The sequence below is a fragment of the Henckelia pumila genome, chromosome 3 (assembly GCF_033568475.1).
Source record: "Henckelia pumila isolate YLH828 chromosome 3, ASM3356847v2, whole genome shotgun sequence".
NCBI lineage: Eukaryota > Viridiplantae > Streptophyta > Magnoliopsida > Lamiales > Gesneriaceae > Henckelia > Henckelia pumila.
This window is the reverse complement of record NC_133122.1, coordinates 181,770,855-181,841,961: the sequence shown is the minus strand read 5'-3', so window position 1 is coordinate 181,841,961 and position 71,107 is coordinate 181,770,855. Positions and strand designations below refer to the sequence as shown.

At 35.0% G+C, this 71,107-nt stretch overlaps 6 protein-coding genes and 1 non-coding gene across 15 annotated transcripts; 2 read left to right on the top strand and 5 right to left on the bottom strand.

The window, feature by feature from the left end:
- Positions 1 to 24,159: 24,159 nt before the first annotated feature.
- LOC140890108 (uncharacterized) lies at positions 24,160 to 26,332 on the bottom strand. The gene is made up of 5 exons (XM_073297868.1): positions 26,189 to 26,332; positions 25,833 to 26,070; positions 25,282 to 25,730; positions 24,992 to 25,125; positions 24,160 to 24,439 (listed from the first exon to the last, which is right to left on the bottom strand). Exons 1-5 carry the CDS (start codon positions 26,330 to 26,332, stop codon positions 24,160 to 24,162), a joined length of 1,245 nt encoding a protein of 414 aa, XP_073153969.1.
- A 2,032-nt stretch (positions 26,333 to 28,364) lies between these two features.
- LOC140890107 (uncharacterized) lies at positions 28,365 to 30,836 on the bottom strand. Its single transcript, XM_073297867.1, has 6 exons — positions 30,556 to 30,836; positions 30,156 to 30,297; positions 29,787 to 30,077; positions 29,466 to 29,691; positions 29,175 to 29,330; positions 28,365 to 28,633 (listed from the first exon to the last, which is right to left on the bottom strand). The coding sequence occupies exons 1-6, from the start codon at positions 30,834 to 30,836 to the stop codon at positions 28,365 to 28,367; spliced, it is 1,365 nt and encodes a 454-aa protein (XP_073153968.1).
- Positions 30,837 to 41,275: 10,439 nt separating this feature from the next.
- Positions 41,276 to 44,350, top strand: LOC140886623 (tubby-like F-box protein 5). Of its 7 annotated transcripts, none has more exons than XM_073293304.1 (6): positions 41,276 to 41,547; positions 41,821 to 41,918; positions 42,073 to 42,451; positions 42,535 to 42,622; positions 43,200 to 43,329; positions 43,419 to 44,350. In XM_073293304.1, exons 3-6 carry the CDS (start codon positions 42,101 to 42,103, stop codon positions 44,068 to 44,070), a joined length of 1,221 nt encoding a protein of 406 aa, XP_073149405.1. In that variant the 5' UTR covers positions 41,276 to 41,547; positions 41,821 to 41,918; positions 42,073 to 42,100; the 3' UTR covers positions 44,071 to 44,350. The 7 variants fall into 7 exon arrangements, with proteins under 7 accessions (XP_073149405.1, XP_073149403.1, XP_073149406.1 ...); XM_073293302.1 differs by having other exon boundaries at positions 42,023 to 42,451; XM_073293305.1 differs by having other exon boundaries at positions 41,276 to 41,566.
- A 527-nt stretch (positions 44,351 to 44,877) lies between these two features.
- Positions 44,878 to 48,374, bottom strand: LOC140890935 (anaphase-promoting complex subunit 10). Of its 2 annotated transcripts, XM_073299110.1 has the most exons (7): positions 47,978 to 48,374; positions 47,851 to 47,874; positions 46,829 to 47,017; positions 46,433 to 46,586; positions 46,158 to 46,228; positions 45,337 to 45,441; positions 44,878 to 45,251 (listed from the first exon to the last, which is right to left on the bottom strand). In XM_073299110.1, exons 3-7 carry the CDS (start codon positions 47,002 to 47,004, stop codon positions 45,182 to 45,184), a joined length of 576 nt encoding a protein of 191 aa, XP_073155211.1. In that variant the 5' UTR covers positions 47,005 to 47,017; positions 47,851 to 47,874; positions 47,978 to 48,374; the 3' UTR covers positions 44,878 to 45,181. The 2 variants fall into 2 exon arrangements, with proteins under 2 accessions (XP_073155211.1, XP_073155212.1); XM_073299111.1 differs by lacking the exon at positions 47,851 to 47,874.
- A 1,315-nt stretch (positions 48,375 to 49,689) lies between these two features.
- On the bottom strand, positions 49,690 to 51,615 carry LOC140892446 (basic helix-loop-helix protein 79-like). Of its 2 annotated transcripts, none has more exons than XM_073301322.1 (6): positions 51,258 to 51,615; positions 50,966 to 51,178; positions 50,687 to 50,821; positions 50,520 to 50,591; positions 50,147 to 50,362; positions 49,690 to 50,051 (listed from the first exon to the last, which is right to left on the bottom strand). In XM_073301322.1, the coding sequence occupies exons 1-6, from the start codon at positions 51,555 to 51,557 to the stop codon at positions 49,983 to 49,985; spliced, it is 1,005 nt and encodes a 334-aa protein (XP_073157423.1). In that variant the 5' UTR covers positions 51,558 to 51,615; the 3' UTR covers positions 49,690 to 49,982. The 2 variants fall into 2 exon arrangements, with proteins under 2 accessions (XP_073157423.1, XP_073157424.1); XM_073301323.1 differs by having other exon boundaries at positions 49,690 to 50,039.
- Positions 51,616 to 51,814: 199 nt separating this feature from the next.
- TRNAN-GUU (transfer RNA asparagine (anticodon GUU)) lies at positions 51,815 to 51,888 on the bottom strand. The gene has a single exon. It is a non-coding gene; the product is annotated as a tRNA-Asn (tRNA).
- A 2,822-nt stretch (positions 51,889 to 54,710) lies between these two features.
- On the top strand, positions 54,711 to 57,983 carry LOC140890106 (protein FAR1-RELATED SEQUENCE 5-like). Its single transcript, XM_073297866.1, has 6 exons — positions 54,711 to 54,778; positions 54,967 to 55,029; positions 55,569 to 55,625; positions 55,719 to 56,680; positions 56,811 to 57,284; positions 57,675 to 57,983. Exons 1-6 carry the CDS (start codon positions 54,745 to 54,747, stop codon positions 57,981 to 57,983), a joined length of 1,899 nt encoding a protein of 632 aa, XP_073153967.1. The 5' UTR covers positions 54,711 to 54,744.
- Positions 57,984 to 71,107: the final 13,124 nt, after the last annotated feature.

Sequence of the window (71,107 nt, the reverse complement as noted above, 5' to 3'; positions counted from 1 at the left end):
TCATTTGTGCAGTATTTCATAGTTGAAAGATCTTGGAGTTTCAGTAGGCAAAATTAAGTCCTGCTGAATTTGGTTTGTACCAAGTTGTGTACCAATAAAATCTTCTATTGATACTTTCTGGAAACAGAAGATGGATAGACGTAAAATGTTTTATTCTTTGAACTTTCAGAAACAAGTCTGCTTGCATAATCTCCTCCACTGCCTTAAGCTTCAATAAATTCATGAGTAGACCTTTTTCGCACTATTCTAGTAGTTTACTGCTTTGTCATTCAGAACGAGATTAGCTTATTACTGCCTGGTAGCGCTAAGTCGCGTCACGCCCAAATTACCCAACTCAATCAGATAACCACGAAAATGTAGTAGTGTGAGTAGGGATCGTTCCCACGAGAAAAAAGGGTAAATTTAATGTGTTCTAAATAAACTAAAAGAGGTTTTTTAGTTTTGGAACTTAACTACTGAAATTAAACAATTAAAATTAAATATTATCACTATCATGCAAGAATGAAAATTTAACTGAAGAAATCAATAAGAGACAAGCCTTGGTATCGGTCGACTACACCCTTGATATTCATTCATTCAATCATCGATTTCCTAAAAATAATTAATCCTATTAAATATTCGTCATTGAAAATCAAATTCCTGTTTCACCTTAATCTTAGTTAATTAGACACCAGCGTTCTAAATTAACCCTTACCAATAAATTAACCCGGATTCCAGCGATCTAGATTTAAATTTAAGGTAGCATTCAAACAAGTAAAATTGACAAATCTAGACAACACAAACACCAGCGGTTGTATTTAGCCTAGTCAATAGTTGTTCCTACGAATTAATAAATTCAACAGCAGAAGATATCAGACGTAGTTGCTTCGCAAATTAGTTGATTCAAACAATTACGGATTTAAATTCTAATTTAGCTATAGTTTGTATAGCAAAATCCTAAGATGACCAGTCCTAAAATCTCGCATACAAACATAAAATAAAACAGATCAACTATCGATACTCAATAAGAATTAAACAATAAAAATCGAATCTCATGAATAAATTATATCAAGGTTTCGTCTCCCTCAACCAATAATAAAAGTTAGTTACAGCGATTCATCAAAAACACAAGAAAAATTCAAAAGAAAAGAAGAAAACTTGAGAGAGAGATGGAAAATAAAACCTAGCCACCTTTGAGAGTGTAAAAGTCTGATGATTGATGTGTAAAAATCGGAATCGAGACCTAATAAAAGTCTAGAGTCTAAAATAAAAGAGTTTCCAAAAATAAAAATTCTTCCCGAACAGACCCGCTCGCTCAATCGGTAAAGATTGACCGATCCAGCGAGCTAAAATTATCCAGCTACTGTTTTCATACTTTTTTGGCCGCTCGATCGGTAAAATGTTGCAGATCGAGCGAGCTACTTTTTTTTCCAGCAAGCAGCGATTTTGAAAAATTCATATCCAAAGATCTAGCCGTAGGATTGAGCTGAAATTTGGACAGCGGCTTCAAAACATTTTAAAATTTATTCTGAACAGTGGAGATCGGATTTGGAGTTCTCTAAAATTAAAATTGAATTTTGGATCATTGCTGCTCCGCAATTCTTCTCGGCTCTTTCTTCCATCTTTAGCTCCTTTTCTTCACTTTTCCTATATCAAATCACATACAATGATTAGGAACTATAATATGAATTTAGCCAATAAAAATACAACTAATCAGCGCAAATTAACTCAATTAAATATAGGAAAATACCATCACATCAAATTCCCCCTACTTAATCCTTGCTCTCCCTCGAGCAACACAAAACATAAACACAAATGAATAATGAAATCACAGCCTCAAAGAAGTTTTCACATACAAAACAAAATTATGAATACTCTCGATTTTCCATAACACACCATCAGTCAAGCGTGAACGTATGTGTGTTTCATGTTATTCCAGGTACATGCAACTTCAAAAGAGTCAGTTTTAAGACTGTTCGCCGACCTATGACAATTCAGTGTGAGTATCCCCATAAAGAGCCTTTTCCTCCCAACAATCTTCAAACAAAAACACAACTCTCTTGAGATAAAATTATGCACCTCCGGATTTTGCACCCGGTATTACTTTAGCCCCAATAATTATCCGCTAACTTAGCTATAACTAAGACAGGATTAGAATTTTAATCCCCTCATCTATAGCCCGGATGGAGCATCAACTCCATTTAATCCGCATACTTAGCCTTGAATTTAATCTTTTAGGATTAGGATTTCAATCCTTTCTAGGCCCGGATGGAGTTGTATATAAATTTTTTTTCTAGGTGCGCCCAAGATCGTTTATGTCAAGTCAAAAAGATCATCAGGGTTCAACAAAGCACTATCAAGCTCAACAAACACCAATTGTCGTGCAATGGTCTAACAGACACAAACATCATCTAATATATCGCTATAGTTCACTAGTTTAACATGTGTGCTTAAAATATTCACTACTCAACCTACGATTTCTCATATCTAATAAAGAGCAAATTTTCATGTAAAATAATTTTACAAAACTTCATCATCATAGGCTAGTGAATTTCATCAGTGATATTCATTGTTAACTATGAGCACTAAATTTTTTCAAAAATATGGCTAAATGCTCTAACTGACTGGCTAAGTCCTCTCCCCCATACTTAGAATCTTACATTGTCCCCAATGTAAGTCAAAATGCAAAATAAAAATAAAAATAAAAACTAAAAATTAAATAAATACTCCCCGTGGGTTGCCTCCCAAGCAGCGCTTGATTTCCAGTCTTCAGCTTGACCCTCAGAAGCACTCCTCAAAGAGCGGCTGACGCCCAAAATAAGTGTCATATGATACCACAAATGGGTCTTTGTTCCATGTTCCCTCAAGCTTGGCTAGATGTATACAGTTCAAGCTCGTCACCTCAACAACACTCCAAAGTAGCTGGTAAACATGGGAAGAGAACACCTCCCTTGGCTCTCGGACGCCAACATCTTTTGAAACTGGTACTGATGGAAAATAAGGATATTGGGGATGTGTGTATGATAATACTATCGATGAGCTCATATCGATAGACTCTTAAACTCCTTCATCCTCAAACTCGAGTGGTAACATATTTCCATCATACGAAATTTCTTCCAGAACATCTTCCGACTGAGGTCCAATAAGAAGAGAAGACTCAAGCAACTCTAAATCTTTAGCATGAATTGATTCGCACTCCCAATCCTGGTTCTTTGAGTCATCATCATTAAACCAAATTGGGTTGGTCACTGCTTGAGTATCTTGCTTCACTTCTTGTTTTTGGTGTTCCCGGGGAATTGATCTCTTGATATTCTCCATGTGCTCCACAAGGTGACATCTAGAATTTTTTAGATCTTCTACAGTTTCCTCAGTTGATGCCACAAGCTTGCTCATAATATCCTCCAGCGGATGTAAGATCAATTGCGAACAACTTCCCTCCTCCTTTTGAAGCTCAAATGTTTGGTCTGTAAAATTCGGGTGTCGAGATTGCGAATACCGATAATAGTCAAACTCTGCCATATCATCCAACTTGTGTCTCATGGTATCCTCATCTTGGCAAAATATTGAAATACCGGTTGTGAAAGCTCCATCAATTACCCATTTTCTTGTCACTGCATCCAAACCATTAAGAAAATATGTAAGGAGAGAATAGTTAGAAAAATCATGATACCGAAAGATGGTTTCCAAATCTTTGAATCTCTTCCATGCTGCGTAGAATGGCTCTCCGTGTTGCTGGATAAAACTTGCTAATACTTGTCGATTTGACATCTCGAAGTATCACACCGCAAGAATCCCCCTTCGCCTATGCAAAATTCTTTCTATCTCTGGGTCGTATGGAAATTCTTCTTCTTCCGAAGATTCACCTACACGCACAAACAAACCAGAGTAGCACTAGGAGGAATAATAAAATAAAAAAAACAAAAAAAAAAACAAAAACACAAATAAATTAAACGCCTTTCCCCGGCAACGGCGCCAAAATTTGGTAGCGCTAAGTCGCGTCATGCCCAAATTACCCAACTCAATCAGATAACCACGAAAATATAGTAGTGTGAGTAGGGATCGTTCCCACGAGGAAAGGTAAATTTAATGTGTTCTAAACAAACTAAAAGGGGTTTTTGAGTTTTGGAACTTAACTACTGAAATTAAACAATTAAAATATAATATTATCACTATCATGCAAGAATGAAATTTAACTAGAGAAGTCAATAAGAGACAAGCCTTGGTATCGGTCGACTACACTCTTGATATTCATTCATTCAATCATCGATTCCCTAAAAATAATTAATCCTATTAAATATTCGTCATTGAAAATCAAATTCCTGTTTTACCTTAATCTTAGTTAATTAGACACCAACGTTCTAAATAACCCTTACCAATAAATTAACTCGGATTCCAGCGATCTAGATTTAAATTTAAGGTAGCATTCAAACAAGTAAAACTGACGAATCTAGACAACACAAACACCAGCGGTTGTATTTAGCCTAGTCAATAGTTGTTCCTACGAATTAATAAATTCAACAACAGAAGATATCAGACGTAGTTTGTCGTGAAATTTCCTCGCAAGCGTACGAGTGTCAAGTTTTAGTATAGTGAAAGAGAGAGTGTCGATCCCACAGGGAATAAAATGAAAATATTCAATACTTGTAATTAAAATAGTCTTAATTTTATCTAGAAAATCAAATGTCGAGAATTGTGCAGAATAAATAAAATAAATAACGAGAAATTATCAAGCTCACACACACACAAATTTCGAGGAATTATCAATCATAGAAAAATAGTCCAGAGGTTTTGATTTCACTTGGTCTCGACAATATTCAATCCTAATTAATCTATTTTATGAATTTCCTTCGATTAATAACCAAAAACACTTAGATTATTCTATTCCCCTCTCCCGAGCAACAAATAGAGTGTATCAACTACAATTCGATTTCAATATCCCTATTAGAAATCTAGATGTAGTGATATGTGTAAAATGATGTTTCTTAAAGGTTTATTAAAGCTATATACTCTCCCGAGCTATATAAACAATTAACAGTGTAGTTCCTATTGATCCTACTCAAAATCCCCTCTTCCGAGCAATGATTCTAAGTAAATATAACAACTCAATTTATGACCAATAAATTAAGAAGACATTCAATTCTAAAAACACAATTAATCTATAGAAACTCAATTGATTAAAATCAAAGATTCATGAATATGTCTCAACCAAGCTACGTCAACCTCTAGACTAGAAAAGTTTAGTTCATGCTCGAATTCAATAAAAACCAAATAATATTTAATATCTCAAACATAATTCAACAATCAAAAGAAAATAAAAAGAAGAAACAAAGCCGTAGTCTTTCTTTCGTGTCCGGTCGAAAAGTCTTCGTCTTCGTTCCAAGCAATCTTCAGTTCTTCAACTCCAAAAACTCACAGAAGTGCTCTCTCGAATATTGTGTGTATTGGTGGCTGATAGATCCTTCCTATGACTCCGAAAAATCCCTTAAATATGACCTAACAATCGTCCAAAATAATACCAAAGATATCCCCAAAGTTTCCATAAACAATCGGACTCTAATATTCCAAACAGACGACGGCGCGGGCGCGCCGGAAACAGGGCGATTGCGCTCGCAATTCGCAAAACATACTTTAAAACATTCTTCAACGGCGCGGGCGCGCCTAGGGTCAGCGCGGGCGCGCTCTTAGCTCGAATTTTCTTCTAGAGCTCTTCAGTAACAGCGCGGGCGCGCCTAAGGATAGGGCGGGCGCGCCTTCAGCTCGAACTCAGCCTTTTTTCCTCTTTTCCAACTCTTGAATTTCCTTGTAAACTTCCATCTTGAAAGCTTATTTCCACTTGAACACGTCGAAGTCCAAAACTTCCTACAAACACAAAAACAACAACAATTTCACGCAATATCTACCAATAAATTCCAAAAGTCAAGTAAAACCATATACAAATTAAGTGCACAAAATGCACTTATCAAATTTCCCCAAACTTGAACTTTTGTTCGTCTCGAGCAAAACTAACTTAAACTCCACTCAATTGCAAGAACAACAACCATCAAGAATGACTATGGATTAATGACCTCAGTATGGAATTCCAAAACAATTTAAATCCAATCATCTCTGCCCTACTAACACTTGAAAAATAAGTTATACAGAAAAGTAATTCAACCTCATAAACTCATAAACTCCGCAACTCACATTTCAAAATACTCTTCTCTTAACTCAATTCAAACATTCACAAATCATGAGGACTTTCATGGTAGAACAGGATCAAATTCAAGGATATATCATCACAACCACACTCAATTGGTTTAATTCAAAGAACGTAGTGTGTGCGTGTTTCGATCAAGAATTCATAATCATTTAAGTTTTAATCAACAGTCCATAGGCTAAATTCTCGCAACCCCTCTCCACTAATATATTGGGCAACTGTGACTCGGTCAATAAGACTTAATAAGCTTATAATGCAAGGCCTGGCTCATGGCTACAAATGAAGGAAAATAATTCAAATAAGAAGTAATTCACATTTATGCTCAAACTCTAATGTCAACCCCTTTTCATTCACATCTTCACACTTATTTCCCTTCATTGATTTTTCAAATTTTTTTTTTTTTTTTTAGAACTTTTCACAACTTTTTCAACTCTTTTTCTTTTCTACTACCTTCCTCATTTCCATTCATCCACCACACCATTCCATATTCACAAATAAAAAACTAGGAGCATATAACAATTTAGCATTCAAATTACTCCCTTAAAGGTTGGAAATAGTGTATAAGCTATTTAGGTAGTCAATGTAGGACCTTGAAATAATGACGAATGGGGGTTTCATCATACGTTTACACGCATGCCATTCGGTTTTCAATAAAGCTCAAACAAGGTACTAGGGATAACAAATATAATAGGTAGCTTGAAAGGCTCAAACGAATTCAGAAAAATTGCCTAAATCATTCCTAATCACAGTTTTGCCCGTTTTTCGCCTCGATGGGTGTCCTAACTAGTTCTAGACAAGTCTCAATCCACAATTAAATCATACAAATCTCAATCAGTGCAGAAAAGAATAATCATCAGCAGTAAGCGATGATTTTCACAAGTAGTTTCAGAATTCTCGTACCTCTAAGTACAAATATGCGTGTAAGCTCAAATGGGCAACTAAGGATAAACTGATTCAATAAAATTCAAGGCCCAAAAAAATCCAAACAATGCCTCAATCATTTTTATGTTTGTCTGTCTCAAGATTCAGATTCAAGCAAAATCATAGAATATATAGGAGTTCAATTGTTCACTTGGTTCCATTTATTTCAAAATTTTGTCAGCTAGGTAGGTAGTCATGGACTTCAGTTACAAAACAAAAATTAACATCATTGGCCATCAATCCATTTCATTATGATTTCTCAACATCATTCACCAAAAAAAAACCACAACTACATAAATTTCTCAAATTTTTCTCAAATTCAGCCACACACCAACACAACACAACTCCTAAGAACCAAACAAGTAAAACAAAACAAAACAAAACCAAAAGCATCTAAATCAAGGAATTAAAACAAGAAAGCATAAAGGACATGTACCACAAACGACGACCGTCAGTGGTCGTCGCCATCATCAGCGACATCATCATGGGACGGACCAGAAGGGCCAAAAGTGGGTGGCCACTGTGGATACAGAGGAAATGGATGAGTCGAACTAGCAGCCTGTGGAAACTGATGTCTCAAAGCATCTTTAAAATCCATCATGTAGTCCATAAAGACACCAGTAGTCTGCTGAAATGTCCGAAACTCTTGACGGTGCGCTCTCAATTCATCCTCCAGAATAGCAATGCGATCGGGCGCAACAGGGGGTGCTTGAGGTCGGGGTGTAGGGCCGCTTCGTGCAGCTGCTCGCTCATTAAAATCTCGCCTCTCAGCGCGAGTTCGGTGCTCAGAAGCCGGTATCATGCGAAAAGGAGTATGACAAGCAATAGGAGCAGTAGATTTCAACAATTCTTCATTTTGGCCCCACTCAACTCCAGCCGCTTCACAAAGATCAGTGATAAGTACGGGCAAAGCAAACCCGCCAGTCGTCTTACCTGTCGCCACACCCTGAATAGTTGCTTGAAAAATCTGTCCCAAGTCGATTTCTTTGCCCTCCAAAATACAATAAACAAGAATTGCTCGTTCTCGTGTCACCTCATGCTCGTGGTCAGTCGGTTTAAGACGAGCACACACAAAGTTGTACCATAGCTTAGCATCAGGAATTAGCTCGGTCTTCTTCAACTTAGAAGGCTGATGATCACGGCCCATGCGCCATTCCGTGCCCAGAACACAAATACGGCTCAGAATCGCCGCATAATCCACTTCATTCGCTCGGTACTCCGCATACTCATCGTGAAATACTGGTGGAAGATTGTACAGGGTGTTAATAGTGTGAGCATCAAAAGGCACCAGCTGGCCTCGCACAAGCACTTTCAACTGCATGTGCTTTACTTTCAAGTTCGCATAAAATTCACGAACGACTGGGACGACTGCATCCTGAGGTGGCTTAACAAAATTTAACCATTGACGCCCATTCACAGCCCTACCAATTGTATGCAAAAACTCATCGTTCCCAAATCCTAATGTCGTGTCAAACCCACGCTCCGGTAATATCGTTTTGCCTAGACAATTTTGATAATGCTGTTCGGCACTCTCATTCCAGAAATGCTGCGGCTCAGGCTCCGGATTAGCATGAGAAGAGGATGCAACAGATTTTTGTTTCTTCTTTGGTGCCATGAATCAAACACGTAGTGTGCACCACAAGTCACGCACAAATAACCAATTTACCTCAATCACAACTTCCCCAAACTTAAATCTAATCCACAATCCACACACAACAACAACCGCTTCCGCAACAATCCAATAGAATTCACACTTCAAAGATCGATTAATCAATTAATAGTTCAAGACCCACGAATCGCACGAGTAGAATTTGCGAAATACTCACCACCCAAAACAATTGTAGAAGTACCAAAAGAATGACTTACTCCATATGAGTCCGAGAAGAGTAGATAATCAAAAGCTTCCCCAATGTACAATCCTCCAAAAATTAAAAGAGGCGTGCCTTGGATAAAAGTGGTTCGACCGTCCCGCGTCAAATAGATGATGAAAGAAATTAGATTGTGGGGGTTTTGGAGATGATGAGATACACGAGTCAATTATAACAATAAAAAGGGGAAGAATTCGTGAGGAAGAAAGTGGACAAGAAATTAGGGAAAAAATTTGGGGGAAAGGAAAGAAAAGAGTAGGTTAAATGGAAGAAATCGGTGACGGGCGGGCGCGCGAGTGGTAAGGGCGGGCGTGCCTTCGATGCGTTTTGTGAGTTGTGGAATAGCAGGGGCGGGGTGGGAGCGTGACTGGTAAGGGCGGGCGCGCCTACATCTTGAACATTTTTTCAAAAATATGGTACAGGGACGGCGCGGGTGTGCTGAAGAAGGGGCGGGCGCGCCTTGAGCTCGAAAAAAATCACACAATCTCTGCAGGAGCGGCGCGGGCGCGCCTAAGATCAGAGCGGGCACCCCTCAATCTCGAGAAAATTTGATTGGATTGAATACGTTACTGCGCGGGCGCGCCTGTAGGTGGGGCGGGCGCGCCTTTGACTCGAGATTGGCATCCAAAATACTGAAAAATCAAAGAAAAAAAAACAAATTACTTCCAAAACAACAAAATTAACAGTAAAAACTAAAAAAAATAAAATAAAAACGAGAAAGCAAAGACAAAAACTAAAAAATTTGGGTTGCCTCCCAAAAAGCGCTTGGTTTAAAGTCATCAGCCTGACGTGCACCTTTAGTTAGGATCATTAAGCAATGCGCTGGATGCGCGTGGTACTTCATTGCCAAATTAGTGCTTGACTCTCTGCCCATTGACCTAGAAAACTCTTCCATCTGTACATCGCAATTCAATGGCACCATGTGGATAAACATTCTCAATGAGAAACGGCCCTGACCATCGCGATTTCAACTTCCCTGGAAATAATTTCAACCGAGAGTTAAATAGCAAAACTCTCTGACCCTTTTCGAATTCCCTATGCACAATGACTTTATCATGCCACTTCTTTGTTTTCTCTATGTAGATCTTGGCATTCTCATATGCTTCACTTCGAAATTCATCCAATTCATTCAACTGTAGTTTCCGCAACTCTCCGGATGCTTCAAGATCCATGTTTAACTTCTTGATAGCCCAAAACGCCTTGTGCTCCAATTCCAACGGTAAATGACATGCCTTACCAAAAACCAGCCTGTAGGGAGACATCCCAATGGGTGTTTTGAATGCAGTGCGGTAGGCCCAAATGGCGTCATCTAGCTTGATTGCCCAATCTTTCCGATTTGTCTTAACCATTTTCTCCAAGATTTGCTTGATTTCCCGGTTAGAGATCTCCGCCTGGCCATTGGTTTGAGGATGGTATGCACACGCCACCTTATGCCTGACACCATACTTCGTGAGCAAGGTATTAAAAATCTTATTGCAGAAATGCGTACCTTCATCACTGATTATTGCTCGTGGAGTTCCAAACCGCGTGAAGATATTCTTTTGCAAAAATTTAACTACAACACGAGCGTCATTAGTCGAGGTGGCAATGGCTTCCACCCATTTCGAAACGTAATCAACTGCTAACAAAATATAAGTGTACCCAAAAGAAGGGGGAAAGGGACCCATAAAATCAATACCCCACACATCAAATAATTCTACTTCTAAAATATTTGTGAGGGGTAATTCATGCCTTCTTGAAATATTTCCCGTTCTTTGACACTTATCACATGATTTCACCAAGGTATAACTATCTTTAAACAACGTAGGCCAATAAAAACCAGATTGTAATACCTTAGCAGTAGTTCGGGTGGGTCCAAAATGTCCTCCATAGGGGGAGGAATGGCATTGTTCCAAAATTTCATTTGCCTCTTGCCCCGCCACACATCTCCGAATCACTTGATCGGCACAACGTTTGAAAACATAGGGATCATCCCACAAGTAGAACTTAATGTCATGGAAAAACTTCTTTTTTTGATGTCTATTCAACTCTGGAGGCATAGCACCACAAGACAAGAAATTCGCAATATCAGCAAACCATGGAATAAAGGAACTTATCTCAAAGATTTGTTCATCCGGAAACAATTCCTTTATGCTCTCCTCCTCCTTCACGTCTTCTAGCTCCAATCTTGACAAGTGATCAGCAACTTGATTTTCGCTACCCTTCTTGTCCTTGATCTCAAAATCAAACTCTTGTAAAAGTAGAATCCACCTTATCAAGCGTGGCTTGGCATCCTTTTTGGCAAACAAGTAGCGAATTGCTGCATGGTCAGTATAAACAACTACTTTAGTACCAATTAAATATGGACGAAATTTATCAAAAGCAAAAACTACGGCAAGCATCTCTTTTTCTGTGGGCCAGTAATATATAGCTCTGAAAATCTTATCTCTCCTTTGGCCTAATACCGCGCCCACTGCATAGTCACTAGCATCGCACATAAGCTCAAAAGGCTCCTTCCAATCTGGCACAATCATGATGGGTGCTGTGGTCAATGCCGTCTTGATCTTTTCAAAGGCCTGCAAACAATCATCATCAAAAATGAATGTAGAATCTTTTTCAAGTAAATTACACAGGGGTTTTGTGATTTTAGAAAAATCCTTGATGAAACGCCGATAAAACCCTGCATGGCCTAAAAAACTTCTGATGCCCTTGATATTCTTTGGAGGTGGAAGCTTCTCTATTGCAACCACTTTGGCTCGATCCACCTCTAATCCATTGGATGACACTTTATGTCCAAGGACAATGCCCTCTTGAACCATGAAGTGACATTTTTCCCAGTTAAGAACTAAATTCTTTTCTTGGCACCTCTGCAAAACAAGAGACAGATTATGCAAGCAATGATCAAAAGAGGAACCAAATACTGAAAAGTCATCCATAAACACTTCCATCACATCCTCCACCATATCTGCAAAGATCGCCATCATACACCGCTGAAAAGTTGCAGGTGCATTACACAGTCCAAACGGCATCCTCCTGAAAGCAAACGTGACATAGGGACATGTAAAAGTAGTCTTCTCCTGATCTTCCGGTGCTATAGCAATTTGATTATAGCCTGAATAACCATCTAAGAAACAGTAATAGCAATAACCAGCAAGTCTATCAAGCATTTGATCAATAAAAGGAAGTGGAAAATGATCTTTACGAGTAGCTTTATTCAATTTCCTATAATCTATACAAACTCGCCAGCCAGTTACTGTACGTGTGGAGATTAACTCATTATTCTCGTTCTTAACCACAGTAATCCCACCCTTCTTAGGCACCACTTGAACAGGAGATACCCAACTACTGTCAGAAATAGCATAAATCACTCCCGCATTCAACAGCTTTAAAACTTCTTTCTTAACTACCTCTTTCATGGCGGGATTCAACCTTCTCTGATGATCAACATAAGGAGTATACGACTCTTCCATCAAAATTTTATGCATGCAAATTGTTGGACTAATACCCTTAATGTCAGAAATTGACCATCCTAGAGCGTTTTTAAAATTTCTCAGAACTCTCAACAACTTATCTTTTTCTACAGCAGACAAATGAGCAGATATAATAACAGGACAAGTAGAATTTTCACCAAGAAATTCATAACATAAGTGTGCAGGCAATGCTTTCAGATCATGAGTTTCAGGGGATACCTCTGGTGCACTATTTTCCAAAGTTTCAGATTCCTTAGAACTCACCATTTTTTCTTTCGGAGCGCTGTCTAGGAATACTTTTTGTTCATGTAACTCCCAATCCTCTTCCTTCTCAACCATCTCGTCCGCCACCAAACATCGTTCGAGCGGATCCGTACTTTCTGCACATGAAAAAGAGTTATGAGAATCAATAATTTCAATGCTCTTACATGTACTTACCTCATTTGGGCCCCTCATGGTGTGATAAATATTAAAAATCACCGCTTCACCACCAACTCGAAGTGTGAGTTCTCCCTTGTGTACATTGATCAATGCACGTGCAGTAGCTAGAAAAGGTCTCCCAAAAATCAAGGGAGTTTCTTCATCTTCATCCATGTCCAAAATCACGAAATCTGCTGGAAATATGAACTTATCGACCTTTACCAAAACATCCTCCACAATACCCCGTGGGTATGTGATACTCCAATCAGCCAGCTGTAATGTGATGGTGGTCGCCCTGACTTCTCCAAGCTCCAAAGTCCTGTAAACAGAAAAAGGCATTAAATTTATACTGGCTCCTAAATCACATAAAGCTCTATTTACCTTAGAACCACCAATAAAACAAGGGATAGTAAAACTCCCTGGATCCTTCAGCTTTTGTGGCAACTTTTTCTGCAGGATTGCGCTACATTCTTCTGTCAAATTCACCACTTCGTTGTCCTGCAATCTCCTCTTCTTAGACATTACATCTTTGATGAATTTTGCATAATTAGGCATTTGTTCCAAGGCATCTGCAAATGGAATATTGATGTGTATCTTCTTGAAGATATCTAGAAACTTGGAAAACTGCTCATCAAGTGTCTTCTTCTTAAACCTCTGTGAATAAGGAAGTTGTGGCTTGTATATCGGTTTAGATTCAGCTTCCTTCTTGGGCTCTTCAACCACAATTTCTTCAGTCACTGGTTCTTCACTTTCTTTGGCTTTGCTCTGCTCTTTCTCTTCTAACTTCTTCCCACTTCTCAACTCAACTGCTTTGCACTGCTCTTTTGGATTCACTTCAGTATTGCTGGGAAACTGTCCTCTGTTTTGATCCTTCAAAGCATTTGCAAGCTGTCCAATCTGTGTCTCCATGGATTTCATCATAGCTCCCAAACTATACATGTGTGTCTCCATGCTTTCCATTCGAGTTTCAGTCCTCGACATCCGCTTGTTAGATTCAGTAACAAATGTAGACACCACATCCTCCAACGATGCTTTACCTTCCCCTTGATTTGTATTGAATCCCGGAGGGGGTTTCAACACATTTTGTTGTTGGCATAGGAAAAATTTTCATGGTTACGTAAACTAGGATGATAAGCATTAGGTGGAGGGTTACCTCGATAGTTTCCGTAGCCTCTGGGATTGATATATTGAGCTTCCTCAGGTGGATGAGATTCATCTATGGCAACCGACACACCTGCAGGTTCTGCGATATTCACTTTGTTCAGAGAAGCAACTTGTGTACTCAACGCAGATAACTGTGCAGTAATGGATGTAAGAGGATCCACACTGTACACTCCTTTCTTGACTCCCAGACGTTCAGATGGTCATTGATAACTATTGATAGTCATCTGTTCCAGCATATCATAAGCCTGAATGGGATCCTTGGCAAATATGGTACCTCCAGCAGCAGAGTCCACAGACATTCATGTAGGCGTATTCAGTCCATTGTAGAAAAACTCTATTTCTTCCCAATCTGCAAAATTATGATTAGGACAACGCCTTAACAAATCTTTATACCTTTCCCATGCCTCGTATAGCTGTTCTGAATCATGCTGTTGAAAGGTACTGATCTCAATCTTCAGCTGGGTTGCCTTGGATGGTGGAAAGAATTTCTCTAAGAATTTCACAGCCATGCCCTCCCAAGTTGTTATGCGTCCTAGTGGCAATGACTGCAGCCAACTCCGTGCCTTGTCCCTGAGAGAAAAAGGAAACAAACGTAAGCGTATTGTATCCTCAGAAACACCATTTATTTTAACAGTATTAGTAATCTCTAGAAAAGTGCGCAAGTGTAAATGAGGATCAGCTGTGGCAGTTCCATTGAATTGGTTCTGCTGAACCATGTTGATTAAGGCCGGCTTCAACTCAAAGTTGTTGGCATTTATTGTCCCTCTAGCGATTCCAGAATAGTGAGCCTGGATCGTTGGCCTGAAATGATCTCTAATTGGCACCAAAGGCAATTCATTGACATCTTCTTCAGCCATGTTTAATTGTTCTTCTCTCCTAGCTTTTCTCAAAGCTCTTGCAGTTCGTTCAATCTCTGGATCAAAGAGCAAAGAATTCGCACTTTGAGATCTTCGCATAAACTGCAATTAAGAACAATAGCAATTTATTAGTACTTAAATTAAAATAAAGAAAACTCTAAATTAAAACTTCGACTAATTGGTAACAAGATTAAAAAATAATCAAAATTATTCCCCGGCAACGGCGCCAAAAACTTGTAGTGAAATTTCCTCGCAAGCGTACGAGTGTCAAGTTTTAGTATAGTGAAAGAAAGAGTGTCGATCCCACAGGGAATAAAATGAAAATATTCAATACTTGTAATTAAAATAGTCTTAATTTTATCTAGAAAATCAAATGTCGAGAATTGTGCAGAATAAATAAAATAAATAACGAAAAATTATCAAGCTCACACACACACAAATTTCGAGGAATTATCAATCAGAGAAAAATAGTCCAGGGGTTTTGATTTCACTTGGTCTCGACAATATTCAATCGTAATTAATCTATTTTATGAATTTTCTTCGATTAATAACCAAAAACACTTAGATTATTCTATTCCCCTCTCCCGAGCAACAAATAAAGTGTATCAACTACAATTCGATTTCAATATCCCTATTAGAAATCTAGATGTAGTGATATGTGTAAAATGATGTTCCTTAAAGGTTCTATTAAAGCTATATACTCTCCCGAGCTATATAAACAATTAACAGTGTAGTTCCTATTGATCCTACTCAAAATCCCCTCTTCCGAGCAATGATTCTAAGTAAATATAACAACTCAATTTATGGCCAATAAATTAAGAAGACATTCAATTCTAGAAACACAATTAATCTATAGAAACTCAATTGATTAAAATCAAAGATTCATGAATATGTCTCAACCAAGCTACGTCAACCTCTAGACTAGAAAAGTTTAGTTCATGCTCGAATTCAATAAAAACCAAATAATATTTAATATCTCAAACATAATTCAACAATAAAAAGAAAATAAAAAGAAGAAACAAAGCCGTAGTCTTTCTTCCGTGTCCGGTCGAAAAGTCTTCGTTTTCGTTCCAAGCAATCTTCAGTTCTTCAACTCCAAAAACTCACAGAAGTTCTCTCTCGAATATTGTGTGTATTGGTGGCTGATAGATCCTTCCTATGACTCCGAAAAATCCCTTAAATATGACCTAACAATCGTCCAAAATAATACCAAAGATATCCCCAAAGTTTCCATAAACAATCGGACTCTAATATTCCAAACAGACGACGGCGCGGGCGCGCCGGAAACAGGGCGATCGCGCTCGCAATTCGCAAAACATACTTTAAAACATTCTTCAACGGCGCGGGCGCGCATAGGGTCAGCGCGGGCGCGCTCTTAGCTCGACTTTTCTTCTAGAGCTCTTCAGTAACAGCGCGGGCACGCCTTCAGCTCAAACTCAGCCTTTTTTCCTCTTTTCCAACTCTTGAATTTCCTTGTAAACTTCCATCTTGAAAGCTTATTTCCACTTGAACACATCGAAGTCCAAAACTTCCTACAAACACAAAAACAACAACAATTTCACACAATATCTACCAATAAATTCCAAAAGTCAAGTAAAACCATATACAAATTAAGTGCACAAAATGCACTTATCATAGTTGCTTCGCAAATTAGTTGATTCAAACAATTACGGATTTGAATTCTAATTTAGCTATAGTTTGTATAGCAAAATCCTAAGATGACCAATCCTAAAATCTTGCATACAAACATAAAATAAAACAAATCAACTATCGATACTCAATAAGAATTAAACACTGAAAATCGAATCTCAAGAATAAATTATATCAAGGTTTCGTCTCCCTCAACCAAGAATAAAAGTTACTTACAACGATTCATCAAAAACTCAAGAAAAATTCAAAAGAAAAGAAGAAAACTTGAGAGAGAGATGGAAAATAAAACCTAGCCGCCTTCGAGAGTGTAAAAGTCTGATGATTGATGTGTAAAAATCGGAATCGAGACCTAATAAAAGTCTAGAGTCTAAAATAAAAGAGTTCCCAAAAATAAAAATTCTTCCCGAATAGACCCGTTCGCTCGATCGGTAAAGATTGACCGATCGAGCGAGCTAAAATTATCCAGCTACTATTTTCATACTTTTTTGGCCGCTCGATCGGTAAAATGTTGCAGATCGAGCGAGCTACTTTTTTTCCAGCGAGCAGCGATTGTGAAAAATTCATATCCGAAGATCTAGCCGTCGGATTGAGCTGAAATTTGGACAGCTGTCTCAAAACATCTTGAAATTTATTCTGAACGATAAAGATCGGATTTTGTGCTCTCTAAAATTAAAATTTTTTTTTGGATCATTGCTGCTCCGCAATTCTTCTCTTATCTCGGCTCTTTCTTCCATCTTTAGCTCCTTTTCTTCACTTTTCCTATATCAAATCACATACAATGATTAGGAACTATAACATAAATTTATCCAATCAAAATACACCTAATCATCACAAATTAACTCAATCAAATATAGAAAAATACCATCACATCACTGCCAATAAAAGTACAAGGAAGACATCAAAAGAAAATTGAAGAGTGCTCATTCAACCCCTGATCTCCCCCTCCAAAAACTCTCACCGATCCTAATAACAATAAGTTCTAAAATCTAAAAAAAATGCAGATCTTTTGTTTTGATTTGTTACAAAAAAAAAAATTCTAAATATTCTTTCAAATATTGTAAACTTATAAATAGTTTATTTTCCTATGATATTTTTTCCAACAATTATAAATTTGACACATGAAATACTTGTATTCTAAAAAAACAAATGAGAAAATATTTAAATTTCAAAATGAAATTTTTTAGTTTTTAAAAATTGAAATAGTAAGATAAAAAAAATTCAGATCTTTTATTTTGACTTTTTTTGCAAAACAAATATCTAAATATTATTTTAAATTATAAATTTTTTCTATTTTTCTATGTGATTTAATTATACAATAATTATAAATTTTACATATTAAATAATTTTATTCTATAAAAAAAACAAAGAGAAAATATTTAAATTTTAAAATAAATTTTTTTAATTTTTAAAAATTGAAATAGCAAGATAAAAAAATAAAATGTAAAAAATGCTAATGTAATATAGATCTCACAGCAGTTTGATAAGATGAGGTTACACCAAATTTCATGCAGTTAGTATAAAATGTTTTTATATTAAATATAATAAAAAATTAATATTTAAAGTATATAAAATTAAATAAACAAACCAAAATATTATGATAATGAAAACAATTATAATATATCTATTGTATATGCATGTGATACGAAACATTTACATGTTTGACTTTTTTACCTTCAACTGCAATTAACAAAATATGAAAACTATTGTTAAATCTTATTTTATCAAATTTATATATTTCTCATAATAATGCAATTATTTCAAAACAGTTGTCAAACTAAAAGAAAAAATTAAATTTTGTTTGATCACAAAATCGTTTATTTTAAATTTTGTTTAAATTCAATCGTATTTTTATTTTATTTTTTAGTAGATTAAATAGTTTATCAATCATAATATAATTTGTTTTTGAATTTCTGATGTATATATGTATGTATGCATATAGACACAAACAACCATCGTATTAAAAACAAAAAAATAAATTTTGTTTTATCACGATAAAAGACTTTTAAATTTCTTTTAAATTTAATGTATTTTTATTTGTATTTTAAAATTTTTAGATTAAATAATCCATCATTCATAATATCATTATTTTTTTTTATTTTTCTATGTATACATATATATACATATAAGCAAAACGATCACCCTATTAAAAGAAAAAATTAATTTTTTATCACGAAAAATACTATTTTAAATTTTGTTTAAACTCAACCGTATTTTTATCTATATTTCAAATTTTTTAGATTAAATATTGTATCACTCAAAATATCATTTTCTTTAAACTTTGCTGCGTATATGTGTAGATGCTAAGAAAAAAATCCAGCCAATTAAAATAAGAAATTAAATTTTGTTTGATCACGAAAAATGTTATTAATTTTTTTTAAAAAAATTCAATCGTATTTTTATCTATAGTTTATATTTTTTGGATACAATAGTATATCACAAATAATGTCATCTTTTTTTTAATCTTCAATATTATGTTTGTCTATAAGTTTAAATCCAATCATATCTTTATTTGTGTTGTATTAAACGTGCATGAGTAAGAGTAGTACTAGGATGAGTGACCTCTTGGAAACCTCTAGTACGTCAAGATTTTGACGTTGCGCTGCTTGATCTTATTGGCTAGTGGGCCATAAAATAGGGACACTTGATCTTAATGGATTAGACTGTCTCTGCTGGAGATAGAGTCAACGGTAGAGAAATGATAAGAATAATCTCGAAAGGGATATGAGATAGCACCAGCAATAAGACACGCCCCTCCCTAGACTCATGGGTTTAACAACCCGACCCATCTGCGTTGCCACAAGTATAAGGAAAATTTGCGTCTTGACTAAGAGTTATAGTCTTTGGCCTAGTGATAAGCAGTTGATCTTAACAACTGTATTAGAGCCAATGTCATGAGTTCGATTCTCATTGAATGCAAGAAGTATAATTATCGGGAGAGATTGTTGGGGTGCTGGTAACGCTCAGTCGTATCGCGCCCAAATTACCTAACTCAACTAAGATAAATAAAATATGCAGTAGCGAGAGTCGGGATCGTTCCCACGGAGAAGGTGAAATTTATTTGCGCTCTAAACAGAATAGTGAAAACAAATAAATGGGGGTTTTGGTTTTTGAAATTAACTATTAAAAAGTAAAAAAAAACAATTAAAATTAAATGCTATTAACTAGCATGCAAGAATTATATAAAACCAATTAATTAATGAATCTTGGTATCGGTCTACTACACCATTGAAATTATTCATTTGATCATTGACTCTCTAAAAATAATTAATTCTCATTGAAAATATTCATCATTGGAAACTTAATTCCTATTTCACCTTAATTTTAGTTAATTAGACAAAAGCATTCTAAATTAACCCTTACCAATGAATTAACTCAATACAAGTGATTAAGGTTTAAATTCAAGGCAACATGAAAACTAGTAAAACTGATGAACCTAGACAACACATACTCAAGCGGTTGTATTTAATCTAGTCAATCGTTGTTCCTACAAATTAATAAATTCACAAGAGAAAAATTATTAATTGCAGTTTCTTTACAAATTAAAGAAATCAAACAATTACGGATTTAATATCTAATTTAGCTATAGATTGTATGATAAAATCACAGGGTGATCAAGCCAATAATCTCACATACAAGCATAAATTAATCCTAAACAACTTTTGATACTCAATTGGAATTAAACAATGAAAAATTGAGTCGCACAAATTAAATAAATTCAAGGACTTGTCTTCCTTAACCAAGAACTAAAACTTAGCTACAAAGATTCATGAGATTCCAAAGAAAAATTTCAAAGAAAAGAAAAAGTCTACGAAAATTAGAAGAAAACCTAGCCGCCAAAGAGTTCTTGGAGTCCAAACCGTTCAAGTCTGATTACAAAGTAAGTAAAATTCGGAATACAAGTGTTAAATATAGACTAGAGTCCTCAAAAGACAAATTTCCTTTTTCTGATAAACTTTTCGAAATCCCGTCGCGCTCGATCGATGAAAGTCTACCGATCGAGCGAGCATAAATCTGATCCGCATCTTTTCTTTCTTTTCTTCTCCCGCTCGATCGGCAAAAAAATGGCAGATCGAGCGAAAAAACTTCTGTCTCGAAATTCATGCTCCTCTCGCTCCATCGGTGAATTGATGCAGATCGAGCGAGATGACTTTTGATCCAATTCCTCTTTCAAGTGCCTTTTCCTACACAATAAACCCGAAAACATGTAATGTAGACACGATGCATGAAATATGAACAAAATACTGAATTAAAACATATAAATGCATGCAAAATAACAGTAAAATGACATTAAAATATGCAACACAAACACAAATATCAAATTTCCCCACACTTAATCCTTGCTCGCCCTCGAGCAAGTCATGCAAAAGACAACATGTAACCATAACAAAAACATAAGCAAGGAAGAATCATGAATATCATGGCCTTAAAGAAGTTTCTCACACAAAACAAGCTTACGAATACTCTCGGTTTCCATGATACACCTCCAGTCAAATGTGAATGTGTGTGTGTGCCATTTTATCCCAACTACATGCAACTTCAAAAGACATAGTTTGAGACTGTTCGCCGACCTATGACAACTCAGTGTAAGTTTCATCATCCAGAACCCTCTCAACAATCCTTGAATACAACACAACTTTCTTGAGATATAATTACACACCATCGGATTTTGCACCCGATATTTTTAAAGTCCCAATAATTAACCGCATGCTTAGCTACAACTAAGATATGATTCGAATTTCAATCCCCTCGTCTATAGCCCGGATGAAACTACAATCCCATTAAATCCGCAAACTTAGCTATGGGACAGTGAATAGAATTTCAATCACATCCCAAGCCCGGATGGAATTGTTATTTAAAAAAAATTTCAAAATTTTAACCCATTCAATCCGCATACTTCGTCAAGAGTAAGAAGATTAGGATTTCAATATCTTACTCATAACCCAGATGGAGTTAATTTCATTCTTTATTTTCATTTTCAAAATTTACAAAAATTATTTTAATAGGTGCGCCCAAGATTGTATATGTCATATTAAAAAGATCATCAAGATTCAAGAACTATCAAGTTTCATAGATACCTATTGTCGTGCAATGGTCCAACAAACATCAACATCATCTAATATATCGCTACAATCCGCTGGTTAAACATGTGTGCTTAAAGTATTCACCAATCAACTTATGTTTTCTCATATGCAATCAAGAATAAAAATTTTCACAAAAAATTCATTTTATTCACTTCATCATCATAGGCTAGAAATCATCCTCTACTTATGCATACGAAACAACCAATAAACACAAATAGGATAATTCACAAACTATATGCAAATACGCAACAAAACAAAATGCCAAACAATGAATGCACCACCCCCCCCCCCCACACACACACATATCTAAAGCATTGCCCTCAATGCTTCAGAAACAAAAACATAAACACAACAACACAAATAACAAAATGAAAATGAGATGCAAATGTAAAATAGAACTTCCCTGGTTCAAGTGTCGGCGTTGTCGTCCTCTTTGACCTCAGGTGGAATGACTGGGTTGGCATATTGGAACTGGAAATGAGGCAGGAATGGAACATCAGGCGGAAACATGGCAGGATCAAGGACAAGCCTCGTAGACATGCCTCAAATGATGGAATCCATGGCTTGAATATTCGCAGTCGTGGCGGCCATAAATTCATTCTGATGGTGGGCGAAGGCGGTCAACTCCCTAACAGAATCAGTAATGGAGCGGCGAGCAGGCTGAGAGGGCTGAGTGGGAGCACTGCTAGTAGAAGCTTGACCACCCGTCACAAAATGCTTAACCCGATACGCTTTTTTAGCATCAACAGCGGCTTTATCCATGGGATGCATTGGTTGCAACCATTCCTCATCGACTCGAGTTTGAACACCGGTGCGTACACACAATGCAGAAATGATCATTGGAAAGTAAAGGCCCAACGCGAAGGAGTATATCGATCGTCGGATCTCACTATGTATCACGCGACCCACATTGATCGGCCAACCCAAATCAAGAGCGTAGAGAAGCAAGGCACGACCAAGGGTAACATCACTGGTATGCAATATGGGCATCAGTCGTAGCCGGGTTCAATTTCAAATAGCTCTCCGGAAAAATCTGGGAAGAGACAAGATCATGCCATGAAGCTCCAACATAGACCAGTTGGGCTAAAATCTCGTCCAAATCCGGGTCGGTCTTGAGACTTTGATAAAGACTGTCATCAACGTTCGGAGTCTCAAGAAGGGCATTTAACTCATTTGCCACAAAGGAAACCAATTTGCCTCTAACAAAGGCCTTCCCATCATCCCTCTCTGCAGCATTGGCATAAAACTCACGCACAATTGGTACAATATCGGCTCGAGGTTGATACAAAATTTTTCCCAACCACATTGTTTAATAGCAATAGAAACCCCGCTATCAGAAAAATTGAGTTCAATTCCTCGCTCGGGGATCGGTGAACAATGGATTTTGGCGAGATCTTACCTTTCCCGTGCCGCTGGATTGACGAACTTTCCGGCAAGTACCATTGAAGATGCGGGCGTTGTGGCTCCTTGAGAAGATGACTCGCCCGAGACACAAACTTGTTTTGCCGGCATATTGATCGGATGCAGCTTGGCGGCTAGGTTATCAGAGAAACGGGATGGTGTCCGGAATCTGGTGATTATCGGAGAAGCAGGGCATTTGCGTTGTTGCTGGGTCGCACCAAAATAGGAGTGGAGAGAGAGACGGCGGAAGCGATGGGAAATCGACGGAGAAGATGGTGAATATTCGTGACCAAGTGACGTTGAGATTACCTGCAATTATGAAGAAAATTTGGTGAAGACGATGAATTTAGCGATTAGAGATTAGGGATTCACGAAAAATAAATAAAGAAGAAGTGAGAGGGAAAAGAAGAGGGGCACAGGTATATCGGGCCAGATAAATTCTCGCTCGATCGGTAAGAATTGAACGATAGAGCGAGACAAAGTTTTAAAAAGTCAAAAAAATTCGCTCGAGCGGAGAAAAACTCCCGTTCGAGCGACAAAAAATTTCTTTTTGTAATTTTTCAAAAAAAATTCCAAAATAAAAACATGCAAAATGAACAATAAAACTCTAAAATAAAATTAAAAAAATTAAGAAAAAGAACATTGGGTTGCCTCCCAATCAGCGCTAAATTGACAATCTATAGCTCAACTGTAAGCTGCGATTTATTCAATTTCTGGTGGAGCATCGAGATTTAGATCATGCGCGTCCTCTCCATTGTTTGATTGGAATCTTTCAAAATAGTTTTTCAATCTCTGTCCATTTACCTTGAATATCTTTGAGGTCTCCAAGCTCTGAATTTCAACTGCACCATGGGAAAGCACATTAGTAACAACAAAAGGGCCAATCTATTTGGAACGCAACTTACCTGGGAATAACCAAAGTCGTGAGTGATAGAGAAGGACTTTCTGACTGACTTTGAATTACCTTCTGGAGATCATCTTGTCATGGAAGGTCTTTGTCTTTTCCTTGTAAATCTTGGAACTGGCATACGCTTCATTGCGGATCTCTTCCAACTCCTTCAACTGCAGCTTCCTGTGTTCCCCACTATCATCCATCTGAATATTAAAGTTCTTGATTGCCCAATAAGCTCCGTGCTCCAATTCTACTGGCAGATGACATGGTTTCCCAAAAATTTATCGATATGGTGACATGTGAATCGGTGTCTTGTACGCAGTTTGGTAAGCCCACAGAGCATCATCCAGTCTCAAGCTCCAGTCTTTCCGCGTCGGATTCACTGTTTTCTCTAGGATAGATTTGATCTCTCTATTAGAAACTTCAGCTTGGCCATTGGATTGTGGATGGTATGCAGTGGAGATCTTGTGAGTAACATGGTACGTTTTCAACAAACCAGCCATAGTCCGGTTGCAAAAATGTGTTCCTCTATCACTTATAATGGTTCGTGGAATCCCGAACCTAGAGAAAATGTTATGCTTGATAAACTCTGCAACCACTTTTGAATCGTCAGTACGGGTGGCCTTAGCTTCCACCCACTTCAAGACATAGTCCACAACAAGTAATATATAAATACATCCAAAGGAACTAGGAAAAGGCCCCAAGAAGTCGATGCCCCACACATAAAAAATTTCGCAAACTAAAATGGGTTGTTGAGGCATCTCCTTACGCTGGGATATATTACATGTCTTTTGACATTGAGCGCACAACTTACAGAAAAAATATGCATCTCGAAAGAGAGATGGACAAAAGAAACCACAGTCTAGTACCTTCCTCGCTTTACTTTTTGCTCCAAAGAGCCCACCACAAGCATACGAATGACAAAATGTGAGGATATGAATTACCTCGCTTTCAGGTACACATCTTCGTATGACTTGATAAGCGCAGTGTTTCCACAAGTATGCGTCATCCCACACAAAGTATTTAGCATCTCTTTTGACTTTATCTCTTTGCGCTTTTGAAAATTCAGAGGGAAACCCATTAGTAACTAAATAATTTACGATATGTGCGTACCAGGGTAATACTGTGCTCGCCAAAAATATTTGCTCGTCAGGAAATTCTTCTTGCAAGCTCAAATCCTCATAAATATGAACAAGACGGCTCAAGTGATCTGCCACTCTATTCTCTTTTCTCCTCTTATCCTTAATCTAGACATCAAATTCGCTCAGGAGCAATATCCATCTTATTAACCTTGGCTTTGCCTCCTTCTTTGCCATTAGAAACCGAAGAGTTGCATGATCAGAATAAACAATAAATTTAGCACCAAGTAAATAAGATCTGAATTTTTCTAAAGCAAAAACTACAGCTAAAAGCTCCTTCTTAATGGTGGAATAATTTCGTTGGGCATCGTTCAGAATGCGCGAGGCATAGTAGATGGCATGCGATGCTTTTCCAACTCTTTGTCCCAATACTGCTCCTACCGCGTAGTCGCTAGCATCACACATGATTTCAAACGGTTTGCTCCAGTTTGGTGGTTGGATGATAGGTGCCGAAGTCAATGAGTCTTTGAGTTTGTCAAAAGAAGTTTTGCACGATTCATCAAACTCAAAAGAGACATATTTCTGCAACAGCTTGCACAAGGGGGATGCGATCTTGGCGAAGTCCTGAATATATCTCATATAAAAACCTGCATGGCCAAGAAAAGAGCTCACTTCCCGTACACAATTGGGATAGGTTAAAGACTTAATGATATCAATTTTTTCTTTATCTACCTCAATTCCTTTAGACGAGACGACATGACCCAAAACAATACCTTGCCCAACCATAAAATGACATTTTTCAGAATTTAAGACTAGGTTGGTTTCGACACACCGCATTAGGACAAGAGCAAGGTTAGATTTTTAAAATGAATCACCATAGAAGGTAAAATCATCCATGAAGACCTCTAATATGTGCTCAATAAAAATTAGAGAAAATACTAACCATACACCGTTGGAATTTGGCTGGTGCGTTACAGAGTCTGAAGGGCATTCGTCGATAAGCGAAGGTACCAAACGGGCAAGTGAATGTCGTCTTCTCCTGATCCTCCGGTGCAATTGCAATATGAAAATAGCCAGAATATCCATCAGGAAAACAATAGTAAGAATGACACGCTAATCGTTCAATCATTTGATCAATAAAAGGCAAAGGAAAATGGTCCTTTCGGGTTCCAGCATTCAACTTTCTATAGTCTATACAAACCTTCCACCCATTTTAAATGCGGGTGGGAACCAATTCATCATCCTTGTTCTTCACCACGGTAATTCCGATTTCCTTGGGGACCACTTGGATAGTGCTAACCCACTGGCTGTCAGAGATTGTATAAATAACTCCAACTTCAAGGAGTTTGAGAATTTCGGCCTTCACCACCTCCATCATAGATGGGTTCAATTTCTGTGGAGACCTAGGGTGCTCATCTCGAATCTTATTGGAGCATCAATTATACTGGTAACCGAGAATTGAAGTAATCAAGAAACAAGAATTTTTTTTTATTAGGGTCTCGCTCGAGCGGCCAAATTGTGCCGTTTGAGCGCGACCTGCTCGGGCTGGCACAACATGGGCCTCGCTCGAGCGCACAAAAGTGCAGCTCGAGCGAGCCCTCTGCTGCTCCACAGAATGCACTTTTCCTTATGCTGTCTTTTGCTTTGATCTTGCTAGATTTCAACATATATTTCAATATGTAAAATGCTAAGTATGCAAGAACAATAAATACATGAAAGATAGCAACTTTATTCAACCAACAAGCTTACAAAGTGCTACATGTATTCAAACTTAATTCTAAGTTTGCAACAACTATTTTGATACAAGTTTTGACATTAAACATACATTCTCAACTTCATATATAACAAAAGTTTGACAACAACTTCTACGACTTAAACCCGAAGTCTCCATATCTAAACTTCTCCCAAATCTCATGATCTCCTATGACTCGGCCCTGAATCACCTGTTGCAATGCACACACAAAAACAAAGCAACAGCCGGACAAACCGGTAAGTATAAAACTTAGTATGAAACAACGGAAACATATAATGAAACAGACATGACAAGATTCATGCATTTCAAATATAAATCACAACTATGAAATGCAAGGCAAATGGTAAGGCTGCCAGGAAACAAGGCTCAATCAAAGACAACGGTTTAACTCATCATCAGGCTCAAACTCATCACTGATGTTATAACCGAAGTCTAAGTATCAATGCTATAAACTCATCAGTGATACTTGATATCGAAGCTAATAACTCATGAACGATATCATGGCAAGGCTAGAAGAAAGATTAGGCTCAACATGCACCATAAGATGACACAATACACAATCATATTACAAAGCCTAATAAACACAAGAAATGCATAACCAAACATATAAACATACAAGGCAAAGTAATGTGTGATTTTTGACGGGATCGAGAATTCACTCATCTCGACATTATCTCCAATTCGATCGTCATTGAATCATACCTAAATACGGATAATAACTAGCTCAATCCATAAGCTTGATCAAACTTGTAGCAGTTCGAAGTCGGAGGTCTCGAGTTCGTAAATCTTCAACCAACTCTGAAAATCAAGTATCAATGTACTATAGACATCAACAAAACTCAACTACAGCACATCTCAATCAATAGTTCAAAAGTCTAGTAATTTCTGAAACCGGCGGCTTAACGGCTAAAAACCAGCAACCAAAACAATAATCAATGCGATATACCAATCCTATCTCATTCATACACAACATAAACCAGCATATATACGTTCAAAATCCTCAATTCCAGAAATAGAGGTATTCGAATTTGCTTCATAAATTCACAAGAAATCCACATGATAATCTTTTACCGATCCGTCTTTGAATACATATTCGATACCAGCTCATGAACATATATAATCAATAAGAATAAAATTCCATCATATCATCAAAATTCAAATTTGATAGAACTCAAGAAAATATATACCAAAACATAGCTCTCACAGCGGTGATCACATATATAAATTTGATTCTGAAATCTGACGGCCGGATCGCACAAAATCGGAGTTCCGAAATTCTAAAAATGGCGTGTACAAAGGTTCATATTTTCTCCTCTTCTTTCTGATGGTCTTCACGTAAAAAAATGAGGGAAAACAAGTGGGTAAAAAGATATATTCAAGCCAAATTGCAATTTAGTCCCTGTACTTTTAGATATTTGCAATTCAGTCCCCGAAAAATCAATTTAATTCAATTTCAATCTTAAATAATTTAATAATATTAGAATTTAATTCTAAACTCCAAAATTATCAAATTAAATATTCTCGGATTAAAATTAAATAATTTAGGGCCTTAAAATTTCCATTGCGGCTGACGCGAGGGGCTTGCTCCTTCTTCCATCAGAATCCTATGCATGCGTGTAGAAGGGCTAATTCCCTTGATGTCTGCAATGGTTCATCATATAGCAGTCTTGTGCTCCTTTAAAACCTTGACGAGTTGCTCCTCTTGTTCGACTTCCAAACTTCTAGAGATGATAACTGACAATATTTCTCCTTCTCTTAGGAAAACATGTTTGAGGTGTTTGGGCAATGTTTTTAGCTCAATGATTGGTGCCTGCAAAACAGATAGAAGACGCCGAGTATTAGGTATTGGTAAAGAGATATATGAAAGATTATCTGATTGAGGTAGCTCAGGGGCACGGTTCAGAATTGTCACAATCTCTTCCACTTATTCATTGAAACCAATTCCATCATCGTCCTGTTGAATGGGTGCTATAATAGCCACCTCTAGCTTGCCTTTTCCTGCAAGCTCAAAACACTTTTGTGCCAAGTAATCCAAAATATCAACAGAATATACACAATAATCACTATTAGAAAATTTCATGGCATCATAGATATTAAATTTTACGACCTCACCGTAAAATTCCATAGTAAGTGTGCCACTGTGAACATCAATTTTTGTCATCGACGTTTTCAAAAATGGTCTTTCTAACAGAATTGGACTTTGTGATCACCATTTTCCATGTCGAGTACATAAAAATCAGCGGGAAAGACCAAATTATTTACTTGCACCAACACATCCTCTACTACTCCCTAGGGTATGCATTAGATCTATCAGCTAACTATATGACAATTCCAATTTTGTTCAAAGGTCCAAGCTTTAAGGATGCATAAATAGAATATGGCATGACATTGATCGATGCTCCTAGATCTAACATGGCCTTTTCAAGTCTAACATTCCCTATGGTACATGGGATAGAGAACATACCTGGATCCTTGAATTTTGCAGGCAATTTCCTTTGGATCACAGCAGATACATTTTCTCCCAACTCTATCTTCTGACATCCCTTCAACGTCTGTTTCCTTTTCGCAGTGCACAATTTCTTCAAAAACTTCGCATAGCGAGGTACCTGCTTAATAAAATCTAGCAATGGAATGTTTACCTCACATCTACAAAAAGTATCATAGAGTTCCTTAATCCCTTCATCTTTCCTAGATTCCTTAAGTGCTAAGGGAAAAGGGGCTACGGGTTTATATTCAGAGAGGAGAGGAAGCTTACCTTTTTGCGCTTCTCCCTGAGTTGCTTCTTTATCATCCATTTTCAGCTCTTCACTCTGTTTCTTCTTGGATGAAACATCTATTACCTTCTCCTTGACTTTAAACTCCATCCCATTCCTTAGAATAATTGCACTTGCATTCTCCCTTGGGTTCGGAACTATTTGAGATGGTAAAGCGTTGGAATGTTGGGCTTCCAACTTGTTGATTGTAGTGGCGAGCTGTTCCAACTGGGTATTCAAGTTTTGGATACTTTCTCAGGTTTCCTGCTGGAATTTCAGAGTATTAGTTGCAAGATCCTTAACTATATTTTCAAGAAACTCACCTGGCGTTGAAATTTGAGGGCGCTGCTGTTGTGGAGGATACGGTGGCATGTAGGCTTGATTATGCGGTTGTGCCTGAGGTCAGGTTGATTCGTCGGAGGGTTTTCGTAACTAAGATTTGGATGATCCTTTGAACCTGGATTGTATGTGTTGGAATACGGATCATACTTTCGTTGTGGTGGTCCAGGAAATCCGTCAGTAGCATTCACTTGTTCGACCGATTCCTCTTGAAGAGTGGGACACATGTCAGTTGCATGTCCCATTGCAGCGCAAATTCCACATGCCTTTGCAGTCTGTCCATTTTCTACAGCCATTTGACGCACAAGAGACGTCAGTTCAATCAATTTTTGCTCAAGAGAAGAAACATTTACCTCATTATTCTTTTTGGGTGCAGGATCACTTCTGTTGGTGCCAAATTGCTGAGAATTGGCAGCCATATTCTCGATTAAATTTCTTGCCTCTCGTGGAGTTTTGTCCACAAAAACTCCTCCACTGGCTGCATCTACCATGATCCTGTCATTAGGTAACAAACCTTCATAGCAATATTGAATTAAAAGGTTCTCACTATTCTGATGTTGCGGACAGCTAGCACACAACTTTTTGAACTGCTCCTAGTACTCATGAAGTGACTCCCCCATATATTGCTTGATGTCGTATATCTCCTTCCTGATATTCGCTGCTCTAGAAGCTGGAAAATATTTCTCCAGAAAGATTCTCTTCATTTCAGTCCATGTTGTGATGAATCCAGGAGGTAAATAGTACAATCAATACTTTGCAGCACTCTTCAAAGAAAAAGGAAAAGCTCTCAGTTGGATCTGCTCCTTTGTTACTCCATGGGGTTTTATGCTCGTGCATACCACATGGAATTCCATCAAGTGCTTGTGAGGATTCTCACCAGCAAGACCATGAAAAGAAGGCAATAAGTGAATTAGTTTGGATTTTAACTCAAATATAGCATTAGCTTCTAGAGTAGGAAAAGTAATGCATAAAGGCTGCTGATTTAGATCAGGGGTGCCCAGTTGTCTCAGGCTCAGAATTGCGTTGACAGCCATCTCTTCTTCGAGATTTCCAGTTTGATGTTCGTCCTATTCTAGTCTCCTTCGAGCTTCTCTTTGCCGTCGGTGAACATTTCTATCAATCTCAGGATCGTAGGAAAATTCTTCATCTGAAGATTCTCCTGCAGACATGAACGACCAGAGAAGTACTAGAATAAAAGAAACGAAACAAAATAAGCTAAAGCAATTAACTAGAACACAATAAATTAAACATCACTCCTCGGCAACGACACCAAAATTTGGTAATGCTTAGTCGTATCGCTCCCAAATTACCCAACTCAACTCAGATAAATAAAATATGCAGTAGCGAGAGTCGGGAATCGTTTCCACGAGAAAGGTAAAATTTATTTGAGTTCTAAACAGAATACTGAAAACAAATAAATGGGGGTTTTGATTTTTGAAATTAACTATTAAAAAGTAAAAAAACAATTAAAATGAAATGTTATTAACTAGCATGCAAGAATTATAGAAAACCAATTAATTAATGAATATCGATATCGGTCAACCACACCTTTGAAATTATTAATTTGATCATCGACTCTCTAAAAATAATTAATTCTCATTGAATATTCGTCATTGGAAACTTAATTCCTATTTCACCTTAATTTTAGTTAACTAAGACACATGCGTTTTAAATTAACCCTTACCAATGAATTAACCCAATACAAGCGATTAAGGTTTAAATTCAAGGTAGCATGCAAACTAGTAAAACTGATGAACCTATACAACACATACAAAAGCGGTTGTATTTAATCTAGTCAATCGTTGTTCCTACAAATTAATAAATTCACAAGCGGAAAATTATTAATTGCAGTTGCTTCAAAAATTAGATAAATCAAACAATTACGGATTTGATATCTAATTTAGCTATAGATTGTATGATATCTCATTGTAATCAATCCAATAATCTCACATACAAGCATAAATTAATCCTAAACAAATTTTGATACTCAATTGGAATTAAACAATGAAAAATTGAGTCTCACAAATTAAATAAATTCAAGGGCTTGTCTTCCTTAACCAAGAGCTAAAACTTAGCCACAAAGATTCATGAGATTTCAAAGAAAAATTCCAAAGAAAAGAAAAAGTCTACGAAAATTAGAAGAAAACCTAGCTGCCAAAGAGTTCTTGGAGTCCAAACCCTTCAAGTCTGATTACAAAGTAAGTAAAATTCGGAATAAAAGTGTTAAATATAGACTAGAGTCCTCAAAAGACAAATTTCCTTTTTCTGATAAACTTTTCGAAATCCCGTCACGCTCGATAGGTGAAAGTCTATCGATCAAGCGAACATAAATCTGATCCGCATCTTTTCTTTCTTTTCTTCTCCCACTCGATCAACAAAAAATGGCAGATCGAGCGAAAAAACTTCTATCTCGAAATTCATGCTCCTCTCGCTCGTTCAGTGAAATGATGCAGATCGAGCAAGATGACTTTTGATCCAATTCCTCTTTAAAGTGTCTTTTCCTACACAATAAATGCGGGAACATGTAATGTAGACACGGTGCATGAAATATGAACAAAATACTGAATTAAAACATATAAATTCATGCAAAACAACAGTAAAATGACATTAAAATATGCAACACAAACACGACTATCAGGTGCAATAATTCTCTTTTGATGGTAGAGCGATTGAACCCACCAGCTATAGATTTTGGTAAAACGACATGCGCTCGGTCCTACAGTTTGGCTATTTTGGTCTAATTACTTATGTGATATCGAAAAAGACTAACATGACATCGAAAAATCCTAATGTGAAATCGAAAATTGCTGACGTATTCTGGTGCCACATTATTTTACCAAAATAACCAAAAATTAAAAGTTACTATATATACTAAAATAAAGTTTGAAAATTTAATTTAATAAACCTAAAATAATAGGTCTTTTGTGAGATGGTCTCACTAGTAGTGGGATCGGATAGGGACTGTTGTGATATTTTTTGCTCGAAAGTGTATGACATCAAGTAATAATCTAGGAATTATGTCCAATTCGATCCAGCGAAGAATGAATAAGATGATTTATATTAAATATTTGATACTAAATAAATCTCAATCATATTCAAAGCTATGATAATGAGTCGATTTTAATTAACTAAAAATTTTGATAACTTAAAATTTAACTAACGATGAGTTTGCAAGACGATTAATTGATGAGACATAAATCTTAGAGGTCTGACTTCACTTTAATATTAAGATTGATTCCTATTTATTTCTTAATTTTAAACTTTTCTAGTTTATTAACAAAAAATTCTCATTATTTTTTATTTCATTTCCCATGTGATAAGTAGAAGTTTGTATCTAATATTTAAACTAAATATTGATATCAAATTTGAGTATTAAATTTCATAAATAACACAACGATTATCTTACTTCTTACTCTATTATTATTATTATTATTATTATTATTATTATTATTATTATTATTATTATAAAGAACATTTAATTAACAAACTTTCAATTAATTGGTGAAGCTTCAGATAAAATTACAGTTATATCCTAACTTAATTCCCAACAAAACCAAAATTTTTAGACAAATTAGTCATTTATATGTTCACCTTTTTTTTAGCTATTAGATTTTATCTTATTTACCAAAATGACAATCGTTGTCTTTGTTTGTAATTTAAAATTTTTAGATTTGATAATTATCTCTCCTAAAAATTTTGAATATCTAATTTATCAAATGTGTTTTAAAAATAACATGAAAATTAATTGTTAATTAATATAAAAAAATTATGTATATATACGCATCGTGTGCAAGAGAGGCAGATTTTAATAATTTTAATGAAGTTATATGTATTCCAAACAATATAAGCACCAAATGATATAAAAAAACAAGGATAATTATTAAATATATCCTTCTGGTTTAATCATCGTCCCAATTATATCCCTTTTGTTTTTCAATTCCTAAATATATTCCTTATTAATTAAAAAATGTCTCGAATATGTCCTTGAAACTAAATAATACCTATTCTGCCCTTTATTTTCTATTTTAATATTAACACTTAATCCCATCATGCTTCCGTAATTAAATTAAAGCAAATTACCTCTTTTACCAAACTGTTGCCGGGTTATGTCCATCGGGTTTTACAGGTAGCTCCTCACCAACAAACCACATGATCGCAACCGATGGTTCTTGACACAGACTCCTTCAGCAGCAGCTACCACAACCTTATTTCGTTTCCTACCTTAAGGCGTATAGTCAAAGCTTAATTTTTAAATGAAAACAACATGATAGGGAAGAGCGTTAAAAATTTTATTCAGACAACATATTATTACATAAATCAACCTCCTTTGAAGAAGATGAGATAACTAGTTTAGCTACTCATCATAGCCTTGTTCTTGGAATACATAAAATTACAAAAACTTAATACAAACTTAGAAAGAGAAATATTACAATAATTTTATTTTGTTAGAAAACTGAAGAGAATGATCGATGTCTTCAGCTTTTTCAAATGCTTGTATTTATAGCTGAAATTCCACTCGTTTCACCAAAAAATTTCAGGGAATGTTACACTGTCTTAAATTATTTATGCCATTATTGATGACATCTTTTACTAGTGGATGAGTCACATGTCTGCCACTTTCTTTTGGCTTTATTCTTAATTTTTTGGGGGAATCTTTTTCTTTTGAAGTGGGCCCATGTGAAAACGCGTCTTCAGTGGTCTTTGTCCACCTTTGCTTGTCTCGAAAAAATCCTTCCGATCCGTTCGAGATCTAAAGGTTTTTCCAAATTATGGCTCTTTCTGGTTTGGACATTTTGGGCAGATATTCTCTGACCATCTTCCGATATGAGTCATGTTGCAAAATTTCCGACGAGTTTCTTTACTCTATGGTAGCTTGTTGTTCCACAAAAGGTTCCTCTTCTTTTCGAAGAGTTCTTCCGCAAAAGCCGTAGTTTTTCTTGTCATTGTATTTAACAAGAATGATCCATTCACAAAATTTTGATAAAATTTGAACGAAAACTTGACCTTGTCCATCTCAGTGAGACAGACCCAAATACCCATGCCCTTCTAGTTGAAATTTTATTTTCTCCGAAAGTGGATATCAATGGTATTTTTCAGATATAGGATCCTTGATAAATCTTTGATTATTTATATCAGGTCTCCTTAGCTTGATGAAATGAAATGACTCGTGTGATTCTTTTTCTGTTGGTTCTGGAGCTGCACTAAAGAAGTATAACTCGAGCACATCTCCTCTAGACAAATGGTCATTGTTTGCCCATGTTTCTTGGACTGCTACATGAATCCATTTTGGTAGTTGTGATATCTCTTGGAAGCCTGGTGAAATTGTATAGACTGAGGTTAAATCCCCAATTTCATACCATAGCTTTACATCCTTAGGATTGACATTACTTTTTAGCCAAACCCTGCCCTTGTATGTGTTGGGCCTAATATTGATCTCTTTCTCTTTTACCCCAGAAGCGGAGGGTTGACTTGATGAGTTATCCTCATCAATTGTTGCTTCATCTAGATAATCAAAAGCTGATGATAGATTAGCACTTGCTTCTTGAGTTTTAGAACCTTTAACATCTTTCTTTACAACATGTGGCTGTATTTTTTGTTCTTCTAAAACCAATGGTTTTAGCATATCTTGTTTATGAGAAACCAATGGTTTCTCTATAGCCTTCACAATCGGCCCTTGAATAGCAGCTCATAGTTGAGTTTGAGCTTGAAAATATCTTGTAATTCGATTAGATACTTTGATCTGATCAGCTAGTTGTAACATGTCGGCCATTTCAACATTAATGGCTAACTGGTTGAACTCGGTTTGAAGCAACCCCAGGTGTTCCCTGAGATGCCTCTGTATTTTCATGATGGAATCCACGTTACTGCCTTCCATCTCTTGTTAAAAAATCTGCAAGAATATTTTCATGAGATTTAATGATAACAATATCAAAAATATAATTTTGACATTGTCATCTTAATAATCTAGCTTTCTCTGGTTTAGATTTAATTTTATTTCTTAAGAAAGCCTTTACCTGGGTATTATCAACTTTTAAAGTAAATTTCTTAGCAAATAAGAATAAATGTCATTTTTCAAAAGCCTTTTTAACTGCGTAAAATTTTTTTTCGTTGATATGTCATCTGATACAATCAAATTCTATAAAAAGGTAACTACAGTATCTTCATGGTACTTTCCCATCTGGAGTGAGCTTAGTCAGGATTTTAGCCCACCAATCATCGCTAGAATCTGTAAATAACACCAAATCATCTTCATCTACGGGTATAGCCATCTTCGGGAGTTTCTTGCATATCTCTTTTAGTTGATTTACCCCTTTAGTATGTTCATTGGTCCATATAAACCTTGCATCCTTTTTTAATAAAGCACTGAACACCTTTCTGTACATTGCTAGGTTCTTTATTAACATTCCTGCAAAATTAACCACTCCGAAAAAACTTTGGAGTTGTTTTACATCTTTGAGTTTATCTGAAAAATTTTGTACCTTTTCCACAACATGGGGTTGTAGAATTATTTCAGATTCATCGATCTCAATGCCAAGAAATTCAATTTTTCTTGTTGCTATGACTGCTTTCTTTTTGGACAAAACCAGTCCTTCTTGTTTACAAATTTTAGAGAAAATTTCTAAATGTTTAACATGTTCATCTATATTTTTTAATGCTATAAGAATATCATCAATATAAACAAACATGAAGTTGAAATAATCTTTAAATAGATTATCCATTTTTCTTTGAAATATTTGGGGTACATTAGTCAATCCCATAGGCATAACCTCCCAGATAGAATGTCCTTGTTGTGTAGAGAAGACTGTGAATTTTTTACTGTCTTCTTCCATCCGAATCTGGTAAAATCCAGACTTACAGTCAAATTTTGAGAACACTTTATCATTTCTTACACAACTTATTAGGTGTTCTTTGTTGGGTATGAAGTACCCATCAAACTCCAGGATTTTATTAATTTCTTGGTAATTAGTAATCAACCTGAGTTTTTCTCTTTTTATCTCACCATGATTTCTGATCAGAAAACCTGGACTACTATATGGTGACACTCCTTCTTTGATTAGACCAAGGTCTAAGTGTTCCTTGATAATCACTCTCATATCCCTTTGATCTGTTACGTTTATTGGGATAGGCTTATATCTAACAAACTCATATTCTTTGCCTTCCTTTAAAGTAAGGCTGTCTTTGAGTTGATTTCTATCCCACCATGTCAATGGATGCTCATTATAACTTTCTTTGAGCTTTTTTTTTACATCTTCAAGGGATATCTTATTCTCCAACTCTATATCTCTATGGGTTAGAGTTACCTTGAGAAGATCCATATCCTCTATTTGGAGTTCTTGTTCTCTCTTTATTTTCAACATAGTTTCTCCAAATCTCCTGGAATCTTTCATCTTTGGGTGAAAAAGTTGTCCTCTATCACCACGCTGGCTGCGGAACATTATCGGCATTTGTCGATAAAGGACACCTTGAGTCGTTGAAAGATAATCTTATGATCACAAATAGTAGTGAACATAAGTCGTCTTGACTCGTTATCTTTTGTGTACTTTTTAAACATTTGTAAAAAGTTATTTCTCAACAAGATATCGGCTCCTGTATCATGGAAATATATTGGTGGTGTCTTTACCTTGTACCAAGGAGTTTGACATGCACCTCCCATAAGGATCTCTGCTTGTTTATTCCTTTGCAAAGAATTAGAATTCTTTTTGAGAAATCTCGTCCTGCAATTTTTGGCAATTCTTCTTCACAATCTATAGGGAAGATCCTCTTTTTGCTGTACAAATTCCTGCTCCTGAATCAATATAGGCTGCAAAGTATTCAGCCTTATATTGTTCATACAACATCCCTATTGGAATGTATATGGAGAAAGGACTTGTTGTCATTTTTTAAAGGGATTAATAATTGGCCCTGCCATTTTTAATAAGTTGTGTTGTAACTCAGTAATCCGATTAAGACTATTCTGCCTTAATTTTTCTAAGGCTTCAGTAGGTAGAGTATGGTTGCTTTTCTCTACTTCTTCAATGAGTTCTAGTAAGTCATGCTCATGATTTACTAACTTCAAGAGTTGTTTCTTTCTCTGTTTGTGAACAGAGTTTTCAAATTTGGTTAGGTGATTATCCCTTACTCAATTCTCTTGATTTTCCATATTGTAAAATTTTTATTGAATTCTCCAAGTTTTTTCTTTTGCCATAAACTCTATTCCTCTTTCAAAGCGTTTCCATGGTTTATGGTCCTCAAGGGCCAAGAATGAGCTGATCTATTTATTTTCCTAGAATTTCGTAGATTTGAACTTCCAATTCTCCAATATTTATCACTCATTTTTAAGTACTTTTTTCCTGTTGTTCTAAATAGTAAATCGAATTACAAGGGAATTGGTTCCGATGACTTGTAATTTTGAATACTATTTTTACTTCTTTCCATCCTTCTGGAGATCTAAGCTTTCCTATTATAGAAAAATCTTTTTCTTCTGGTGGAATTTCCTGAATAGGAGATTTTTTCCATCTTCGACTTGTCATTCGGTTACCCTGGAAAGATAACCTTATGGGTTCTATTTTATGTTCCCTGTAAAGAACTGGTTTGTCTTGAATTTAAATGTTTGTTTCCTGAATTAAAGGAAACTCGATTCTTTCTAGGTAGATTTCTTGAGCAACCTTTCCAAAAATCTTTGGAATTTCTATAAAATCATTTCTAATAAATAATTCATAATGATGAATATTATAAAGAGCATATGAAATTTGATATGTAATAGAATATGGCCTATTACCTTCCTTCATTAATCTTTTTTCCTTGAAGTTTTGATGCAACGGCAAGGCTCGACTAAAGTCTCTGTCAGCTAAATTGTAGGCTATTCTTGGATAAATAACCCCTACTATTTTTCCTGCATATAGATTTCCTGAGATAGTACCCAGAACAACATCTTGAATATTTCAATTCTTCTCTTATTTCTTCAAAAGGAATCAATTGCATCTCAATCTAATTACTAGTTAATTCCACAGGGATCGTCATTTTCCTTCAGGATACCTTATAAATCAGATTGTGTCTTCTTTGTCTTAGCCCCAGATTTCCTAAGACTCTTTCCACTTGTCGAGCCGAAAATTCTTGATACTTTTGTAGAGTATGATTTTCTCTCATAATCCTTTGGATCATATTATGAGATATAGTAGTTTGACTAAAAAAACCCAGTCAAACTTTTATGTGTTTCGTGTTGAAACACCTCTTCTTTAGTCTGATTCTGATTCATCATCAGATTCATCTTGACTACATAGTGTTTCTTCCTCATATATACTTTCGTCTGAGGGTATATTCTCAAACTGATACACTTGGAAAAGGTCTTGAAAGAAGATCGCATCATCCATATCTGGTGTTGCTTCAAAGAGTTTGACTTCTTTCTTCTCATTTTTTGGACAATTTGTCGAAATATGTCCCCTTGCTCTGTATGTCCAACAGTTGCAGTATTTAAAACTTTCACTTGCTCTCGTATGAGTTCTTTCAAAAGTTCTCTGGATGGTATTCTTCCCCTGCTTTGCGATGAACAAGTTGTTGGGGATGTTCTTGTAGGTCCACTTCTTTTCCCTGATCTGTACGAGCTAGTCTTTTGTTTGGACCAAACTGTTCTTGGTTTCCAAGAACTTCTCGTTCGTTTAGGAATTATTTCTGAATTTCTTTCTTTTAAATCCATATGACATGTTTCCATTGATTGTTGGGAGATCATTTTCTCTACAACATAAAGGAGTACGTTTATCTATACCCCTTATCCTTTTGTAGTTCTTCTGTAATGCTGTCATGTGGTACCATTCTGCCAATTTTTATTTCAGAAAAGAGGAACGTCTTGCCAATGTATCCGAATTTCCTGAACGTATTCTTTTATCAGCATTTCTCTCCAGGGGCTTGACATTTTTGCAAAAAATAGCTGAATAGCTACATTTTCCTCTATTCCTGAACTCCATTTGTATTTAGTGAATAACATAATGTATTCATTAACTAAACAGATATCATGCAATTCGAGACTATACAGAGCTTGAGTATATCTTCTCTTTTTATTTGTATCTTGATTATTGAAATAGTCTACCCCTATAAATTGTGCTTTAAATAGGGTAGTCATTCTTCCTCCAATCTCGCTTAGGGATTATCCTGCCAAGACTGATTCTTTAGCCTCTGGCATGGTCATTTCCCAAGCTATCTTAACAGATCCCATTAGACTCATTTCTAGAAGTTTAATGAAACCTTCTTTATTAAGATCTAATGTTCCCGCTGCGATTCTCATAGCTGATGTCCAATCATCTATGAGATCTCCTCTGTTTTTGAAGTCCAGTACATCAAGGTTTAATATAACCCCATAAGGATGTATCGGATCTAAAACAGTTTTTCCATAAGAAGTTTTATGGAGTGAGATTTTACTCCTTCTTGTCCTTGTTCCTGCTAGATGAGAATTTTCTCCAACCTGAAATTTACTATGTGGTTCTTCTGTTTTAACCACATATCTTGGCGGGTTCCCCGTAGGTTGCTCACCTTCAGGGAAATTCATCTTTAGATCTACTTCCTTTAGATTTGCAAATGAATCGGCAAGGTCTTGTAGATCCTCAATATTTAATCTTTTTAAAGTAGTCATCAGATATTATTTTTCTCTGATACTGCTTTTATGAGATTAATTATCATTTCTTCATCAGTTAAAGGTTTTTGTACCATTTTGGTTTTACCTTTCTGATGTAACAAAGGTTCGGTACCAAATGAAGTGGTAACCGTCCACTTTTACTAGAACTAGATGTTTGTTCTAGATTCTGGATTTTTATTTGAAGATCCTTTAGATTTACAAGAATTTCTTCTTGTTTTTTAAGGATTTTTTCAATTTGTCGAGGTATATCATACAGCTGATTGCTGTAATATTGTACCGTCTTTTGGATTTCTCTAAGATCTTCGAAGAGCTTAGAAATCTGGTGTAATCTCTAAAAATTTGGAGTTAAACATATTTCTTGATCCTTTTAGAGTTCGCACAGGGCCTTGTATTTGATGGGGAATCTATTTCCTGATTCAAACTTTCGTCTGAATACATGATTTGTTGAAAAATCTTTTCCTCAACAAAGAAAAATATGATTAAATGAATAATATAAAGTCTGAATAAACATTAACTAGGCTTTGATACCATTTTGTTGAGCCATTGAGAAATATTAAGTATTTTTTTAGTAAAAAGGGTAGTATAGAAATTTTTTAGTTTAGATGACATATTAGGAAAACATTTTGTTAAAAGAGGGATGTAAGTGATAACGAATAAAGTGTTAGTATATTTTTGGGAAAATAAAAAAATTATAGGGACGTATTAAATAATTATTCCCTAAAAAAACATATCTTATTTATTCTTTGAATCCATAAAGAACATTTTTTAAAAAGAAATTTTAAAATATCTTCTACAATTTTTTCATTTAATATATTTATTCATATATTTGTGAAATGACTGTTAATACATTTTCTAAAAAAAAAAATGACTGTTAATACAAAAACCAAACCATTGGATCTTATTCCTTCAAAAGCTTTATCAAGTAAGAGCTATAATTCTGCACTTTTATCGTGATCGAACTGCAGTGGCGGAGGGCCGGAGACGGTGGAGATACAGCTATGTGGAGGGAGATATGCAGAGGGTTTTGGGGAAGACTTGTGTGGGGCCCATGTAAATCAGATGTGCTTGTGATCTGACTCTGCCATCTCCCGTCCGATCTCTGGATTTTCGAAATTTTCTTTCTTTGAATTTCCCATGAGGTTGGTGTGGATAGCGCAGGTTGTGTTTTTTAATGGTTTTTAGGAAAGATTCGGAAAGTCTATTTCTCACTTAGTAGTACAAGTGTGCCGGGTAGTAATGGGTTGGATATGATGCGATCTGTGATGTGGCGATTGTTTTGTGTTCTGATTTGGGTGATGACGAATCTGTCATGTGTAAATTTTGGATCTTGTTGCTTATTTTCATTGTATATGAAAAATGCTTATTACTGATTTATTTATTCTCTCACTGGTTTAATTTGACGCATCATTCAGTGAAATCCGAATTCTTTGGTTGGGTATCACACGTTTCCATTTTATCGCGCTCAAATACTGCTAATTTATGTGGAAAAGGATTGATCTTTAAACTTGAGGTATATATCTTTTGGATTTTAAGAAAACTGGTATGAATGAAAAGTAAGAAAACGACGGGGGTTTATTTTCCTCCTCTTGAACCGTTAGTCTTCACATTTTTCAGGTTGAATGTTGCCTTGCGACTAAACTTTTCTCTTGTATATTTAACTGAAGACTGTAGTTGGTAGTGCAACCCGTCTTGATGCCATTTAAGAGCATCGTCCGCGAGCTAAAGGATATGAAAGATGGGATTGGCAGCTTATCACGGAAAGGGATTCAGGGGAGGCTTTGGCGAAGCCGAACTATGTCATATGTAGCCCCAGATGCAGTAGTTCCTTTCGAGCCAATCCAACAAGGGCGGTGGGCAAATTTACCGCCGGAATTGCTTTTGGATATTATCCGAAGGGTCGAAGAGAGCGAAACTTCATGGCCTGCAAGGACTGTAGTTGTCTTTTGTGCTTCAGTTTGTAAATCTTGGAGAGAGATCACGAAGGAGATTGTCAAAACTCCTGAGGAATGTGGGAAGCTCACCTTCCCCATTTCGTTGAAGCAGGTATTCATTCAGAGTTTAGTAATCTCCATTTTGATTGTTGTATGTGATTCTGTTGAAGTAACTCTTTGTTTTGTCCATGCTAGCCGGGCCCGCGAGATAGTCCAATCCAATGCTTTATCAAGAGGGATAGGACAACTTCAACATACTGCCTGTATTTTGGTCTGACCCCATGTAAGTTCATTTTGTTTCCTTGTTTGCTGTGGCATTGGGGGTTGTAATTTTCGGCTGTGATTTCTTTATGTCAATCTAAAATAATTCTTCTTCTCTCGCACTATTGTTTTGTGGTTATAACACATACAATGTATGCAATGCTTGTTACGACATTGTTGGCTACTACATTGGGTTTTCATATGGTTTGATTTCAAAGTTGTGTCGCCTCAATTTAGATTTATTTAGATTATATCCAATGTGTATTGGCTGTTGCTTCTGTTGATTCATCTGGATATTTTATATTATTTAAGATAGAGCTATTTTTGTGTTCTTGTGTGAAGTTATTAGGCTATTTTGGGGATGAAATAGCCATACTAAAACACTCAAAACTCCCGAGTCTATATAAGGGTGATCCCAAGTGTATCAAAGCGATTGACCTTATACGGCGGAAAATAGGATATTGATCTTTCTATGGCGCTCACAAATACTGGAAAATGTCTTTGCCTTAGAAACAATAATTTAGAAGCTCAGTGTTACTTCAGCAGGCCAACTAGATATGTTAGATATATACCACTAACTGTTGAATTTCTAATGGCAGCCGAGAACGAGAGTGATAAATTACTGTTGGCAGCCAAAAAGATCAGAAGGGCAACAAGCACAGACTTCATAATTTCTTTGGTTGCGGATGATTTTTCTCGAGCTAGCAATACATATCTTGGAAAACTTAGGCAAGTTTTGTTACACCACTCTAGTTGATGTCTATGCCATCATTTTACTTTTTTGTTTTTTTAATGACATATCTATATTCTATAATCAGGTCCAATTTTTTGGGAACCAAGTTCACTATATATGATAGCCAGCCCCCAAAAGATTCTGCAATTCAACACACCTCTCGGCTGAGTCGAAGATTTAGCACTAGCCAAGTATCTCCAAGATTACCTGCATTTAACTATAGCATAGCCACCGTGTCGTATGAGCTCAATGTTCTTCGAAAAAGAGGTCCTAGGAGATTGCATTGTGTAATCCATTCGATTCCTGTTTCATCTATTCAAGAAGGTGGCACCGCCCCAACTCCAACTTCATTTCCTCTGTGCATCGACGAAAATACCTCATCCCCACTGATCCCGAAAGGAAGCGAGCCCAGCACTTATTTCAGCTCTCCAACTCTTTTGAGTTTGCCAGAGGCACTTGTTCTTAAAAACAAGTCCCCGAGATGGCACGAGCAATTGCAATGCTGGTGCCTGAATTTCAGAGGGCGTGTCACTGTAGCATCTGTTAAAAATTTCCAGCTCGTGGCAGCTGTGGATCCTTCACTTAACATCCCTGCTGCAGAACAAGAAAAGGTGATTTTACAGTTCGGAAAGATTGGAAAAGATATCTTTACCATGGATTATTGCTACCCATTATCTGCATTTCAAGCATTTGCTATCTGCTTGAGCAGCTACGATGCGAAACCAGCCTGTGAGTGAGTTTCACATGGATTACATAGATCATGATCGTCTTTTCCTTATTTACTTCTTAGAGTGTTTTATGTCTCTAGTCTCTGTATGGAAGTTAGATTCTTTGGTTTTGTAGGTTATTACCTGTCAACGTGTGAGTAAAGTGGCTGTCTGTGTTCATTAAGAGAGATGTTTCATCTTGAAAATGTACGTTATGTGAAAAATGTTTCATTGTTCTGCTACCTATTTTCTTAGACGCTCGATTGTTGTGAGAACGAGTTGACTCAATTACAAACACGTTAATTAAAGCTTGAATGATCTCGATTGCCAGCCATACTGCTCAAACTCGACCTTAATGTTTTGAGGTTCATATTAATTATTTGGTTCGCAAACTTATTTTATGAAGTTGTGAATGGTGGTGTATTTTATGTACTGCCTAAAAAAAGAACATAGACCTATATATACAAATCCAAAGAACCGATGCACATGCAAGTTCAGTGGATATAGTACACGATTATTCCATCAAGTTTGAGTCCTCCTATTTCGACTCCCATGCCTAGTTACCTTTGCTGTTAAAAGAAGAAACTGTTAGGAGTTCTCACTTCTATCTGGTCCCAACATGCGTTATATATCAAGAAAAGATATCTTATATAAGTAGGTTCACTAGAGATTTCTGGTAAAAACACTAAAGCTGCTCAATCCATAATGGGAACATAAACTTTTTCCCCCCATGTATTATTTTTCTTGTGCACATCAGGGAGAAGCGGTATGAGATCTCACTTACAGTTCCGGAACGAACTCCGCAAATGGACATCATGTGAACTGTAGAAGCACATATAAACTTTTGATTCTTATCGTTTCAAACATGAAGCAGCACTGACAAAAGACTTCTTAAAAGGCTAACGCATCTTCCTTTGATGATAGTAATTGCAGTATGTTTTAGGCCATGTTGATCAAGGTGAAACCTGGAACTCCATTCCCGGAGTTCAATGCTAATCATATAATAAGAGAGCTAGTCGCTCCGGTATAAATTTTACAAACAATAGTGACATTTCCAATATCGAAAATTGTCAAGACCACAACAACCGGCACACGATGGTACAACATGGAATTGAAAAGCAATGGCCATATCTGATACATGTCAGCGAAGGATAGAGTAAGTAATGAACTCTGTTGATGTGAACTGAAATGGTTGGTGTGGGATGGGATTCCTGTCATCGTGAAACAATCATTTCAAACATTTGAACAGAGCAAATAATTCTTAACGAGGGTAAACACCGTAATAGTTTGACTCACGGACGAGGCCCGTAAACTTTGATTTGGCGCACATGAGTGTCCCTTCCGTTCAGATGATTAGACAAAACTGCTATTTGCAACATGAAAGTATTCACAAAGGTTTCCCTGCAACGTATATTTCCAAGAATTTATTACTTTGCAATGAAGAATTAATTTGATTTAGCCTTTTCTGATGGGCTAGTGCAATGAAACAGAAACATTATAATATCAATGCATTGTCTATTTGTTGTCGTCTTCAAAATTTAGAAGATCGATGCCCCATGATTGTACTGAGCATAGGTACCTGAATCGCTTCTCTCCCTAGTCCTTTAAATACTGATCCTTAGATTGCACATTTAACATTTCTTTTTAAAGATTGCCGTGTGTATTGCATACTTCTCGTTTTAATACTGTATCACATGGTTAACAAAGGAAATCACTTCAATGATTTCCGGTCCAGCAAAGAGGTAAATAAAATTCATGTAACACAGTCATTTTTCCTTTTTGGAATGAAGAAACAAAATTTGTACATTAAGCATCTGCTTGCAAATATGTAACTCCTGGAATCAATTTTGTAACCACAAACTAAGAAACAAATTTGTAAATTCAGCGTTTGTTCCATAGTTGTAGTTTATTCCAAGATTCAATTTTCATACTTTAATGGCTTCTCAGCATATTTCAATAGACACATCAATCACCACCCTTCCAGATGCATAAAAGACGGTACATCACACAAACAAATAGTTGCAAAGCCAAACTAATGCTATAAACATTATTACTTCATCCAGCTTCAGATGGGGAAATACACAAAATCACGCAATCGGAAAGCATCGATTTCTCACCTTGGATCACTCCCAGACAATGATATATACACCCACCCAGTTGGCTTCACAAGTTCCACTGCTTTTATTTCCTGAACAATAATTGCAAGAATGGAATACATCAAACTTTTCCATGATCACTTAATCACATCAAAATCGCAGAACACTTTATCGAGTTTCTGAGTAGACTCACGAACACTGATGCCATTTTCTACACATGCTAATACGGTTGTAAAAAGTTAACTGCACAGAAAGTGTACACAGTCTTCCTAAACTTTCATTCACAATCGCATTACCTTCAGGTTGTGGAAACCATCACCGGCTCGAATTGAGATCTTACTAGGAGTGTAGCTCTCATCAAGCTTGAAATCAATATACAGAACAACCAATTGAAGTTTAACTTTCTTCTGGAATTGGATATTTACTAGATGAGGTTGGGCACCATCCGACCTAATTTCCACAAGAAAATTTTAAATAAAAAAATCATAATCTGGACACCATTTGTGACGAGGACCAATAGGGGTACCATTCCTAAAAAGAAAGAACATTTATGTTTGATTTTTCTAGCTATACAAATTAAAAACTCCATAACATACGTTTAACATCAATCGTAAAAATAAACTCAACAAATTCAATTTTGAGCGAAGAATATGCAGAACAGTCATAAAAGAGGGAAAGGGAAAGAGAGGTACTGCCAGTAAGTTTCAAGATTGTCGTCTCGGAGTGAGAAGACACCATTTCCCGGCTTGCAGGAGCTGACACTCCAGGCGGCTTTCTTCGCCATCTCTCGGAGGTCTTCGTCGACCACAAGTTCCAGGTTTCCTCCGGTCAGCTTGCCCTCCTCTTCACCCTCCGACGACTCCGCCATTCTTCTTTTATGTCTGTATATCGACAGAATCTCAGCTTATGCAACAGTAACTGATAAAAATCCTTCATTAAAGCACCAATAATCTCAATTTAACGACATGGAAAGCAGAATTCCTGTTGGAACATCAACCAACGTTTGTCTGTGTAAGAAAGAGTGGGAAAATCGCAGAGAATTTGTGAGGGCCCTGTGTCCTGATTAATATTTATTTATCAAACAATCAAGAGTAATTAATGCAAAGAGCAAAAACGAGTAAATTGTTTTTTTTCATTTTCGGGCCTACATGAATTTTGGCATGACCTCCCCGTAATACACTCAAGTTATAACCCAAAACATCATACAACACTCCTACTACTTTATTTTTTTAGTACTAATCCACATGTAGAGCACATATTCACATAATTCACATAAAAGCAATCGATACAAATATCAAACACCAACACAAGTCATATTACACATCTATAGAGACGACATAATGAAAACGATCTATCCGCACCTCAACCAAGCTATTACCAGAAAGAAACGCACTTAAGAAAAGCCTAGAAATCCCAATTCACATAGTATCATCCGAAGATCACATTTAAATTGTTTTATTATAATTTAACAGTTCCGTAACCATTTAAAATATCAAACTTCATCAAAATATTTTCTTAATTCCAGAAAATTCGACAATGCAATCAAAATATTCATTTGAGCGTAACATAACGCATAAATTCTCATTTCCATATGAATTAATTCCACGATTCACAATAAATTTCCCAACGCAACAATAACCATAATTATCAAAACATCATTAAATTCCTCAAATAATCTCATTATTAATTCGACGATAGGTTCACCAAAATATACCTCAAAGCCAATCAACTTTGGTACCTACAACATTAACCCAATCATTAATCAACAATAGAGCGATAAAGGAATCGAAAACAAATTAAATTCGAAGGGGTAAAGTTTCACTTCCGGGCAGCCCCTGTACCTCGAAAGAACGAGCTGGAACAGCGAACTAGAAGCTGGAAACGAGTTTGAAATACTTAAAAAATGAAGCTGAACTACGCTGGCCGGAATAGCAGCTGCTCCCGGCAGAGATGAGGCGGCAGCGGCTGGAAAATGCTTGGAATTGAGCAGAAAGCTTATGGCTTGTCTAAAAATTAACCTAAGTTGCTAATCCAAGCTATCCTACAATGCAACAACCAGAAATCGCCCGAGAAACAAAAGAGAGCAGCGCGCAGAAACAGGGCCGCGAGGCAGAATCGAAGTCTACAAGACTTGGGTATTGACTTAGGGTGGTCGCCGACTACTTCCCGGCGGAGCAGGGCGGCTTCAGCGGCGAAAATTATAGAGGGGAAGAGGGCCGACGGGATTTGGGTTCGGTTTTCTATTCTTTTCTTTACCATTTTGTAAGTGAACATGTACACGTGTTCAAGCTTCTTGCGTAATTGATTCAAATTGGGCCTCGATGTCCCAGAATTTTAAATCAAAGTCCGGACCATTACTTTCGGCCTAGAAGCCCATTGCGAACCTTAAAGTGGATTGAAATTTGATTTTAAAATTATTTATATATATCATGAGTGAATTTTATTACTTTTATATGTAGATAGCAATGCATTCATTACATGCTTCACCTATAGAAATTTCCCCGTTCTAATAATATGAATCTCTCACATTCTCACATAAATTGATATCATGTATTTGAATGTTGGTGATCCAAATTTCACCACATCAAAAGGATAGAAACACTCCAAATGTAACTTTACAAAATCCCGATGAAAACACAAAAGACTAAAATTTTTTCTAAAGGGTATGCATCTATCGCCATGTATTAGGAAATATACCAATTTGCCATTGAGTGTGGCCTTTTTTTTAAATTGCAGAATTTTTACCTAAAAGATTAGATCGAAATTTTAAAGCATAAATTTGTGGGATGCCACGAAAATAGCTATCCAAGTGATGATGGTTCTACCTATTCTCAGTGGCAACAAGTGGTCACCACCTTAACAACAACTAGTCCTTAAATCCTCTTCATCTTATCTTTCATTTGTCTATCCTTTGTGCCCACTTTTTTTTAAAAGTTCCCAACTGTAATCCCTTGTTTCTATTCGAATGGACGCAAATAAGAGATCGTATACTTCATTGGAAGACAAAAACATGCATTTTTTTTAGAACAACTATGGCATAGTGACTAAAATTTTCAGTTGGATGGAGGTTCATCGGAGATATATGAGTTGTGAATAAAATTCAGTTCACCGGTTAATCGTTACGCTAAGAAATTTTATATAATATCAACATAATTCACTCGTTGGTTATCGATTAAAAAAAAATTGTATCATATTGTCTCATGTGAGTGAAAATCTCTAACTTGATGATAATAAATACTAACTATATATTTGATTATCAACTTTATATATAGTTCATATAACATCAAGTTTTCGAGCGAGCTTGTGACGTGCTCAAATTCGAGATCTTAGCTGTATGTGACCAACCATTCCCCAGCTAAAAAACAAAAGAAAAAAACTTGATTATAATATGGAATATGTTGAGGAGTAATTTCAGTGGAACACTAAATGAATGAGCTTTTCACGTGGAGCTTTCAATTAAAGGAAATTTTATCTTGCTAAATATGTACTTGTTCCAGCTTTTTGAATCTGGTGGGATTTAAAGAGGAGGCATGAGAAGATAAATAAAATCCAGTTAATTATATTATTTCCAATGAATAGGTACAATGAGGTAATAAATGACTTACAAGAAGTAATACAAATGGAATTATATGTCACTTTAAACTCAATACACACATATCTAGCAATCCATCCAAGATAAAAAATTCCTCTACTGCTATTATCTAGTTACCAATTCCCCGATCGAAAATTCAGTGTTTCATCTTTAAGATTTTCCCACGAATCTTGAACACCGGGGTACGAGTAAGATTAACTTATGAATCAACAATCAGACCTTATGGTATAGTGACACAATTTGGTGTTCTTGTACTAGTAATGAAACCCGGTGTTGAATAGATTCGAGAACTCCGAGTCCCAACCCGATATCTGTAGAAATTGCTGCAAAAGATCAATGAGTCACTTAAGAGAAGGTCGACAAGGAATAAATGAGACGAAGCATGGTCGGAAAGAAGAGTTGAGGTCCAGGAAATTACAGGGATTGAAGTGGAATCAAGAAAAACTTCAGGGGCAGGCACACTAGAGGATCCTGCATTTTGAGCTGTCATTTGAGATTCATTCGATATTACAACAGTCCCACGACTTGAGGTTCCCTGTTGCATTGGATTATACTGGAAACACGCCGAATTGGTGGCTCCAAATTCTGTTGCTGCTGCTGGTGTTTGTGGTGTTTTGGTCATGTATGCAGGAATCTTCAATCCAAAATTTGATCACAATGTTAGTCCCATATGCTAGCATTCAAGTCGGGGAACGACTAACTAAAATCACTTCTCATGCTAATTTCAAAATCACTTCTCTCTAAAAAATTCACACTAATTGGATATGGTGAAACTCAAGGGAGTTAGTTACCTCTTTGGTGAAGAAATCGTCGACGCTAAAGTCGAGTCGGGGGTTTGAAACTGCGAGTTTCATTGAAAGAAACTGCAGATTGCAAGATGAATATGGTAGCATCAAAAGACAAGCAAATTTTTTTATGAAATGCAAATTTCAAACCAAGCAAACGAAACAACTGGTACCTCAACTTGCTTTTGTAAAGACTGAACATAGTTGATGATTTCATCAAGAATTCCGGCCTTTCCAGTAACTTTATTGCAACTGGGAACTAAATCTTGCAAACACTTCATCTTCTTGCTGATTTTTTCCCGTCTCGCCTGCAAAAACCAACAGAACAGAACAGAACAGAACAACCGTCTTAGAAAATCAAGAAAGCTAAAAACATGGTGCTAATTAAATTTCCATATGTGGTCCTTGAATTGTCGTTCTTTTGATGGCAAATTAAAGGAAAAGAATCGTACTCTTTCTGCTAAACTGTGGCTATCGGTGGCCTGGCCACGCCGTGCCCGGACGTGAATGTAATCGGTCTTTGGTGCCGCAGAAACCTTGGAACCTTGCTTTGAACAAGTGTTTGTTGAAATTCCCCGCTCAGTTTTTGTGGTAACTTCTGATTTCTCGTCTCCCGCTTCCTCTACCAAAAGTCCTTTGTCCTTGCATTCATGTTCTAGACTAAACTGAAAAAAATTGATAATAACTTGAATACCCACAAACCATTGTGAAACAAGAGGAAAAGAAATGAAATTCAAGGCAAACCTCTGCTGCTTTTCTCTTCGGAGCAGAGCAGGAAACAGTGCCTCCTCTGTCCACCAAGCTACTGTTACATTGGCTGTCAGTGTTGTTAGAGCTCGAAACGGCAGAAAAACAACGCTGATTCGTAACACTGGAAGATTGACGAGCCGCCGCCTTGATGGGATGCCAGCCGCTGGACAATATTTCTTGATGATCGAATACAGAGTGAAGGTTGAGTCGAGCACGATGATCATCTTCTTGATTTCTACCGGAATGAAGGCGCTGGAGCATGACCTTTTGTCTGTCGAGCACACTGATGTCCATGATTAACAGGAGAATTCAAGATTTGGCGGGGGGGGGGGAAGGGAAATGTGTGATGTGAGGCGATGATTGATGATGGGAGATATATAGAATGAATTTATTTATAAAGACGAAAGGCGGAGAATGATAGTAAAATGGTGATGGGGTGGTGGCGGAAAAGGGGTGGAGAGTGGACCCCGGTGCCCCACGCGCCACCATGTGAAACTGTCCGAGAAAGGGTAATTTTGGTAAAAATAAGTTTTAAAATTCACTTCGCCGCTCGCTAGAAGGAGGGCTTGAACCTCCGACCTTGTGGTTAACAGCCACACGCTCTAACCAACTGAGCTATTCCAGCTATTTGTTAGTTTAATGAAACTTAATTTATTTCGCTTATGTTATAGTACATTAGATTACGCCTTTAGTTTATGATTACGATTATATAATGAAAATATGGTTTCACCATAGTTAATTAGATTTCTTAAATTAAAAAAAAAATGTCAGATTTTACAACTTTTTTATAGGAGAGAAACGAGTACCTTTACTCCACATCACTGTCACAAAGGTATTGTGGGTAGCAACATATTATGTCTTTGTGTACCATCATTGCATTGTAGGACTATTTTTTCTATTCAATTATCCACTTTTCAAGTGGGAATATAAAAATACACTACTCCAAAAAACTAAAAATAAAGAGAGAAAAAAATACATGTGGGTGGTAGTCAACATCAAGTCAAGATACAACACATCAACTGTTGGGAAAAATACAAAAGGGATTTGCCCAATTCCACATGGTGTGTTGTCTTCGAGAGCATTTGGACTATGGCTACAAATTCATAGAAGCGATCCTAACAATATTTTAGTACACTTAGACAGTGTTTGAGAGAATTTGTAGAAATCTATTTTCAACTTTTTCTTAACAAAATTTTGAAAATTTTGTTTAAGAAAAATTGAGAAGTACTTCATAGAAATTCTCTCAAACACTACCTTAATTCTTCGAACCAACATATTATTACAGGGAAAATCAAATTTTAATTACGTCATGTAAATTTGTTTATTTTTTTACATTTTTTGGGCCAGCAGTCCTGCAAAAAATAAATAAAATTAGAAAAAGAAGTATATATTAGTGGACTAAGATTATGAATCGACCGAGATCATGAGCAAGAACGAAAAAATATGCAAATTACGAAACCAGAAAATATAATTTCCCCAACAAATAATTATAATATTACTAAATAGTTATTGTTGACAATCGGAAACATGTGATGGATGCAAAAGGGATAAGGAGAGATGGAGCAAATTCAAGGGTTTCGCTTTCCTGAATATTTGAAATATATTGCATTGGATAACGTTGGTCACTCATCGTTTTATTTTTGATAGCACATATTTCTTGGGTCGAAAAATGAGTACTAGGACAGTTGATGGATTTTAGAAAAATCTTAGATTGCGTTTGAATGATAAGATTTGATTAGATGAGTGATTTGAATAATAAACTTGAAATAAAATTTCACTCTACTTGTACAATCATTTTCTTAAAAGTGCATCTTAGATTAAATTAGTATAATCGCACACGCGTTGCGTCTGTATAAAATCATACAATATATTTAATATTGTATGTTATATATAAATATTATTTTTTCAATAATATTTAAATTTATTTTTTAACATATATAAAATAATATAAAAATTTTAAATTTTTTTTATCAATTTATCTTATCTACAATGTTTAGTTGAGAAAATTATGGAAATTTGAAATATCAAAATTTCAAAAAAAAAAACAAATAAAAATAAAATTGTAATATTTATAGGCAAACACTTATATGCAACCGTTGCACGGGTAGTTTTCGTGTGACGGATCTTTGACCCGGATCCATCTACGTAATCGGACCCCCAGATTCTAATCCAATTTCTTAAGTTTATCGATCGGTCTGCTTACAAAAAGTGAGCGGCCAAATTCCAGCCATGCGTTCGATTTCACTCGCACACAAAATTGAAAAGAGAAACTCAATTTCTGCGTTCTATTTCAACAAATAATTCCAAGCCCATCTCGAAGAAGCACAACTCAGGTAATTGGTAATTATTTTTCAAGATTTGTAAAGTTTTTAGGCTTAGTCGATTGTTGATTTAATTTGTCTTCACCGTGCTTTCATGCCCTTGTTTTTAATTTATTTCTTTTTTTGGTGTATGGGATTCGATTTAGATTCTTTTTTGACCAAATTCCAGCCACGCGTTCGATTTCACTCGCACACAAAATTGAACAGAGAAACTCAATTTCTGCGTTCTATTTCAACAAATAATTCCAAGCACATCTCGAAGAAGCACAACTCAGGTAATTGGTAATTATTTTTCAAGATTTGTAAAGTTTTTAGGCTTAGTCGATTGTTGATTTAATTTGTTTTCACGTTGCTTTCATGCCCTTGTTTTTAATTTATTTCTTTTTTTTATTTCTTTTGATTCCTACATATTTGTATGCCTCATAGAAAGGATTGACAAATCATAAGCCTAGATAGGGAATGCTAATAATTGATAGCCGACTGTGTCAATGCTATCATCCCAGTGTGTACATCTTAGTCTTCTTTATGTTGGTTGATGAAGAAAGGAAATTTTTTGACTTCTAATCCTCGTGCCTTTATTTGCATCTGACGGCGATCCACCAAGAGTTTGAGGCGAGGCAGCGGGTGGGGCTGCTGCTCGAGATGTTTTCAAGGATCCAGACCTTGATCAGTTTATGGTATTCATCCTTGCTTTATTTATAATATCGTGTGAACTTAGTTTTCCTAGCTAATCTCTTTCTTGTTACTAAAATATTTTGAATTTAGGTTTAATGGGTCATTATTTTATTTTCATACATATTGTTTCATTGGATCTGACATTATGAAATAAAGTAGTATTTTTTGTGTTGCAATACATGAACTCTTGAAATACGCAACCTTCTTAGCTTCTTAACTGTTTCAGATTTTTCTACAGATTCTTCAAGCTAGTGTTTGCTGCTGCTTGAGTTTGAGGACTTACCATAAGGCATTTGTGCTTTAGCACACAGAATAGGTGACTTGCATGCACTAGTATTTAGTTGCTTGTTAAAAAGTTAACAAGCAAACGACCAAATATTTAGTATTTGAACTGATTGATTGTTTATTTGGCATTAGAAAGGGCTAGATCTTCTCATTGGCTGTCATACTTTTTCTTGTTTGTTGTTGGATAATTAAAATTAGATATGGATAATGAAGCTGAAACTCATATTCAGAAAGGTAAATTTTTTCATTTTAACGAACTCTTTAACTTTTGAAGTACAAATGTTTTTGTTCATATAAAAAATGTATTACTTTCATTTGTTACATACAAAATGATTAATTTTTCCAGAACTTCATTTCATATTAGTTTCCACACACATTGCACAAAAAGTTTTACCTTTTATATTATATTTTTTACATTGTAGGTCAAAATTTTACTTCTATTGTCGTCGTTCTTAGCGATGAAGATGATACAGTCATAAACCAAGGTAAGGTTGACATAACTTATGAATTGTATATATATAGATGCTTAAAAAATGTATATATATGAATGCTCAATATGCTTGAATAGTCGAGAGAATTCCAAGATAATATGTTTTGGAACCCAAATAATGATTAATGTATATGTTAGTAATTTGAACAAGTGGTAATCAAGCTGTGAATTTTTAGGCAACATAGATGCCCTTATTTTGTCTAACTAACACAAATATATATTTTGAATTATCATCTTTGAATTTCTTGTAAAACTGCTCTGATTTTAATTTTGAAAAAAAAACCTCACGCATTTTCAAAAATCTGAGTTTTTGCATCCAAAAATCTGAGTTTTTTGTACAAAGTACTAAGAGTTGGATAATATGCGGTGAGAGGAACTAGTTAACTTAGTCTTTATGTTGATTTCAACAAATATATAGATAGTAGGTAGTTGGTTTCATCAACATAAAAATCTGAAACAGTAAACGATACAAAAGATTTTCATTTTAGTTGTTTCTTGTAATAATATTTGACATATCTCCTGAATTTATTATAGATGAAGAAGTTGATCTGGCAGCTAATAGTGAACAAAATATGGTACCATCTAGTGAAGGTAACATTTATAAAACTAATGAGAAATATTTGGTTTTGTTGAAAACGTATTTTTTTTTATTTATGCTAGATATATTTTTTGAAATGATTACAGTTGACAACATATGTTCTGTTGACATAACCGGATCTCTGATTGGTTTGACGAGAAAAACAATTGATGATATGTATCAATTGTACTCTAACCATGCAAGGGCTATTGGTTTTAGTGTTCGCAAGTCAACTAGTAGGTACTCTAGCTATCCAGATGTTGTGGTAGAGAAATATTTTGTCTGTTCTTGTTCTGGATCGAAGAAAATAGAAACTTTAAATCCAGACTCAATTGGTGGATCAGTGGTAAAGAGAGGACAAAGATCTTGTTTGACACGAACAGAATGTAAAGCTTCATTGAGGGTTAAATTGAATGGCGTAGGCCTTTATGAAGTTGTGTCACATGTGAATATACATAATCATGCATTAACTAGGAAAGAGTGGAGTCACCATCATCGTTCAGAGAGGAGAATTTCAAATGCGAAGGGTAAAGCAATTGAAGATATGCTGTCTTCTGGGATGAGAGCTACTGATTCTTATCGTTATATGGTACATGAAGTTGGGGGAGAGGAAAATGTTGGTCATACTTTGACGGATCACTTGAATTTTGTTAACCGTTGGAAAATGAATGCAATAGAAGGAGGGGATGCACAGAAAGTAATTGAAATGTTACAGCAAGAAGATGCTGAACAGAAAGACTTTTTTTTCAGAGTTAAATTAGATGATGATGGGAGATTGTGTAATCTATTTTGGAGGGACTCGATGATGAAGGAGGATTATGACATATTTGGTGATATCATGGTTTTTGACACAACTTATCGCACTAATAAGTACAATTTGATTTGTGCTCCTTTTGTGGGTGTCAATCATCATTGGAAAAATGTGATGTTTGGTTGTGCATTTTTAGCTGACGAGAAGGTTGAATCATTCCAATGGCTCTTTGAAGTTTTTAAGAAATCGATGGCAGGGAAATGCCCTGTCAGTTTGTTCACTGATCAAGATCAAGCAATTTCAAATGCAATAGAAAAGGTATACAAATTTTGAAATATATATATAATTGTTGAAGTGTATTTTTTTTTCAATTTTCTTGTTTTCCAAGTATTCACTTTATAGATAACGACTTATGTTAATTTAATAAGTATTTCTTATTTTGATGTAGGTTTTCCCGGAAACAAGACATAGGCTATGCCTTTGGCACCTTTATCAAAATGCTGTCAGTAGGTTTGCAAAGTTGAAAAGTGAAAATTCTTTTAAAGATGCTTTTAAGAAATGCTTGTCAGGTTGTGTTGATGAAACTGAATTTGAAAGCTGTTGGAGATCTATGATTTCAGAGTATAAACTAGAGAATCATCCTTGGTTTAATCGTTTGTATGGATTAAAGGAAAAATGGTGTACTGGATTGAGCAAGGATTTTTTCTCTGCTGAAATTCTATCTTCCCAAAGAAATGAAAGCACTAACCATGCCATTGGGTTCAGTGCAAAGAAAAACACAAGCTTGACTGAATTTTATGGTATTTTCAAGGAAACGTTAAAGCACTGGAGAAGCAAAGAACAAAAAGATGAATTCCAATGTTCAAGATCAATGCCTGAATCAGCCCTACCATTGACTGGGATTTTGAAGCATGCTTCTGAGGTATACACATTGACAATTTTTAGATATTTTGAGGCTGAATTTTTTAAATCAATCTCGAGTTCTTCTATTATTGTTCTACTTGAAGACAGAATGATGGTTTATGATGTTTCATCATACGACAATGCCGGGTTGTCTCATCGTGTCATATTTGATTGTTTTAGTAATCTAATCACGTGCTCTTGCAAGAAGTTCGAAGAGTGTGGCTTTTTGTGCTATCATTGCTTAAGGGTCCTTCATATAAATTCGATATTTACCATACCAGAGTATTATATTAAGAAAAGATGAACAAAGTTTGCTAAATCAGAAATTTGGGACAAGTTCAGTAGTACAACTGGGAGGTTAGAGAAGGTTGATGATTGATTCCTTTGGCGTCATGAAATGACACGCAAGTTTTATAATTTGGTGATGCAATGTCAAGAAAATGAGGAGGCACGGATGATTGTTGAAGAAGGATATAATAGAGATTCACAAGCTGTTAATACGTTGATTACTACATTGACTTCTACAGAGCAATCAGATACTTCCATTTATTTAAATTCTTCTCATATTGTTCAAGATCCTACTCGTTCTGTTACAAAAGGAAGAAGTCAAAGGATAAAAGGACACTTTCAGAAAAACAAGAAGAAGAAAACTGTTGCATCAAATTCAATTACAGCAAAGGAATTTGGTTCCAAGACTCCAAATATTCGTTTATTATAGTGAGATTTTTATTTTTTATTTACTTTCATAGATATTATGAATTTTTTTTTTTGGATTGTGAATGTTAATTTTTTTTTATCAATATTGCAGGGAGTATGAGAAGTTCTTGAGATTTGTCAACTAAGAGGTGATTATTCCATTGATTTTTGCATGTGGACTCTTTATATATTCTGCTTTCTTTTGTCTAATGTTACAGCACCTTTGGATGTTCTTGTAGTTGAAATGTCTTCTCTGGTTTTATCTTTATGTTTACAATAAATTGATATGATGCTTAAAATTTGGATCTTGTGCAAAAATTCAAATTTTTGATGTGTTCACCTTTAACTGGTGGTTCAACCCCCTGTTCTCTCAAAACCTGACTGCTCTCCATTACCAGATTTTTGAGGTTGATCAGCCTGCTCTTTGATATATAGCTCTGCTTCCCTTACACTGTAAGATATCGGTTTGTTAGAACCCAAATGATGGTTCAATTAAGAAAATTAATAGTTATATTTTTTGAATATTGAACTCTCATCTCTTCATGCATCTCATTTTTGTACATGAAGTATAATTGGGTGCTTGGTGACTCTACCACTACATTCTTTGTATTTGCTTTTCACTATTTATTTCTTACAAGTTTCAGCACAAGAAACGCGCTAGTAAGAGTCCAAAAGTATGCAGTCCAAACAAGAGCCCCCATCAAGAGTCATAGCAGTACAAGCTAATATAATTGGTTCCAGAAGTGCAGCTAAATTGATACAGTGTATTCATTGGAGAACTAAATAGATAGATTATGTCAACTGATATATCATGTGGCAAATTGGAGTCTTCTTTCGAGTTTTTGCTAATGAGATCGTTTTAGCATTTAGTTAGACTGGATGAAGAAAGAAATATATTAAATCCCTTGACATATATTTTTGGCTATTTTCCGTGATTTTAAGGATTGTTTGTGTGCATATATATGGTCATTACTTAACTTCCACAAAATTATGTATTCCCAGAACTCTCTCTAGCATTTTTCTGTCAAACAATTAAAGGGAGAATTATAACTAAATAACTAATACTTTTTTTATATAAAAAATAAAAATTTTAAATAATTCTTAAGAGAACTTTACAATTTAAGAACTGGGACCATATTACAATGCAACATATAGTTTTGAATAAAATCGATACATGCATGTAAAATCACCCTTTGTCAAATTTGGTATGATATGTCAAAATCTCTCTTTAAAAAGGCAAACTAATAATTTTTTACTACTAACGTAATACATTTGGCAAGAAAAGTAATACTTGTTTGAATGAAAAGAAAAACACATTTGAATTAAAATCAAAGTTTGAGTACTAAAATACTTCAAACACAAGAATTGCATCAACCGCTTTGCGTTACACCAAGTCTTCGAGTTTAACATGGCAAATATTGGCGCCAACTCTTTCTAAAATAGGCTTCCCAAAGTTCATTAATACATTTAGACGATGATGATCAAAAGGCATAATGAGAAAATGTAACGATAATTTGATAAACATGATTTTCAAGTACCAAGTACGGTTTTTCAGAAATAACATAGCAAACAATAAGTTCAGAAAATAGAATTTAATTGGGCACTGAGCTCCGTAAAAAGATACTCGTTTTTTTCAAAAAATTTTAATCTCAAACATATGGTGTTTGGATAGAAACACGACATACTTTTCACTGTAACCTAAACTCTGAACAATAAAATTGGAAAGACAATTAGAAGATCAGGCTGTCATTACATAGCAACACTTGGAAAGAGTTGCTATACAAAGCTTACAAGATAGACTTAAATTAATTATCATTCGCTGTTAAATTCGACATAAATCTAAAGTTTTGGAAATGAAATCTGTTCCACAAGGAAGGAGCTTAATCAAAATATTCATGACAACAAATAACTCCATTAATTCTAGAGGGAATTTTCTTTATATGGCTCCGGTTTATGGAAGAACAAACAACACTAGTACTAGTGCCTCCCAGTCCCAGATGATGAGTAGTAGCAGTAGCTTTCATCTTCAATCATACGATCATGAATCCAAACACAATATTCCCAGTGTCAAAACTGAAGCTGCTGGAACTAATTTTCAAATAATTCATCCTCTAACAATATTTAACTATCCCTCCATCATCAATACACCTCTTCATCAACAAACTACTACTTCTGAGACTCATGAAGTTGATGCAATTAAATCCCAGATTATTGCTCATCCTTAGTATTCTAATCTTTTGGAAGCCTATATGGATTGTGGAAAGAAACAAACTAGTTCATTTCTCTTGTTTCTTCTTCCTCCTATTTTTTGCTTCATCTCTCTTCAATTCTGAAATTTTGGCTTTAAGTTCAGGCTTGTTTTTGTAAAAATCGAACACTTTGCTTAGCACCTCCAGCCTCAAATTATTCACTTTGCTAAGCACAATGGTTGCACATATTTAAGCTCTAATTACTCTTCTTACAGCAGCCTAGAGTCAATAAAACAAGAAACAATTAATTATAACTCAGGATTTATAAAGAGAAATTTATTATACAATCTCATTCAAAATTCCATACCTTTGACAAATCTGGAGATGAGTATACTATACCCTCAAAACACTTCATATGATGCATCAAGTATACACCAATATCAACGTCTCTCTTTCTTGTTTGCCAACTTAAGCCAACATTTTCAAACTCATATAGAAAAACTTCGTCAGCTTTCACATGATTTTTTTCTTTCAAAAACTTGGACATTTGATCATGCTACAAATTAGAAACATATAAGACAATGAAAATGTAAAAGAGATATTTTAGATTTATTACATTATATTAGATACTTTACCACTATTTGGGCAGCATGAAAGAAAGCATTTTTATCATCCTTGTACTTCCTGTTATCCAAATATTGAATTTTTCCTTTGTCCAAGTTGACAGCGACAACAGTAAAGTGATCATCTAAATGGATTGGCACAAAAATCTATGTTTCCAAAAAATAAGATAACTTACAATTAGTGAAACATTATTATTTAAATATAATAAATTTCAAATAAAATTTTATTCTTTTTACCATGTCCACAAAGCTCAAATCACCACCATGTTCATTCAACCACAAACTCCAAATATTTCTCATAGCAGCTTCATTGGCTTGCAAATCAGAATCATCATGGAGAAGCTTATGTAAATAAGTCTATTGGAAAGCAAAAAAAAACTATAAGATTAACAAATAAAATATTAAAATCAATAATCAAATTACAAATATTAAAAACTTACAGAATGTGCGAGGTTGAAACAAAAACGCATATGCTGCGTGTTTTTTCTTTTTTCTTCTTGATTGATTAAGAGACACCATGCATCAATGATAGAAACATATACGTTTGAAAGACTCAATGAAATGATGTCCTTCCTTCGAATAGGACACATAAGATGATGCTGAAACAAAATCTCCCTAATTGTAGCAGAAAAAAGAAAATCAAATCATCAAAAGGGAGACAAACTGAATTCAGATATAAAAATATAATTTGAATTATGGTTCATAAACACTTACTCTTGATTCAAAGCTTCATCAACAAAGAAACAGTAATCGATGATCTCTTTGTGTTTTTGATCCATATCAAAGACAATGTCCTTGTTTGCCTTCATGAAGTCTGACACATATCCCATTTCTTCATCAAGCTGCCAATACTCATTTGATAAAATAGCTTCACTTACTTCATGCTCAGACAAGTCATGATTAGACCTCTCTTCATTATTTTTTGCAAGGACATTTCTTTGTTCCGGTGTCAAAAGATCAAAAGAAGGAAACTCTTCAGCCAACTTTTTCATAACCAAAAAGTTATCAACCACATCATCTATATACTTCTGAATTTTAGGCTCACAAAAGAACTTCTGACTCTCCGATAAATCAGGAGAAGATGCAGCACGTTTCTCTTCCATTTTTTTCTTCATTTTCAACAAACTTTTCATGTGATGATTGGACACTACTGATATGTCCCTCTTAAACAACAACAGTGTTTCATGTACATCCTAAAATTATGAGATAAATTAAAAAAATATAATGATTAGTGACTTGACACATGGTAAAAATAAATACTATTGAAGAATATAGACATAGTAACTTACATCTTCTGCCGTCTTCTGTATATCTGAATCAGTAGGTTCGCTATCAGGCAGCCTATATTTAATAAACCTTGAAGATTCATGCACTGCATCAAAACTTACTTCATTCTTTTCTACACTTTGATTTTCTTCTTCTTCATATTTTTCTCCCACCCTTGTCCTATCATTCAAGCCAACTGGATAGATCCCGACAACCCATTCCCCTTGTCCATAATCCCCAGCTTCTGTCTCTTCTCTAATTCTTGTTCGGATCCTCTCAGATGTCCAATGTTGAATCAAAGGTGGCATACATGGTTCAGCAATGCCATGCCACTTCAGCCTATGAAAGTATATAATTTGCAACAACACACACCCACTAACATTCTTCACCTTTAAATTGGAATTATATTTTTTCACAGCTTTACAAAGCTTGTTTAAGACATAACTACACCAATCATACTTTGATATTTTAACAACTTCAACTAACGATTTTAAAGTACTAAGATCAATCAAACGATTTGAAGTTGGAGTTAAAAATGATGACAAACTATAAATAACAAATAGTATTTTGAAATCATTTCCTCCATCTATCAACTTTGTGAGAAAAAGTTCCTTCAAAGAACCCAATGTTGACTTGTAGTCAATATCATAGTCATTTTTTAGTTTTTCCAACAAACAAAGAGTAGTTTCATCACATACCAACTTTAACTCATTCCCATCATTTCTTGGCAGTAGAAACACATCCCTGACATCATCTGAAGTTATGACAAAGCTTTTGTTGTTGTTAACTGTAAACATTTGACTTGCTCCATTGAAGTTTTTCACCAACCATCTCAACATCGTATTTGGTAAAGATGTAACACGCAGATGGAGCAAGCCACCAAAACCAATGCTTCTAACTGCCTGCTTTTGTTGTTCATTCAATTGTTCCACAAGTCTACACAGACCTTGTGGTCTACATTGGGTAACGAACCCTCTAACTTCACTACAAAAAATAAAATATATATGTATATATGAAATAACGCCAAAATTAAATTTAATTGCATGTTACATTAACATCAAAAAAAAATTAAAACATGATGATTTAATCTAAACACTCATTTGCAGCAGCATGGGCATATACTTAGGGATCAGGGCTTCTGCATTGGATTCAATTCACAAAGCTTAACAGAATAACAATCAAAGGTCAAGGTATTATAGATGGACAGGACTCTGTCTGGTGGCACAGTGGCCAATCGAGGTCAAGGTATTTTAATTATAATGCAGAACACAGGGAGAATGCCAAGCACCAGACCAACAGTAACTAATACTTTTGATCACAAAAGTAACACTTTTCACAGAAAAAATAATACGAAATTATATACGAAAAGACTAAGCACGTAATACATTTTGTAAATAACTAATACTTTCCACAACACAACTAAATACTTTTCATTGAAAATGTAATACTTTTCATGGGAAAAGTAATACATTTGATAAGAAAAGTAATATTTTTTTTTGTCGAATTAGCACACTTTAGAAAAAAAAAATTTTAACAAAAAAAACTAATACTTTTGATCACAAAAGTAACACTTTTCACAGAAAAATTAATACGAAATTATATAAGAAAATACTAAGCACGTAATAAATTTTCACATTTTGTAAAAATAACTATTTTCCACAACACAACTAAATACTTTTCATTGAAAATGTAATACTTTTCATGGGAAAAGTAATACCTTTGATAAGAAAAGTAATTCTTTTTTTTTTTTTTTCAAATTAGCACACTTTAGAAAAAATAATTTTTAACAGAAACAACTAATACTTTTGATCACAAAAGTAACACTTTTCACAGAAAAAATAATACGAAATTATATAAGAAAAGACTAAGCACGTTATAGATTTTGTCAAAATAACTAATACTATCCACAACACAACTTATACTTTTCATTGAAAATGTAATACTTTTCATGGGAAAAGTAATACCTTTGATAAGAAAAGTAATACTTTTTTTTGTCGAATTAGCACACTTAAAAAGAAAGAATTTTAAACAGAAAACACTAATACTTTTGATCACAAAAGTAACACATTTAACAGAAAAACTAATACAAAATTATATAAGAAAAAACTAACCATATTTCCTTGTTCGTCTCTTTTTCTGCTTCAACATTGTAAATATGTTTTTCTATATGTTTCTCCTTTCCCTTCTTAAATTTTTCAGCAGCCTTCCCAGAAGTTTCCTCAATAATCTGTGGGGAAATAGCCCTTTTCTTTCGAGCAGAAAAACTACACCTGACAAATAATGCATTTTTCAAATTGTTTCCAGGATAACAGCAAACAATGTTTTTATCCAATTATTCAATTAACTGAAAAAGATACAAATTATTTATTCCAAATATCATCACAAAACATTTATCCATCCCAAAGAACTTGTTATTCATTTTCATCATGCATAGGGATCATGGCAATACAAACATATCGCCATTCAAAAAATGAATTATGAGGATCCAATCTGCAGTAGCTAATACTTTTCAAAAAAATTATAATACTTTTGAAAGGGAAACAAATACTTTTTTTGTCAAATTAGCACACTTTAGTAAAAAGAGTGTTTAACAGAAAAAACTAATATTTTTAATCACAAAAGTAACACATTTCACAGAAAAACTAATATGAAATTATATAAGAAAAGACTAACCATATTTCCTTGTTCGTCTCTTTTTCTGCTTCAACATTGTCAAGCTGTTCTTCTATATGTTTCTCCTTTCCCTTCTTAATTTTTTCAGCAGGCTTGCCAGAAGTTCCGTCAATAATCTGCAGCGAAATAGCCCTCTGCTTTTGAGCTTTCTTTTTCTCTCTCATACTTGCAGCAGCCTAGGAAATTTTCAATCATTTTTAACAGTAAAAAAAAGAATAATAATAATGACCAGCCAAAAAGAATAGAGGATTTAAAGTATCTGACTATGACATATCTAAACACTAGGAAGTGCTACTACCTTCATAATCATAGAAGGAAATAAGGAATTGAATATCGAAATTGATTTTTGAGTTCGCTGACACATTAAAAAATCAAATTTAAAATTCTAAACACTTCAACAAAATGTGAAGATTTCAATGTAAAGAACTACTCCAAGAGTGGCATTGAACGAACCACTTCAATCTTTATGCTCAACTTCAATCTTTAAAATTCTAAACACTTCACGGATTAGATCCGTGAAACAGTTGCACAGGAGTGTTACTCCCTCAAACTAAGATACCTTAGAAGGATGAGGTTGGTGATTTGTTCGGGAAATTCAGTAAGAGGGGCACCTTGCAAGTCTAAGACTCGTAGCAACTCGCAATCTCGAAAATTGTTACCAAGGTGAACGGCCGGTATGGTACCACACCTGAACAAAAACATGAGAAGTGGGTGTTAGAAATCGTTTCCATTATCATGTATCGTCCGCAACAATAAAGGGAGAATGTTAAAACACCTGAACAAGAAAATGAACAGATAGGCGTCTGATGACGTGAGTTTCTTCGTCTACACTCGTATTTTCTCGTGGGAAAATCGATGCAAAGACCTCTTCTTTGCACTTGTGAACGATAAATGTCAGCACGAGGCTTAGCACACGACAATTTCTAGGCCGGCCATCGAAATCCCAGTTGGAAACATGAACCAAGTTCCTGTGAATCAGTTGGCGGAGATAATCCTCTGCCACTTCCTCTGCAGTGCTGCTATCTGTTCCTGTCACGAATCGTTCGACCACCCAAAGGCGTATGAGCCTACCACGTTCAACGGAGTAATCCTCTAGGAAAAGTCCCAAGTACAAGAAACAACTCTTAACATCGCTAGAGAGCTCTAAATAATTGAGGATTGATGTCATGAAAACACATACCTCGACTTTGAATCAGTGGATCTGAGAGGCTTTCGAGTCCCGAGTCCTCAATGCCGAATTTTAAAATTAAGAACCCTAATTTTGTACGAAAATTAGTGATGAAACTAGAAATCTTGCGCGTGGAAGATTTAAACATGATAGTGAAGAAAAATTGAAATGAAAGAGAGATTAAGTTGCGAGAGGAAAAGAATTGAGAACGAAGATTACCTTTCTTCTCTTCAAGCAAGGCGGCGGAATTCGGGAAGTGACGCGGAGTGAAAATCCCTAATATTCTGAAGATCCGAATAGACTTACGGGTTATTTGAATTATAAATGGACTGACCCGTTTCACGGATTAGATCCGTGAAACAGTTGCACAGGAGTGTTACTCATATTTATATTACATAAGGGCAATTTCGGCAATTTAAAAGATGATGTCTAAGGGGGAGATTCTTTATATATAGGGATATATATATATATATATATGTATACATTAAAAAATTAACTGAAATAAAAAAATTAGTGATAAAATCTGATAAAATTTCAAATTTTGAACCGAAAGTTGGGACATTATTATTATTATTATTATTATTATTATTATTATTATTATTATTATTATTATTATTATTATTATTAAATGATATTTTCATATACAAATTGAAACACAAAAATTAATCGATATTAAATAATAATGATAACATTATATCAAATTTCAAAGTTTAAATCGAAAATTTGGTACATTATTATATATAATATTTATGGATATTTTTACACAAAAAACTAATCGAAATTTAAAAATAGTGATAATGTCCAATTGAATTTCAAAATTTGAACCGAAAATCATCATCATCATCATTAATCACCATTCTGCTTTTAGTAATTAGGTTTTGACGGAAACTTACTACATTTTGAAATAAACTTATTATATATAGTATATATGAACACAAAAATTAGCTGCAATTAAAAAAAATATTAAAATATACGATGAACTTTCAAATTTTGAACCGAATATATCATATATAACATTAATGAAAATGTTAAATATATATAGACAAATAAAATTAAATGAAAATAAAAAATATCGATAATATCCAATCAAATTTCAAATTTAGAACTAAAAATAGGTACATTGGTAACATATAGCATTTATCATGGAATTTTCACATTTATATGGACACAACAAATCTAAAATTTATTTGTAGCGATAACTTCTATTCAAATTTCAATTTGAACTGAAAATTGATACATTATCATATTGATAAATATTTTATTTTATTGTAATTATTTTTGTTATAATTTTTCAAATATAACAAAAACTCTTGTAATACATATAATAATGATTGATAAACCAATATTTTCACGTCTATAAAAAAATGATAACTATTACATTATTATTATTTGTAAGTGATACATAATTAAATATATAAAATTAGTCAAATAAAAATTAATTAAAATAATACAATTAATATGGAAATTAAATTTTTTTATAAATATGGACTTTAAATTCAATTTCTCTTTTAAAAGTATCGGTTTAATTCAGTCAAAAAAATATTGATTTAATTTATTCAATATGGTAGGCATATATATAGTAATACTGGAAAAAATTCCATTTATATTATCAAACTTTTAGCGAAAAACTACTATTTTTAGTAAAAACTCTGTTTTTATATATAATATAGATTAAAATCCGTCAAAATCATAATTGTATTAACGTAAATTAACAGTTTGGATACAGAAGAATTTTACTTTAAAAGTGATTTTTTAAGTTAGCTTTTAAAAGTATTTTTTTAAGCAAAAAAAAAAAAAATGTAATAAATTTGTGTTGGATAAATAGATTGAAAATATTTTTTTAAGTTGCATTTTTAAAAAAAAGTGCTTTTAATAGCTAAAAATATGAGTTTTTATAAAAACATTATTTTGGTTTAATTAAGTGCTTTTAAAAGAACTTCAAATCTATCCAAATATATTTGAAACAATAAAAACACTTATTTTTTTATAAAAAAAATATTTTTGTAGCTTCTTAATTCAAACGCACTTTAAGAGAGTTGTTGATTAGAAATTCATTCAAAATAAATTCATCCAAATAATCAAATAGATATCCAAGCGTAACCTTATAATTTCTTTAGTAGGTCTGTTACGAGACAGTCTTATGGATCCGTGAGACGGATCAACATAATAATAATAATAATAATAATAATAATAATAATAATAATAATAATAATAATAATAATAATTTTGACATACAAAAATATTTTTTCATTTATAACTCAAATAGAATATCTATCTCATAAAATTGGTCCATAAAACCGTCTCACAAGAATTTTTATGTAATAAATTTGCCCCTCGATTGAAGAATTGATTAGAAATGCCCATATAAGTGGATAATACATTTAATTTGGGCATGGCCAGCCAACGCATATAAATTTTAAGCAAGTACTAGTGTATCGGTGCACGTATTGCGCGCTTGTATAATTTTATTTAATTAATTTAATTTATATTCAAATATTAGTAATATCATAGTTCTATAAATTACCGATGGATTAAACATTAATTTGAAATCTAGAAATTAAAAAAAAAAGAAAAAAAAAACAAAAGTGTGATATCTATATCATACAAAAACAATTTTAGAAAAAAAAAAAAAAGACGGTGTCTTTTTGTCTAAGAGACATATTTTTTATATGTAGTATAGATAAGTAGTTCACATTAATTAGTTCACACAATGAACTTACATTCCTTATAGCCAAAACTTGGACTTGCAAACGATTCTGAGTTCCCCACCAAATTAGAATAATTTTTCCTAAATTTGAAATAAATATTTCTTGAATCTAATGTCGAAAGAATTAAAGAGTTACTTCAAAAAAGTGACCACGTTTCCATGTAATTAGTTGAAATATGCACGAATTCTTGTGGTCAATTAATTAGTTCTAATACATGGAAAAATGGATGGAGTCAAGAGGACCGGTGGTTGCACCCTCTAAATTTTCAAGAACAGTAATGATTTACCCAAACGCCTAACCTTAAATCTCAACCTAGATACAATTCAATAAAATTTATTTTATTAATAAACAACAAAACAAGTTATAGGAACATATATTGAAAAAGCAACATTATTCATTGAAGAAGCGCAAAAATTACAAAAACAGTAATCGATTACATCCTTTTATACTAATCTCAACTAACAAACTAATTAGATGAGTCAATAAACTTGCTGACTAAGCTATTACACGTAAGCAAAGTTACAGCTAAGCAACACTCCAAATCTAATACTCCCCCTCAAGAGAAGAGTGTATATTATGCACTCCCATCTTGGCAAGAAGCACTCTGAATCTTGATGGTAACAAAGGTTTGGTAAATAGATCAGCAAGTTGCAATTTTGAGGACACATGCATCAATTTGACAACCCCGGCTTGCACTTGTTCACGCACGAGATGACAATCAATATCGATGTGTTTTGTTCGTTTGTGAAAGATAGGATTAGATCCAATGTGTATGGCATCTTGACTATCACAAAATAGCACTGCTGGTGCATCATCTTGTATTCCAAAATCCTTGAGCAAAGATCGAATCCACATGATTTCACAATTAGAACAATCAAACCTACTTAAATATTGACGGATTAATTTTTCGTAATTCTAATCAAATTTGAGTGCATTAAATATTTGTGAAAATTCAGTTTTCATCTAAAACCGCACACTGAAACCGAATTCTACTTTTAGTCGGTTTTACCATGTGTTAACTATCAGAATGATCAAAATCAATTCCTCCTCTGTCGACTTGGAACCGATTAACATGCAAGGAAACATTTGATTAGACTATTCACAAGACAAATATAAATCTAACAATCAATAAAATAAAATCAAGTCTAAAAAATCCCAAACAAACATCCAAGTTTTCTACATAATTTTTTTGGCTCAATCACGTCGTCTTGGTTGAAGAAAATCTACTCAATAATTGGAAACACTAATTCAAAAATAAAAAAGAAGAAGAAGAAAAGAAGGAAAAACTCTGAAGAAGATGGAGCAGATCTTCAATCTCCAAGCTTCATAGCCGCCTTCAGATATTTGAGTTTGGAACCCCCGAATCTGCTCTTTTATCTTCTATTTATATGGTTTGAAAAGCCCACGAAATTATAAAGCCCGAGAAGTTGAGAGTTTTAATTTCCAAAATCTGTATTGTTTTCTTATTTTGTGCGAATTCTCGCTCGAACGCATAAAGATGCGCTCGAGCGAGCATACTTCTGCCCCAATTCTAAAAAATTTCGCGACTTGCACGGACCCCGTTCTAGGTCCGTGCCTGGGTCCGTGCATGTGTCTTTTCCAGCTCGCTGTTTTCTTAAAAAAATCATATCTCGAGTTCTAGTCGTCGGATCGATCCGAAATTTGGACAACAACTTCAAAACATCTTGATCTTCATTTTGAACGGTCAAGATCGGATTTAGATCAATCTAAAATAAAAAATGATTTTTTGACCATTGTTGCTCCGTAGTTCATTCTTTCAAAAATCCATTTTCCTACAAAATTAACCCGGAGAGTGAAATGCACATATAATCAATAAATCACATAAAAAAGCACATAAAACAATATGACATCATTTGAATGCATGCAAAATAGGTATAAAATAATGCACACAAAATGTACTTATCAAGCACATAAAAAAGCACATAAAAAAATACTTAAATCTTGCTCGCCCTCGAGCAAGACAGCCAATGCAATAAACACACAACAAAACAACAAAAACAGAAGTAGGAAATATTCATGGGAATTTGCCTCAGAGAAGTTCCATTCCAAATTAAAACACCCTTGACTCTCCACAATACACCATCGGTTTTGTGTGAACGTGTGTGTGTGAACTGTCATTCCAGTTTCATGCAACTTTTATAGAATCCGTTTTAAGACTGCTTAGAGACCTATTAACACATCAGTACAAAGGTCACTTGTATGCATCAATTTCTCCCAATTACCTCTAACAAAACACACCTTCCTTGAGATAAATTATTACGCACCGCCGGATTTTGCACCCGATATTTTTAAGCCCCAATAATTATCCGCAAACTTAGCTATAACTGTGATAGAATTCGGATTTCAATCCCCTCGTCTATAGCCTGGATGGAGCATCAACCCCCATTCACCCGTAAACTTAGTCAAGAACAAGGTAATTAGGATTTCAATTTCTCATCATTGACCCGGATGGAGCTGAATTTTTCAAAGATTTTATCAATTTTTAATTTTTCAAAAAT

Coding starts and splice junctions, on each gene's coding strand:
- LOC140892446 (XM_073301322.1), bottom strand. CDS start 51,557: ATGGACATCAGTGTGCTCGACAGACAAAAGGTCATGCTCCAGCGCCTT. Junction 50,822..50,965: donor GCCACAGTTTAGCAGAAAGA/GTACGATTCTTT, acceptor TGGTTTTTGCAG/GCGAGACGGGAAAAAATCAG. Junction 50,363..50,519: donor ACGATTTCTTCACCAAAGAG/GTAACTAACTCC, acceptor TTTGGATTGAAG/ATTCCTGCATACATGACCAA.
- LOC140890108 (XM_073297868.1), bottom strand. CDS start 26,332: ATGGAGGTGGTGAAGGCCGAAATTCTCAAACTCCTTGAAGTTGGAGTT. Junction 25,126..25,281: donor TTAAGAAGGAGCTTTTAGCT/GTAGTTTTTGCT, acceptor TTTGATGTCTAG/ATTAAGGATAAGAGGAGAAA. Junction 24,440..24,991: donor GCGAGCACAGTATTACCCTG/GTACGCACATAT, acceptor CATTTTCTCTAG/GTTCGGGATTCCACGAACCA.
- LOC140890106 (XM_073297866.1), top strand. CDS start 54,745: ATGGATAATGAAGCTGAAACTCATATTCAGAAAG. Junction 54,779..54,966: donor TGAAACTCATATTCAGAAAG/GTAAATTTTTTC, acceptor TTTACATTGTAG/GTCAAAATTTTACTTCTATT. Junction 55,030..55,568: donor TGATACAGTCATAAACCAAG/GTAAGGTTGACA, acceptor AATTTATTATAG/ATGAAGAAGTTGATCTGGCA.
- LOC140890935 (XM_073299110.1), bottom strand. CDS start 47,004: ATGGCGGAGTCGTCGGAGGGTGAAGAGGAGGGCAAGCTGACCGGAGGA. Junction 46,229..46,432: donor ATGGTTTCCACAACCTGAAG/GTAATGCGATTG, acceptor ATTATTGTTCAG/GAAATAAAAGCAGTGGAACT. Junction 45,442..46,157: donor TTGTCTGGGAGTGATCCAAG/GTGAGAAATCGA, acceptor TATACGTTGCAG/GGAAACCTTTGTGAATACTT.
- LOC140890107 (XM_073297867.1), bottom strand. CDS start 30,836: ATGGCTGTCAACGCAATTCTGAGCCTGAGACAACTGGGCACCCCTGAT. Junction 30,298..30,555: donor TCTTTGAAGAGTGCTGCAAA/GTATTGATTGTA, acceptor ACCTAATGACAG/GATCATGGTAGATGCAGCCA. Junction 28,634..29,174: donor TGCAAAATTCAAGGATCCAG/GTATGTTCTCTA, acceptor TCAATGAATAAG/TGGAAGAGATTGTGACAATT.
- LOC140886623 (XM_073293306.1), top strand. CDS start 42,101: ATGCCATTTAAGAGCATCGTCCGCGAGCTAAAGGATATGAAAGATGGG. Junction 42,452..42,534: donor TCCCCATTTCGTTGAAGCAG/GTATTCATTCAG, acceptor TGTCCATGCTAG/CCGGGCCCGCGAGATAGTCC. Junction 42,623..43,199: donor GTATTTTGGTCTGACCCCAT/GTAAGTTCATTT, acceptor TTCTAATGGCAG/CCGAGAACGAGAGTGATAAA.